Raw genomic sequence first — 61,326 nt, 5'->3', positions numbered from 1 at the left:
TCTCCTGACTAATTTCTTCTCATACTTTTGCTGTCATGTCAGCAGTTGTACTAACCGCAAAGGCCATTTCTGAAACCTCCCTTTGTATTCCAGTCTTCATTTCTGGGACCAAAAACAAACCCTTAGCAAAGCACCATCCGTCTTCTACCACAGGCAGTCTTTCTTTTCACTGTTTATTGCTTTGGAGACAGGGTCTCTCTGTGTAGCCCTGGCTGAACTCTCTCTGCAGATCAGGTTGGCCTTGAACTCATAGAGATCTGACTGCCTCCATCTCCCAAATGCTAGGATTACTAATGTGTGCTTTTGATCCTCCCTGAGGATCTGTTTAGACTTTGCGTTGGCAGCTGGGAATGAGCGTGTAATGCAGTCTGCAAATGTAACAGCACCCTTTCTGGGTCAGTAGTACCAAGTCCCTGTCTCCATAAGTCCTCAGCTTAGCTTATCTGTTGAGATGTCTCCTCTTGGTAGCTTCCTCCTTCACCTTCTGAACCAATCTTCTGTGGTCTCCAGGAGGCTGCTCTGATTGGATGCATTGGAGCAAGGAGCCTTCTGGGACTTAGTTCATTTTTCTGGAAAGGTATAAACACGGCCTTACCCTGGCATAAGAATATCAGAGCCTTTCCCTTAATTACTTTCTAGATCTTTCCATTTAACACGTACTTTAGACTGTTCCTCTTTCAGGGCAAATGTTTTGGGGGATCCGAAGAAACCTTATCATTTAGAGTGAAAATATTTATTAGTCTGGGTTAGACCTCTGGGCCTCCCTCATTGCTCCCACAGAGAACCCAAGTTCGGTTCCCAGCACCCACGTAGGTTGGGTCACAAGTGCCTGTGACTCTAGCTTCTCTGAATCCAAGGTTCTTTCCTGGCCTCCCCAGGCTCCCACACACACTTGGCAATGCACACAAATAAACACATAGCGCCTTTTTGGAGTTGGAGAGCCTGGAAGTGGTACTAGGATAATGATTTCTTAAATTATTATTATTCTTTAATCTTTTGTTTACAGTCCTGTTGTATCCCCTCCCAGTCTGCCCTCCCACTGGTCCTCATCCCATCCCTCCTCCCCTGTCTCCAAGAGGATGTCCCCACCCCCTAATATTATTTTTTAATCCTGTGTGTGAGAGCATCTCTCTGCACATGTGCATCTCGTGTATTCCTCCTGCCTGCGGAAGCCAGAGAGGGCATTGGTCCCTGGGAACTAGAATTATGGGTGGTTGTGCTGTGGGTGCTAGGAATTGAGCCTGGGTTCTCTGGAAGAGCCTTGACTTCCGAGCCATGTGTCCAGTCATAAAAGCTGTGCATTTACAGAGCTGACTCAGAGTCAGGAGAAATTACAAGTTTTTATATGAACTCTTTATAACAACTTTCCAGTGTGGGGAAAACCTCAGAGAGGTTAAGCAACTTCCGTGCTGTCACACAGTGAGCGTGGGGAGGAACAAAGACTTGAACTGCAGGAAGTGGGACTGAGAAGCCCACACCCTCTCTAAAGTTGTACTGCCAGACTCTGGGCGAATATTTTTTTGGGCAAAATGCATTTAGTAGTTTGATCCTATATGGCATTGGGGGTGCGGGTGGGTGAAGAGGAAAGGAGCTTGGGAAGACATCACATGCATGCGTACACTTGTGCATAAAAGACACAAACAAATAAATGGTTTTCTGAGAGACAGGAACCAGGCAGTGCAGGTACAAAGGAGGCTTTGTTTTTTTGTTTTTTTGTTTTTTTTTGGTTCTTTTTTTCGGAGCTGGGGACCGAACCCAGGGCCTTGGGCTTCCTAGGCAAGCGCTCTACCACTGAGCTAAATCCCCAACCCCCAAAGGAGGCTTTGTAAAATGATTTCTTTCTTTTTTTTTTTTTTTCCTTTTTTTTACAGAGCTGGGGACCGAACCTAGGGCCTTGCGCTTGCTAGGCAAGTGCTCTACCACTGAGCTAAATCCCCAACCCTGATTTATTTCATTTTTTGAGTGCAACTTTAATCCCAGCACTCAGCAGGGAGAGGTGAGCAGATCTCTGTAAGTTCAAGGCCACCCTAGTCTATAATGAGTTTCAGGACAGCCAGAGTTATAAAGAAAGACCATGCCTTAGAACGGTAAGAATACTTTGGGGACAGCATTTAGAACAGCTTCCTGCACTGACTTTTGAGACAGGGTCTCTACCTGAACCTTGACCTCCCCAGTTTAGCTATACTGGCTGTCTAGACAGTTCTGGGAATCCACCAAGTCTCTACTGTCTGTCTTTTTCTGTGGGTGCCGGAGATCCAACCTCAGGATCTAACCTCAGGATCTTAGGCTTGCAAAGCCAGCCAGCACTTTATCCACCAAGTGTTTTCCCCACCCCTCTGCCATAAAAGTCTTAAAATAGGGGTGAGGTGGGGCCCAATCAGTAATGAAAGGCACTTGCAGCCAAACCTGATGGTCAGTTCGGTACCTGAGACCCACTTGTTGGAAGGAGAGAACCAAATCCCTCAAGTTGCTCTCTGACCTTCACAGGTGTGCCCTGGCACAGGTCCCCCCCACCCCCCGCCCCAAACACTCCTCTCCCCCCACCCCCACTAAAGAAATGGGAAAAGGTAAACATGCTCTCTTTTTCTCTCCTCTTTCTCTCTTACCTCTCTTGTCTCTGTTGTCCCAATAAGTCTCTTCCACATGGAAAAAAGAAAAGGTAATGTTTTAAAATAGATATTAGGGCTGGAGAGATGGCCCAGCAACCACATGGTGGCTCACAACCATCTGTAATGGGGTCTGATGCCCTCTTCTGGTGTGTCTGAAGACAGCTACAGTGTACTCATATATAAATAAATAAATCTTTAAAAAACTAGATATTGGAACGTGCCTCGAGGTTCTGCCTGCAAGTACACAGACTTGCCCCGTGGGACCCTCTCTGAAAACCAGGCTGTGGGGGCTGGAGACCCTGCCTCTGAGTTGAGAAACCAGGCCTCCACCTAGAAACACAGTGCTAGTCTGGTCTTTTAAGTCATAGGTCTGGGCACTGGGTGTTTTCTCTCTCAATAAAATGACATAAGGCCAAAAAAAAAAAATACACTATACAAGCACAGTATGGCAGGCAGGTGGTCTTCCCAACATTCAGGAAGTGGAAACAGGGGATCAGCAAGCAGTTCAAAGCCAGACCATCTAGAAACATCAACAAGCTGGGTGGTGGTGGTGCACACCTTTAACCCCAGCACATGGGAGGCAGAAGCAGGTGGATCTCTGAATTCAAGGCCAGCCTGGTCTACTGAATGAGTAGCCAAGGCAATACAAAAAAATTCCTGCCTCAAACAAACAAACAAACAAACAAACACACACCAGGGTTACAAGCCAATTGTGGTAGGTGCCTGCAGGGCACAGGAATACCCAGGGGAAGGTCTGTGTCCATGACATAAAATGGGAAGTCAGAGGGACCTCTGCACAGAGAAAGACTGACACAAAGAGAGCAAATTTGGTGAGTGTTTTGCAATGAGGGGTCAGAGCCAGGAAGAGGAGGGAAATCACTAAGTGTAGAGCCCTTGTGGTCAGCAGGAATCTGACTGATGGTTTGGAAGCTATAGGTGTGAGAGGGAGGGTGGGCCATGGGTGATCAGTGAGTTAGACAGATTTAGAGGGAGGAGAAGGAAGGAGGCTGATAATTAGAAGCTGAGGTGGGACATGGGGAGGGGAAGGGCAAGGACAAGATATTTAGGACGAACTGGGACAAAGCCACCACTTCTGGGGATTGGTGGCAGCTATGGAGCCAGAGTGGGTTGGGCTAGGCCAGACTGGGCTGGGCTGGCTGGGACAAGACAGTGCTAGTCTGTTCTCTGCCCCTACTAAGGCTCTTGGTCTCATGAATTTTTTAGCTAAATAGGCCTTGAGTTTCAGATTCCAGGGCGCCGGGCCCAGGCTTCTGGGTTCCATTTACCATGTGAATGGATCTCAGGTCCCAAGAGAGTTTTGCTGGTTTTGTGCTGTGCACATTCAAGTCCAGAGGCCCGAGGACAACTCCAGACACACTCCCTCCTCAGGAGCCAGCCACCTTTCTTTAAAATGATACTTAATTTATTTTTCGTGTGTACGTGTAGAGGTCAGAGGATGACCTCCAGGAGTCGGTCTCTCCCATTGGTCATGGAGCACCTGGAGACTAGACCCAGGTGCAGAAGGAAGCACCTTTGAGCCATTTCACCGACCACCCCTACCCCCCACCTTATTTGGAGTTGTGTTTGGTTTTTAGTCAAGGCGACAGTCAGCCCTGGCTGACCTGGAACTGACTATAGAGATCTGCCTGCTTCTACCTGGAGAGTGCTGGGATTAAAAGTCCCAGGGATCTGCCCACCCCACCCCCAACAGGGGTGAGCCCAGCCCAGGCTGCAGATAATCAGGAAGGATCCCTCTCCTATGAACTTGTGAGTGGAGCCAAGCTAAAAGCTTGGGGCTGGAGCTCAGTTGGTAGATCATGGGCCTAGCACGCAAGATTGCTTGGGTTCTAGCCCCAGCACCACAAAAACGGAGCATAATTGTGGATTCCTGTGATTCCCCAGCACCGAGGCAGATAATGGTTTCCAGGCTGTCTGGAACTATATAATAACACTAATAACAAAAGCAGACAAACAAAACCGTTGGATGACTGTACCCTCTTGGAGCTAACCTTCGGGCTCCTTATCTTGCCAAGCGAAGCTATCAGCAGCTCTCTGGTTCCCTCAAACGGTTATCCAGAAAATGATGGCTTAGTTTAGCGGGTAGAGTTTGCCTAGCATACCCAAAGTCCTGGGTTCCACCGTTCAGGAGTTCAAGATGCTCCTGTGCTGTAGAAGGCTTGGGCTAGACGGGTCTTTAAAAAGGGTGTAGGTGTGGTTATCTGTAGCGTTTCTTCTTGGAAGGTATTTATGACAAGCGTGAAGATTACACAACTACTAGTAAGGGTTAGGTGGAAGAGTTGGGAATTTAAGGTTAGTCTGTCCTATACATGGAGGCCCCGGTCAAAAACATTAAGGGCTGGGGGTATAACCAGGGGCACAGTGCTAGCCTGGCACTGGCAACGGTGGGCATTCAATCCCCCTAGGGCCGTAAAAACAACCAGAATAATGGAAGAGTGGCTTGTTAACCTGGCTGTGTGGTCCTGAGACAGACTGACTGTGCTCGGCTCGTAAGCTCTTCATACAGGCCCCATCTCTGCTTTAAGACAATTCCCGTGGGCGATTCTCATAGCTCCATCTGGACTCTGGGCCTGATAAAGGTCGGCGGCAGCCACGATGCCCAAGCGGGCTTTGTCGCCCCCTGGCGGCCTCTCAGGAAACGTTTCTTCCACAGCGGAGCGCTATGCTTAGGCTTGGTTAAGGTTTGGAGTGGTTTTGGTTTTTTTGTTGTTCCCCCCAACACACACACTACCCTCCGCAAAACGGTATCCCAGCAACGGGAAAGTAGAGACAGAACGATCTTGAATTTAAGGATAGCTTGGGCTTTAAAAAAAATGAATGAAATTAGAAAACAAAAAACAAAGTCAGGCCTGGTGGCTCATGACTGTAATCACAGAACTTGTAAGGCTGTGCCGGTCTGGACCACATAATGAACTCTTCTAGAATTAACAACACAACACAACACAAACGATAAGCAAAAACAAACAAACAAAAAATTACACAGGCGCCTTTAATCCCAGCAGACACAGGCAGCCAGCCTGGTCTACAGAGTGAGTTCCAGGACAGCTACGGATACACAGGGAAACCCTGTTTTGAAGAAAAAAAAAAAAAACCCAAACCAGTCAATCAATAACAACAACAACAACTATAACAGAAAGTAGTAAAATGTATAGTGTGAGAAGGATTACATTACTGAACACCTAGTGGTGGGCACCGGGTCACACATAGAAAACAGGCAAAGTCCTGTTGATACTGTAGGTGTAGGTGATTGAACAAGCTATACAGACACATGAACAGACGGATGCCCTGGTGGGTGGGTGGATGCGTGGGTGGGTTAGTAGATGTTGATGTGAATGTGTATATGTATGTGGGAGGGGGTGAGGGATGGATAGCTGACTGGAATGGGAGTGTGGGTGGAGACGGGGTGGGCGGATAAGAGGATGAATGAATAGACGTACGGTGGGCGAGGGGGGCGGTGGGTGAGTTGAAGGATCAATGGATAAATGTCCTGGAGTTTCACCATCCACCCAGGCATTCCTGATCCCCAAAGAAACGTGGGTTAGGGCTGCAGTCGCACCTCTGTTCTGCCTTTCCTAGCTCTTGGAGCAGCCTTGGCATTTGCTGCCGACCGTGCCGCTCACCTGGCGGCCTCCCCTTTAAGACGCATTCACCTGGCGGCCTCCCCTTTAAGACGCGCTCACCTGGCGGCTCACCTGGGCGAAGGCGCTTCCGCAGGAAGAAGGAAGCAGCAGCGCTGCCGCCTCTGCAGCTCGCTCTCGCCTCCTAGCTTCACCGGGCGCCACCATGTCGGCCTCGGCAGTCTTCATTCTGGACGTCAAGGGCAAGGTGAGGCAGAGGGCAAGGGATCGTGGTTCGACGGGCGAGCACGAGGGCCCAGGGCACAGGACCGGGAGCTGGGGACCCGCCCTCTTCAGCCGGCATCTGTGGCAAGGGGTTTCACCTCTCTGAGCGTCATTTCTCCTGTTTGTAAAAATGAGAATAAGAAAGATATCCACCATCTGAGCGCCCTGAACCAGTGAGCACAGCCCTTCTGCAACTCCGGAGTTCAATAAATGGGCCAAGTGTAACTCTGGAGTAGAAGGCCATACCCCTATCCTTGCAAGTCGACTGTCGCTTCTCCTGTGACAATGACAGCAGTAGAGATGAAAACGAGATCCCTGTAACATAATGACACAAGGTCGTGTGCCTCAGTTGTCAGCCAGCTGGCCTAGCACACAGACCTAGGTGTGATCCCAGTGCACTGCATAAACAGTCCCAATTCCAGCTCTTGGGAGGTGGAGGCAGAGGGATCAGGAAATCAAGGGAGTTTGAATCGGGCCTGAGCTACGTGACACTCACTGCCTCAAAACCAAAACAGGCTCAACAAGCCCAGACACTGGCTGTGTAAGTCTGGTAACCTGACCCAAACCCAAGTAAAGGGGAATGGAGACAACCTACAAAGTTGTCCTCTGACCACACCCACACAGACACACACAAACACACAGACACACAGACACACACAAACACACAGACACAGACACACACGCACATGCACACACTCCATACACACAAAAAATAGTGCCTGTAAAAAGATCCAAGAAGGACAAGGAGGCCAGGTGTTTTACCATGCACCTGTCACTCTAGCTACTGTGGAAGCTGAGTCAGAGAGATGACCTGAGCTCAGGAGGGCAAGGCCAGCCTGGGCTACAATAGCAAGACAAAGAAATAAATAACCTTGAACAAGAACGGCCCAGGAGGGGAAGAGGTTCAGGTCCACCTCTCAGCTTTTTGTGGACATAGTTTTAAACCTCAGCTTCTTCAGTCTGGAAAATGGACCCAAAGACACCTACCTCAAGGCTGAGGCAGGCACTGAATTCCTCAGGAAAGGTTCTTCCTCCTCTTCCTCCTCAGTGGTGGGGGCGGAACCCAAGCTAAGCCAGCATACTGCCACTAAATTACGTCTTAAAGATTTTATTTATTTATTTATTTATTTATTTATTTATTTATTTATTTATTTAATGTATACCTAACTGTCTGTAGACACACCAGATCCCAATACAGATGACTGTGTGCCACCATGTGGTTGCTGGGATTTGAACTCAGGACCTCTGGAAGAGCAGTTGGTGATCTTAACCACTGAACCATCCCTCCAGCCCAACTAAATTACATCTTAATCCTCCTCATACTATTTAAAAATTACACTTATTTGCTCTGCCTGTGTGAGAGTCTGTTCTGTCCTATCCCCACGTGTGTGGCTTGGACCTCTGGCCACCAGGCTCGGCAGCGAGACCCTTCAACCACTGAGAACCCCTGAGTTCTCTTGCGGTCCCTCCTGTGCGGTTTAAATTTGAAATGGTATCTGGTTGAATTCCCCAGGCTGGCTTCAGATTCACTCTGGAGCTTTGCTAGGCTTTGGACCTGCTATCCTTTTGCCTCAAGCTTCCCTGCTAACTCTGACGACAGGCCCTTGGTAAGAAAGACAAGGCCCAGCACGTCCACTGATTGATGTCGGAAGGACCTCATACGCAGTAGGATGGTCCTCTACTGCTGAGCCCATGTTCCTTATTTTTCATTTATTTATTTTTTTGTCAGAACCTCATGTAGTTTAGGTTGGCTTTGCACTTACTATGTAGCCGAGGATGGCCTTGTACTTCCGCCTCTACCCCCCAAGCCCATCCCCAGCATAACACGTACTGGCAGAATGTTGATGGTGTTCAGTATGCACCCAGGACACTTTTAGCTGTGGGTGTCAGGTACCTACATAACAGGCATGAAAACCGAGGCGTACAGAGGTAGAGTCCTAGCTAGGCCCCTCACTGAATTGCACACAGAGTGTGATATGGTGACAAACACTGTGACCCCAGCACTCTAGAAACCGAGGCAGGAGGATTGAGAAGTTGAGACCAGCTGGGGCTTCGTAGAAAAGGTGCCTAAATTAATCAGAAAAGGAAAGACAGTCGGGGAGGTAATTTACTCCTAGAGGGTTTGTAACATTAGCTCTCGCCAGGATGGAAGCAGGGGGATCAAGAGTTCAAGGTCGGGGCTGGGGATTTAGCTCAGTGGTAGAGCGCTTACCTAGGAAGCGCAAGGCCCTGGGTTCGGTCCCCAGCTCCGGAAAAAAAAGAACCAAAAAAAAAAAAAAAAAAAAAAAAGAGTTCAAGGTCATCCTCTGTGACATCTGGTGTCAAGGGCAGCCTATGCTACCTGAGGTATCATCCCCTCCATAAAACAAAAGAGGCCAGTGTGGGGGGCATAAAAGAAAGTTAGAAGAGAATTAGACATCCTAAGGCCCTAGGTCTGTGCGCTGGTGGTGACTTAGTCCTGTCTCTCTCCCCTTAGCCTCTGATTAGCCGAAACTACAAAGGCGATGTGCCCATGACGGAGATTGACCACTTCATGCCTCTGCTTATGCAACGGGAGGAGGAGGGTATGCTGGCCCCGCTGCTGAGCCACGGCCGAGTGCACTTCTTGTGGATCAAACACAGCAATCTCTACTGCATCCTCATTGTGGGAAGGAGCGCCAGGAACCTGATTCAGAGGGCGGTGACCTAAGAGCAGGATTTGCCCGGTTCATGTGCCTTAACTCAGGTTGTGCCTGGGGTAAGGGGTAGTAGAAATGGGGTGGGGGCGGGGGGCATAACAGGGGACATGTAACTCCACTCCCTCAAAAATGGCGCATTTTCCTTAACCTTACTGCACCAGTGGTGGCCACCACACTGAAGAACGCCAATGCCTCTCTGGTGTACTCCTTTCTGTACAAGACTGTGGAGGTAGGTCCTGGCCTCTCATTAGCTAGCTGGTCTGGCCTCTCATTGGCTAGCTGGTCTGCTTGTCTGCTGGTTAAGCTCGCCCCTGTCAGATGCCGGCTTCTGACCATGCCCATTAAAGCCTCCTCGCAACCTCTCACCCACAGCTGAGCTACATACAGGTCTAATCCCTTGCCTCTGTGCCTGGAACGTTACAGGGTGCTATTGTAAGTAGGGGAGAAGGAAAAGAATGAAGTACTGTAGAGAAAGTGTCCCCAATAGAACATAGTGGACAAAGAGGCTTTGAGGTGTGAACAGAGCTAAGCCGAGGGGTTCAGGCAGAGCGAGCTTCAGATGCTGAGGGAGGACGTCTTCCTCCCCAGGAGATGCAGGTGTGCATCCGTGTGCTTGGCACTGGAAGTGCTCCAGAAGTCGGAATCTTTGGGAATGTGTGTGAAGTATTCTAGACTTGAAGAAATGTATTTGTGGTTTCAGGTATACATGAAACACTTTAATCAGTGTTTCTCAACCCGGGGGCTGCGACCCCTCTGGGGGTCGACTGGCCCTCCCACAGAGGTCACATAGCAGATGTTTGTGTTCAATTCATAACAGTAGCAAAATTACAGTTATGAAGTAGCGATGAAATAATTTTATGGTTGGGGTCACCACAACAGGAGAAACTTTATTAATGGGTTGTAGCATTAGGAAGGTTGAAAAATCACTGGATAGATAGATAGATAGATAGATAGATAGATAGATAGATAGATAGATAGATATGAATGAATGATATTTTTCTTTCTTTTTTTGGTGGGCAGTGTCTCACTTTGTAGTCCTGGCTGGCTTAGAACTTGGTGTAGAAACCAGGCTATCCCTGAACTCACTTCCAGGTGCTGAAATTAAGACATGTACCACAGTGCCCAGCAGCAAGATAATTTTAAAATTTTTTGCAATTTATGTGTATGAATGTGCCTGAATGTATGTTTGTGCACCACATGCCCAAGGAGGCCAGAGGAAACCAAAAGTTTTTTTGTTTTGTTTTTTTTCTTTTTCTTTTTCTTTTTTCTTTTTTTTTTCTTTTTTTTGGAGCTGGGGACCGAACCCAGGGCCTTGCGTTTGCTAGGCAAGCGCTCTACTGCTGAGCTAAATCCCCAACCGAAACCAAAAGTTTTATTTATTTTTTTCTTGTGTGTGTGTGTGTGTGTGTGTGTGTGTGTGTGTGTGTGTATAGTACCTGCAGAAGCCAGAGAAGGCATTGGATTCCTTGGGTCTGGAGTTTCTGCAGGAGATTCTGAACAGCTATGTGGGTGCTGGGAACTGAACCAGGGTCCTCTGCAAGAACAGCAAGCATCTTTTTTTTTTTTTTTATTCATTTATTTCATGTATATGAGTGCACTGTTGCTGTCTTCAGACACACCAGAAGAGGGCATCAGATCTCATTACAGATGGTTGTGAGCCACCATGTGGTTGCTGGGAATTGAACTCATGACCTCTGGAAGAGCAATCAGTGCTCCTAACCACTGAGCCATCTCTCCAGACCTCAGAAAGGCTTTTAATTATTTTATATATTTTTAGAAACTTGAGACATGATTTCAGCTCTACTTACCTGGAACTAATAGAGACCTGCTTGCTTCTGCCTCCCAAGTGCTGATAATAATGATAATTTATTAAAATAAAATTGGGAATAGTTTGTGGTGCTGCTTGTTGGTCATGCATGAAGACCCGAGTTCAGTCTTCAGCATCTACATAAACAGCTGCACAGTGCACGCCTCATAGGGCTCGCCTCACAGGGCTCGCCTCACAGTGCCCGCCTCACAGTGCTCGCATCAGCTTGGGAAGCAGACACAGTGGATTCCCTGGAATTTGCTGGCCAGTGACCCTAGCCTAGCCAATGAGCTCCGGGAACAGTGAGAGGCCCTGTCTCAAGAAAACAAACGGGGTTGGGGATTTAGCTCAGTGGTAGAGTGCTTGCCTAGGAAGCGCAAGGCCCTGGGTTCGGTCCCCAGCTCCGAAAAAAAGAACCAAAAAAAAAAAAAAAAAAAAAAAAAAAAGAAAACAAACAAGAAGGCGTTGAATGATAGAGGAAGATGGGAGTCGACCTCTGACCTCCACACACATGCACAGGACATGCATGAGCCGGTACACACACGTAAACATGTACACATGCTACACACACATACAGACATATATGTACACAACATGCACACACAAAGGCATACACTCACATTCACACATGCGCTGTTGCTCTTCCTTGGGGACATGTAAACAATGTCTATTGCTCCTGTGGTCCCAGTGACCAATCTAAGTGCAATCCCACCATGGGTCACTCTGGGGGACCCTTGAGTTACTGACAGGTCAAAGGGTTCCAGGCAGGAGGACTGCAGGTGGTTTCATTTACTTTTATTTATTGGTTTGTTTTTTTTTTTTAAAGTACCGTCACATTAACGTTTTCTTTTTTTTTTAAGATTTATTTATTTATTATATATAAGTACACTGTAGCTGTCTTCAGATACACAAGATCTCTTTACAGATGGTTGTGAGCCACCATGTGGTTGCTGGGAATTGAACTCATGACCTCTGGAAGAGCAGTCGGGTGCTCTTAACCGCTGAGCCATCTCTCCAGCCCATTGGTTTGTTTTTTTAAAACTGGGTTTCTCTGTGTAGGCCTGGCTGTCCTGGGACTCAATCTGTAGACCAGGCTAGCCTTGAACTCAGGTCACCTGCCTCTGCCTCCCGAGTGCAGAGATTAAAGCTGTGGGTCACCATGGCCTGTTGTGTCTGTTTATTTTTGACTGTCATGCAGCCCAGCTGATCTTGAACCTCCAGGATCACAGGTGTACCTGGTGTGTTTTATATTGAAGTATTTTTTGCACTTAGTTACTTGTGTGAGTGTGTGTCTGTGTGTGAGGCACGGGTGTGGAGACCAGAGGTCAGCTCGCCTTCCCGGGGGTCGTACTTAGATCATCAGGTTTGGCAAAAAGTTGCTTTACGTGCGGAGCCATCTGCCTGGTCTATTTCGTTTTGACTTTGGTTTTTCTATGCTGAAGAATTGCATCTGCGAACTCTGTTTTACTGTGTCCACTTGTGCCATACGCCATCTGACAGGCGGCTTGCTCTGTCCATTCTGCCACTTGCCCTGTCTGTCACCTGTCTGATACAGAAGGACTCATGATACAAGCATAGTACACACACCTTTAAAATTTACAAAATACACTTTATTAAATCTTTATTTACTTTTCTTTATATATATGGGTGTTCTGCCTGCGTGTATGTCTGTGCATGTCATGTGTGCAGTGCCCACAGAGGCCAGAACACAGAGGGCCTCCTGGGACTACCATTGCAGACAGTTTCGAGCTGCCATTTTGATGCTGGGAACTGAGTGTGGAATATGCATAGGCCGCGCGGCTCTTAACCACTGAGCCATCTCTCTAGCCCCACTCTTGTTCTGTTTGTTCATTTGTTTTGTTTGTTAACACAAGGTCTCTCTATTTAGTCCCGGCTATCTTGGAACTCTATGTAGACAAGGTTGACCTTGAACTCACCAGGACCCACAGGTATCTGCCTCCCCAGTACTTGAACTAAAGACATGAGCCACCATCTTTGGCCTCCATACATTTTTTTTGAAGGGGGAGCAAGATAGACCAGACCTCTCGTTCTAGATCTTCAAAGGCTACAAGAAGAGGATGGAAAGTTTATGGCCAACTATGTTCCTCAGCCAGACCATCTCAAAAAACAGTCTGGAGTGTGGCTCCTCAGCAAAGCCCCTGTCTAGAATCCCGCAGTGAGGGGTTGGGGTGCGGCTCAGTGGTAGAGCCCTGATCTACTACAAGGAAGGTGATGGTTTCCTTCAGCCTCTCTACCGTACCCACACCCAGAGAAGCCGATGGACACTCTCTCTAGCTGTATTCCAGGTGCTTCGCAGTGTAGGCTTCCACTGCCTTTTCCCTCCTCCTCACTCAACATCCAGGACTTGTCCCCTCAACATCCAGGACTTGTCCCCTTCCCTCATTAAATCGCTCTGTGAGAGAAAGGCCCAGTCTCTTTGTTTGCCGTCCAGACACACAGTAGGCAGTCCATAATTGCTTATTTGTCTGGCTGAGTGTGTTCCCGGTTTACGTGGTGTCTGTCCTCCTGCACCCAGGTCTTCTGCGAGTACTTTAAGGAGCTGGAGGAGGAGAGCATCCGAGACAACTTTGTCATTGTGTACGAGCTGCTGGACGAGCTGATGGACTTCGGCTTTCCGCAGACCACGGACAGCAAGATCCTGCAGGAGTGAGTGCAGGGGAGGTGCCGGAACAGGAGGCTGGCAGTCCCTCTGAGGTGTCCCTGTGCTAGCTGCCGCCCTCTCCGCTCTTTCCAACAGGTACATCACACAGCAGGGCAACAAGCTGGAGACCGGCAAGTCTCGAGTGCCACCGACAGTCACCAATGCTGTGTCCTGGCGCTCCGAGGGCATCAAGTACAAAAAGAACGAGGTCTTCATTGATGTCATCGAGTCTGTTAACCTTCTGGTGAGTTCTGTGCCCCAGGTCCTGGGGGCAGGAGAGGGGGACTCTGTACCTGTTGACACCCCATGTTGGGAAACCCCCTTTGCAGGTGAATGCTAATGGGAGTGTCTTGCTCAGCGAGATTGTGGGCACCATCAAGCTGAAGGTGTTTCTGTCTGGGATGCCAGAGCTGCGGCTGGGCCTCAATGACCGAGTGCTCTTTGAGCTTACTGGCCGTAAGGACCGGGGGGAGGGGAAACCTCTTCCTGGGAATAGGCTAGGAAGTAACCGGAGGCCTCCTAGACAGCAGCCAGCTGAGATAAGTGTCACATTCCCTAATGATTGCATGTCGGCAGCCGAGTTTACCCAACAAATGCTTCTTTGTTAATGAGCACTGCAGACCAAGCCCACTTCTGGCCTTGACATTCTGGTCGGGGGAGACAGGCTAATAATAATATTTAAACAACTCACAGGGGCCGGCATGGTGGTCCCTGCCTGTCGCCTCAGCACTCTGGAGGCTGAGGCAGAAGGGTTAGGAGTTCAAGGTCATCTTCCCCTTAGATTAGTAAGAGCTTTAAGAGGAGGCAGAGACAAGTGGGAATTCCCAGGGTGCCAGCCTGGCCTAATCAGCAAGTTTCAGGCCAAAGGAGAAATGCTTTCTCAGGCCCAACTAAACCAACCAACCAACCAAAAACCAGGTGGGGGCAAACACAGTGCTGCATATAGGTAATCCCATCACTTGGAAGTTAGGATTAGGAGTTCAAGGTCATCTTCAGCTGCTCAGTGAGTTGGAGGGCCACTGTGGCCTATATCTGATCCTATCTGAAAAGATCACACCAAAACACAGGAAACAAAAGCAGGACATACAAGCAGAAATGAAAAGGAACAGAAGACATGACCCACACAGTAAAGTGTGCTCACACCAACATGAAGCCCTGAGTTCAGATGTGTGTGGAACACATGAGAAGCAGACATGGGGTCCACTGTGGCTCTGCACCCCTTTAATCCCTGCACATACGAGGCCGAGCAGGTGGATCTCTGTGAGATCGAGGCTAGCCTGGTCTGCAGAGCAAGTTCTAGGACAGCCAAAGTTACATAGTGAAACTCTGTCCCCCAAAACAAATGAAATACAAAAGCTAATCATGGCCATGTTTATCTAACTGTTGCAGTGGGGGAGTAAGGTGGGGGAGCCCCCCAGAATGTTCTGTCTAGCCAGCCTAGCCAGCTGAGCTCTGGTTGAATGAGACACTGTGCATCAAAGCCAGAGGGCAAGAGAGATGGATCACGGGGAAAATCACTTGGCTCGAAAACACAGAGTGAGGTCCCTAACCATGGCCAGTGTGGGCTGAGACCCCAGCATTTCCTTCATAATGCTGTCTGCTTGTTTATTACTTACTATGTGCATGCATTTCCCCTATATGTGTGTACTTGCACCATGTATGCATACTGCCCACAGAAGCCAGAAGAAGGTGTCCGATCCCGTGGGTCGGAGTTACAGATAGTTGCCAGCCCCCATATAGTTGCTGGGAACTGAACCTAGGTCCTCTAGAAGAGTAGCCAGTGCCCTTAACCACTGAGCCATCTTTTCATGAAGTCTCGGCACTCTTATGCTTAGTGGAGGCAGAGACAGGGGAAACGTCCAGAAGCTCCTAGATAAGCTAGATTGGAGGGCACAGCAGGTCAGAAAGCGAGATCTGGTGCCTTGGCACGGTGGGAGGGAAGAAGCAGATCAGACATACCACAGCTATGTGTTCAAAATAAAAGGGCATGTCTCAGCAGCTTAAAGCACTGGCCAGCAAGCCTGACCATCTAAGTTCAATCCCTAAGACTCATGGCAGAAAGAGCTGATGTCTACACTGTCCTCTGACCAAACACATTGTGGCAAGCATGCTCCACCTACCAAGTAAATAAATTAATGCATAATTTAGAGATGTTAGGCACTGATTAACCTGGAGTTTACACATGTACACATGAATGCATACATTGCACACATGCACACAGGTGTACTCACAGTGTACACATGCACACAAAGGGGAAACTAGGGTCTGGAAAGGCAGCACTGTGGCTCAGGGCATTTCTTGGTTCTGCCAAGGACCTGAGTTCAGTTCCCAGCACCTACAGCAAGTGGCTCACCACCATTTACAACCTCCAAGAGATCTGACAACACCTTCTGGCCTCTGTGGGCACCAGCACCAGCTGCATATAAAATCACCCAAACATGCAAACCTTATAATTTAAGATACTAAAATTTGTGCTGAGTGTAGTGGCTCCCAGAGACAAATAGGCCTCTGAGCTGGAAACCAGCCTGGTCTATGCATGGAATTCTAGAACAGCCAAGGTTAGGTTAGAGACAGTTTCAGAAAGCAGACAAACAAAAACCCTACTAAAAGGGTTAGAAAAATAAACTCCAAATGCAATGAACGTAGAGAACAGAAGCTCAGGGTCGGGTGCAGACTCTGGGCTGTGTGTCATGTCCTGCTCAGCCCAGACCCTAGGCTGCTTTTTCTGAAAACCCAGAGAAGGTAGAGATGGTGGGGCAGGGTCCTTTCCTCAGCTCCAGGGTCACCCTTCTTGTTCCACACCGAGTTTCAGGCAGCAAGAACAAGTCTGTGGAGCTGGAAGATGTGAAATTCCACCAGTGTGTGAGGCTTTCACGCTTCGACAACGACCGCACCATCTCCTTCATACCCCCGGATGGGGACTTCGAACTCATGTCCTACCGTCTCAGCACCCAGGTGAGCCATGACCCAGCCCAGCACAGGAGAAGCTAGGCAGTAGACCAAGGGTGGATGTCAGAATCTGTGAGAACTGCTTTCTCTGCTGTTGCAGGTCAAACCTCTGATCTGGATCGAGTCAGTCATTGAGAAATTCTCCCACAGCCGAGTGGAGATCATGGTGAAGGTAGGCCCAGGGGAGGCTTTCTCAGTGCAGGCTCCATGGCATTTCTGACTGGGTATTTAGGATTTGTGTTTGTTTTTAACTGCTCTTTTCCTTAATTGTGTGTGTGTGTGTGTGTGTGTGTGTGTGTGTGTGTGTGTGTGCACATGCACGCAAGCTTGAGAGAGGTTTGCTTACATATACATTGATATGCAAGACTTGCCTGGATTAAAGGCTAGAAGAGGGGATTGGATCCCCTGGGCCTGGGAGTGGAATTATGGGTGGTTTTGAGTTGCCATTCAGGTGCTGAGAATCAAACTAGAATCCTCTGGAAAAGCAGCCTTCGTCGTCGTCGTCGTCGTCGTCGTCTTCTTCTTCTTCTTCTTCTTCTTCTTCTTCTTCGTCTTCGTCTTCGTCTTCGTCTTCGTCTTCTTCGTCTTCTTCGTCTTCTTCGTCTTCTTCGTCTTCTTCTTCTTCTTCTTCTTCTTCTTCTTCTTCTTCTTCTTCTTCTTCTTCTTCTTCTTCTTCTTCTTCCTCTTCTCCTTCTCCTTCTTCTTCTTTTTTAAAAAAATTTATATATTTTATATGTGAGTACACTGTAGCTGTCTTCAGACACACCAGAAGAGGACATTGGATCCCATTACAGATGGTTGTGAGCCACCATGTGGTTGCTGGGAATTGAACTCAGGACCTCTGGAAGAGCAGTCAGTGCTCTTAACCGCTGAGCCATCTCTCCAGTCAGTCTTTTGTCCTGTTTTGTTTTGTTTTTTTTTAAAGATTTATTCATTTATTATATATAAGTACACTGTAGCTGTCTTCAGATACACCAGAAGAGGGAATCGGATCTCTTTGCAGATGGTTGTGAGCCACCATGTGGTTGCTGGGAATTGAACTCATGACCTCTGGAAGAGCAGTCGGGTGCTCTTAACCACTGAGCCATCTCTCCAGCCCCCTGTTTTGTTTTTTAAAAGCAAGATCTCACTATGTAATCCTGGCTGAACTCTGTAGACCAGGAAAACCTCAAATTCAGAGATCAGCCTGCCTCTGCCTCCTAAGAGATGGGTCTAAAAATGAATCTGTGTTCTCAGCCCTTATTTATGTGTTTAAGGTTTTAAAATTTTATTTATTTTTTATTTCACGTGCACTTGTGTTTTGCCTGCATGAATGTCTATGTGAGGGCATCGGATCCCTGGAACTGGAGTTATGAACAGTTGTGAGCTGCCATGTGGTGCTGGGAATTGAACCTGGATCCTCTGGAAGGGAAGCCAGTGTTCTTAGGTGCTGAGCCATTTCTCCTGCTCCTTAAGATGTATTTCTATTTTTTGTTTTTTTTTGTTTGTTTTTTTGTTTTTTTCCGGAGTTGGGGACCGAACCCAGGGCCTTGCGCTTGCTAGGCAAGCGCTCTACCACTGAGCTAAATCCCCAACCCCTCTATTTTATATACATAGATGTTTATCTGTGTTTATGTATGTGCATCCTGTGTGCCTTGGAGACCAGAAAAGAGAGTACTATCCCATAGAACTGAGTTACAGATTATTGTGAACTGAGCTGAGGGTACGAGGCACCAACACTGAGTCCCCTGAAGTGGTAACAAGTTCTCTTAACCAATGAGCCATCTTTCCAGTTTTTTGTCTTTTTTTTTTCAAAAAAGGATTCCTTTGTGTGGTCCTGGCTGTCCTGTCCTGGAGCTCACCTTGTAGACCAGGCTGGCTTTGAATTTACGGAGATCCTCCTGCCTCAGCCTTTCTAGTGCTGGGTGGGATTAAAGGCGTGGGCCATTAGTGCTTTTATCATGCCTGATCTTGTTATACAGCCCTGGCTGGCTCTGAACTTAGAGACATCCTCTGAACATGTTTGCACCACGATACCTGGCTTTGAAAAGGTTTTATTGGCCAATTGACATTTTCTTAGTTTACATGTTTATTTACTATTAATTCATGTATATGCGTGTGGAGGTCAGGGTACAATTTGAGGGAGTCAGTTCTCTACTTCTACTATGTGGGGTCCAGGGGTTCAGGTCCTCAGGCTCGGTGGCAAGTGCCTTTCCCCCCTGAACCATCTCACTAACCCTTTATTAGCATATATTATCATATATTACAATGAGTTTCATTATGACATTTCATAATTTACATGCTGTAGCACATCCTCACCCTTTTGTTTCTTCTCAGTCTGCTGACTTCTCCCTTCCCAGCCAGCCCCCCTTTACTTTAATGTCTTTTTCTTCTTTGTGACCCAGTTAGTTTCTTGGGGTTAGGGGGTCCAGGACGACCTGGAACTCCTGATCTCCTGCTTTCCCCATTTGACATTACAGTGGGGCGTCACACCCGGATCCTTATATGTCTGTTTATTTAGTTATTTGTAAAATTTTGCGGGATTGTTTGTTTTCTGTTGTTTTGTTTTATTTTTGTTTTTTCCGTGTGGCTCTGGCCGTCCTGGAACTCTCTCTGTAGAGTAAGCTGGCCTCAAAACTCACAGATTCACCTGCTTCTGCCTCCCAAGTGTTGGTATTAAAGACGTGCAGCACCACCACCCAGCTATTTATTTATTTTAGACAGGGTCTCACTATGAAATCTGGCTATCCTGGAACTTAGTATTTAGACCAGGCTGGCCTTGAAAACTCATGGGATAGGCCTGCCTCTGCCTCTGCTGCCCAAGTGCTGGGGCTGAAGGCATGTGCCACTGTACCAGGCTCCTGCTTACTTATATTACATTGTAATTTAAGTTAATGGGGGGCGGTGTGTCAAGGGTTTTTCTGCGTAGCCCTGGCTGTCCTGAAACTTGCTATGTAGACCAGGCTGGCCTCAAACTCAGATCTTCCTGCCTGTACCCCTCCCCCCCATGCGCTGGAACTAAGGTGTGTGCGACCACACTGGCCCTGTTTTATTTTTGTTTATTTTGTGTATGTGTGTGGGGAGGCACATGGCATGGAGGTAAGAGGACAACTTACAGGAGTTGCTTCTCTCTACAGTGTGGGTCCTCAAACTCAGAAGCACTTTGACCTGCTGAGCCATCTCACCAGGCCCTTTTATTTTTTTTTAATTTTTTATTTATTTGTTATACATAAATACACTGTAGTTGTCTTCAGATCCCATTACAGATGGTTATGAGGCACCACGTGGTTGCTGGGATTTGAACTCAGGACCTCTGGAAGAGCAGTCAGTGTTTTTTTTTGTTTTGTTTTGTTTTTTTGTTTTTTTGTTTTTTTGTTTTTTTGTTTTGTTTTGTTTTTTTCTTTTTATTTTTTAGAACTGGGGACTGAACCCAGGGCCTTGTGCTTGCTAGGCAAGCGCTCTACCACTGAGCTAAATCCCCAACCTTCTGCCACCAGGCTTGATTCCCATTTTTTTTTTTTTTTTAATTTTCGTATTTTCAAAAAGGATCCCACTTAGTTGTCTAGGTGTCCTTGAACGCAGTCTCTCTAGTTCAGGTTGGCCTTGAACTTGAGATCCTCCTACTTCGACCTCCAGAGTAGCTGGGATCACAAACATCCACCTCTTGCTCAGAGTGAATTCTTTTTGCCTCCTGCTCTCTCCTGGCAGGCCAAGGGTCAGTTTAAGAAGCAGTCGGTGGCCAACGGCGTGGAAATCTCTGTGCCTGTACCTAGCGATGCAGATTCTCCACGCTTCAAGACCAGTGTGGGCAGTGCCAAGTATGTGCCTGAGAAGAATGTCGTCATTTGGAGCATCAAGTCTTTCCCTGTGAGTACTGGGAGAGGTGGGGCCCAGGGTGGGAGGATTTCGGTGGTGCTGGTGGGGCTTGCCTAGGCCACATGACAGAAGGAGAAGAACGTCCCAAGTACCTCATCTTAGAGGAGGATGCATGAGGATTACACGGATGCACATGGCTGTCCTTGAGAGCCGAGGAAGGGGAAACCCAGGCTATCTGGCTCCAGATTGGTACACTGTATGTGGTGGCCCATGTCTGTCTTTCTCCCATTTGGGAGGTGGAGGCAGGAGGATAAAGAATTCAGACTTACCCTTACCTTGATGACTACTTCTAATCTAACCTAGCTGCATAAGACCCTGCTTGAAAAATCCAAACCTGGGCTGGAGAGATGGCTCAGAGGTTAAGAGCACTGACTGTTCTTCCAGAGGTCCTGAGTTCAATTCCCAGCAACCACATGGTGGCTCACAACCATCCCTATTGAGATCCGATGCCCTCTTCTGGCCTGCAGGCATACATGCAGGCAGAAAGCTGTATGTTGTACACATAATAAATAAATATTTAAAAAAAGAAAAATCCAAACCAAACCAGTCAAAGGTGGGGAAACTGAGGCCTTGTGAAACAGCACCTCCCTTCCCCCACAAGTCCTTCAGGGATATGTATGGCCTTGGTGCCTAGTTTCTCTTTCATAAACTCAGCTCATCTGTAAAATGGGTTGGATGACATTTGACCCACATTATTTTTTGTTGGTGTTGGTTTTTAGACAGGGTGTCACTATGCAGTCATGGCTGGACTGGAACTTGCTATATAGACTGGGCTGGTCTTGAACTCATAGAAATCTACTTGCCTCAGCCTCCCAAGTACTGGGATTAAAGATTGTGTGTGTGTGTGTGTGTGTGTGTGTGTGTGTGTGTGTGTGTGTGTGACAAATATGACCCACGTTCTTGGAACACTAGTGGCTTTATTTTATAGTTACTCTGTGTGTGTATGTGTGTTTTTGTCTGTCTGTCTGTCTGTCTGTCTGTCTCTCTCCTCCAGACTGAGGAACAACAGTTAGCACCCTTCCCTTGCTTGTACTAGCACAGACTTTTCCTATGGGTCTCAGCCAGCACTCTTGTGTTTGGAGTCTGTGCAATGGACAGGTACAACTGCTGTGAGGGTTGTCTGAGATATGGAATGACTCTGAGAGAGTCTGATGCCTCTGTGTGTCCACAGGGGGGCAAGGAGTACTTGATGCGTGCCCATTTTGGCCTCCCCAGCGTGGAAACTGAGGAGGTAGAGGGCCGGCCACCCATCGGTGTCAAGTTTGAGATTCCATACTTTACTGTTTCCGGCATCCAGGTGAGGAACAAGGGTGGGGAGGTATCCTCCTTTCCTCCCTCCTGGCTTTAGTCACCTCCCAAGTCACGTCTCATTTATTCATTTCAGCATTTATTTATTTTGTGTATCAGTGTTTTGCATACGTCTGTGTACCACGTGGTTCCAGGTTTCCATCTGCTGTATGGATGCTGGTACTTTAATCCAGGTCCTCTGGAAGAGCAGCCAGAGCTCTTAACTGCTGAGCCATCTCTCCAGCCCTGTGTTAGGGTTTCTAAGGATTGCCGTGACAAGACACTGTAACCAAAAAGCAAGTTGGGAGGAAAGGATTTATTTAGCTCACACATCATTGGAGGAAGTCAGGACAGGAACTCAAAGCAGGCCAGGAACCTGGAGGCAGGAGCTGATGCAGAGTCCATGGAGAGGTGCTGCTTACTGCTTGTGTTTCATGGCTTGCGCAGGCTGCTTTCTTATATAACCCAGGACCAGCAGCCCACAGATGGCACCACCCACCACGGCCTGGGCCCTCCTTCATTGATCACTAATTGAGAAGATGCCTTACAGCTGGATCTCATGGAGGCATTTCCTCAACTGAGGCTCCTCCCTCTCCGATGACTAGCTTGTGTCAAGTTGACACACAAAATCAACCAGTCCAATCCCCCTTTTTAGTTGTGTTGTTTTTGAGACAGGAACTCACTGTAGCCAGGCTAACCAGGAACTTGCTGTGTAGACCAGACGGCATTGTGCCATAGAGACCTGTCCTGAGATCTGAGGTGTGCACCACCGCATCAGGCATTTTTTTTTTTTTTTTTTTTTTTTTTTTTTGTAATCCAAGCTAGCCAAGGACTTACTCTGAAGTCCAGACTAGACTCAACTCAATATCCAACCCAGACTGGACTTGAAGCTATGACATCCTTTTGTCTAGATTTCCAAGCAGTGGTATGAAGTCATGTGTCCCCATGCTCAGTTCTCTATTTCTTCTTTGTCGTTGGCCTGGGAATGCTGCCTCTTCTGTTCTCAGGCTGGCACTTTGCCCTCTCCCCACTCACATCTACATGTGCCACCGTCCCTGCCACTGCCCCTGCTTTCCCTGCTCTCAGAGAGAGTATCCTTTGTTTTCTTGACCTTCTCCCCAACCCTCTTCTGTATTCTCCAGTCTGCTCCTTCCCCTATGGGCCTGGATCACTTCTTCACCCATATTGAGCTCAGACTCCCAGTTAGCATCATCCTAAAGCATGCCCTATATATTTTCTTTTTTTTCGGAGCTGGGGACCAAACCCAGGGCCTTGCGCTTGCTAGGCAAGTGTTCTACCACTGAGCTAAATCCCCAACCCCTATCTTTTCTTGACATAAGCCACCACTTTTCCTTCTGACTCTGTTCAACTCATCCTCCCAATACCTTCCCCCACAAATACTGGAGATTGAACCCAGGGACTGACACATGCTAGGCAGGGGCTCTACCTCTGAGTCTACCCCAAGTACTCACAGGGGACTCTAGAAGGGAGTTTCCTGCTAAGACACATCCCTCTTCCTTGGCTGATCCTCTTTATGATCTTCCAGGTCCGTTACATGAAGATCATCGAGAAAAGCGGGTACCAGGCCCTGCCCTGGGTCCGCTACATCACCCAGAGTGGTGGTAAGGTGTTGGGGCTCTCTGGGACAGTGGGGGTGAGGAGGTAGGGGGTGTAGGGACTTTCATGCCGTGTTGGGGCAGTTCTAAATTGTAGCATGGCTAGCACCAAACCTGTCCTCACCATGCTTCCACATATTTAAAATGGAGTGGTCGGCCCGCTGCAGCAAAATGTTATACTTAGCACGTTCAGATGCTGCCTGGGTGCGGGCATGCTTACCAGGTGGAGGAGTCCGTGTGGCACCCATCCTGATCTAAGCAAAACTTTCTTTTGTGTATGTGAGAGTAAGGCTAGAAACCAGGGCTTTACGCACGGTTAAGTAGGAGCTCTAACATCCAGCCACATCTGGAATTCTAGGCAGTAGTTCTACTTTTGAGCCACGTCCCAAGCCTACAAGCCCTAGTAAGCATTGTGAAGTATTTCCAGGGGTGATTCTGTGTCGGGACCCAGGATAGATTTTTGTGGGTGTTGGAACTCTCTCCTCCTTTTCCCTCTCAGCTCTCAGATGGTCCCTGCTCTTTTTTTTCCCTGCAGATTATCAACTTCGGACCAGCTAGAAGGGAGAAGTGAGGCTTCCATCACCCCAGATACCAGCCGCAGACTTTAAAGAGCTGTGTGTGTGTGTGTGTGTGTGTGTGTGTGTGTGTGTCTGCACATTCAGGGTTAGGCACTGACTTAACACATCCTGGCTGCCTGCACCTAACCCCCTTCACCTCTCAACTGTCTGGGGTGGTTTCTCTGTGTCCCTCGCCCCTGGAGCTGTCCCACACTGATTTTATATGAAGAAATATAAGAGGGCCTGGACCGCGCTACCCCTCCCCCACGAGTGCCTTCTTGCAGTGAACTGCCGGGCAGATCTAGGGCCCACCTTTTATAGCTGCTGAGCCGAGGCCGCTGGCCCTCCACCTGGGTTTTAGGGTGTCATTAAAATGAGTCTAACAACTGTGACTGTGCTTCTTCACTAGGGACTGGGAATGACTGGAAGGGCTCGTGTGGGAGCATCCATTGGTTGCTTGTCAATCTTTTCTGTTCAGGTTCCTCCACAGCCCTCCCTTGTTCCCTGTCACTGTCTGATCCTCTTTGCAGCCGTGGCAGTTGCTATAAAATCTATCAGTCCATCATTGCCCTGCTTAATCCTGGTGGCCATAAAAATTTATGCAGTTCCAGGTCTGTCTACTCCACTGCACTACCCCTGCCTACCTTCCTGCCCTCCCAGGCTCCCGTTCTGTACTGCACTCAATACTTTCGAGCCTCAGGCCCTTTGTACATGCAGCAACTGCCTATTTTATAGTGTCTTTCTTTCGTTCTGATTTTTATTTCTTAAGATAGGGCTTGGCTGTCCTTTAACTTTCAGCCTTCCTCTGGCCTCTGCCTTCCACACGTAGGTGGGTGGCAGGCATGAGGCCCATGACCAGCTGTGTTCTCCAGTTTTGCTTTTAGTTGTGAGACAAGGTCTCTTGTAACCCAGGCTGGTTTCAGGCTTCACCAGTAGCAATGAAGCCTCTGCTTCTAAGAGCTGGGATTACTGACATGCACAACATCTCCAACTTTGTCTGGCTTCAGGAAAATATTTTAAATATTTTCCTCTGTGTGTGTGTGTGTGTGTGTGTGTGTGTGTGTGTGTGTGTGTATACCTATATGTGGGTGTGCAGAGGTCTGTGTTGGCGTCCGCAGAGGCCAGAGGCTTCAGATTCTCCTGGAACTGCAGTCACAGGCAGCTGTATGCTGCCTGGTGTGGGTGCTAGGATCCAAGCTTGAGTCCTATGGAAGAGCAATATGTCTTTTAATGAATAAGGCTTGTCTTCTGTCATGTTTTAGTTTTACTTTTTTTTCTCTCTTTTTTTTTTTTTTTTCTTTTCGGAGCTGGGGACCGAACCCAGGGCCTTGCGCTTGTTAGGCAAGCGCTCTACCACTGAGCTAAATCCCCAACCCCTTTTTACTTTTTTTTTTTTTTTTTTTTTTTTTTGGTTCTTTTTTTTCCGGAGCTGGGGACCGAACCCAGGGCCTTGTGCTTCCTAGGTAAGCGCTCTACCACTGAGCTAAATCCCCAGCCCCCTTTTTTTTTTTTTTTTTTTTAAAGACACAGATCCTTACTGTGTAGTCCTGATTGTCCTGGAACTTACAATGTAGACCAGACTGGCCTTGAACTCCACCTGCCTCTGCCTCTGAATGCTGGGATTAAAGATGTCTACCACCACACTTGGGATTATATTTGAGAGTTTTGAAAACTGGCCATTTAGCCCAGGCTGGCCTACAACTTCATTCTCCTGCCTCAGACTCCTGAGTGTCAAGATTACAGGGTTTAATGGCCCTCTTTGTCACCTCCACATCATTAACTACTCTGAAAAAAATTCACTGACATCTTCTGGTCTGACTGTGGGTGTCTGATGGGTTCAGTGTATAGCCATCTCGGGAGCTGCATGTGTGGGCTGAAAGAACAAGGCCATTTCAGGACCTTCTCAGTGAAACTCACCTCCCAGAACCACATGACACACCTGGTCAGGCCAACTCTGTTCAACAAGAACTGCTTAACCTGAGAAAGACCATGATTCTTTTCTCAGCGACTAAAATTACTAGGTTTAGTCTATTTTTGGAGGAAGGGATCATTTTTGTTTTCTAGTCAGAAAGTCTCTGTGTAGCCCTGACCATGCTGGAACTCACTCTGTAGATCAGGCTTGCATTCAACTCAAAGATTTGTCTGCCTCTGCCTCCTTACTTCTGGGGTTAAAGCATGCACCAACCCCCTCCTCCCCACTCCAGGGAGCTTTAGCTTATTTATTTATTTATTTATTTATTTATTTATTTTTTGGTTCTTTTTTTCGGAGCTGGGGACCGAACCCAGGGCCTTGCGCTTCCTAGACAAGCGCTCTACCACTGAGCTAAATCCCCAACCCCTTTAGTCTATTTTTGTGTGTGGTATTTACTGTCCAAGAAAGGTGGACCTGATGGCACAGACCTGTAATCCCAGCACTCAAGAGATAAAGGCAGCATGATCGGGAGTTTGAGATTAGTCTGGATTTAGTGAATTCGATACCAGCCTAGGCCATAAAAGACCTTGTCTCAATAAAAAAAAGTTATAGATCAGTTAGGAGAGTGATTTCATCAAGTCCATGATGCCCTGGGTTCCATGTCCAGCGCTACGTGGACTGTGGCTATAGTAGCACTTGGAAGTGGCATTCAAGAGGCTCAGGTGTCATGCTTGGCTACATGCAGATTTGGAGGCCAGCCTGGGCTACATGAAACCCTTTAAAAAAAAAAAAAGACTTTAAAAGAAAATTACCAGGCTGGAAAGATGATGTGGTTCAACAGTTAAGAGCACTGGCTGCTTGCTCTTCCAAAGGACCTGGGTTTAATTCCCAGCACTAACATGGCAGCTCACAACTATCTGAGGTACTGGTTTTAGATATGACACCCTGACACAAACATGCATGCAGGCAAAATACCAATGCACATACAAGATAAAAAGGAAAAAAGAAAACTGCCAGATTTAATGGTACACACCTTTGATCCCATGGCTTTGGGAGGCAAAGGCAGGCAGATGAACAGCCTGGCCAACATAGTGAGTTCCAGGACAGTCAGAGCTACATAGTAAGACCCTATCTTGAAAAAACTTAGAGGGCTCGAGAAATGGCTCAGAGGTTAATAGCAGTGACTACTCTTCCAGAGATCCTGCGTTCAATTCCCTACAACCACATGGTGGCTCACAACCATCTGTAATGGGATCTGATGCCCCTTTCTGGTGTGTCTGAAGACACAGATAGTGTCTTTTATATATATATGAGTATATATAATAAATAAATCTTTAAAAAACGTAGAGAAAAAATTTAAAAGAGAATTATTAGAATATGTGGGTGTTTGTCTATATATGCACCATGTTGGTATAGGTCAGAAGAGGTTGTTGGATCCCTAGAGCTGGAGTTAATGATGGCTAAGCTGTCACGTGGTATGGGTGCTGAAACTGAATCCTTGATCCTCTACAAGAGAAGCCACTGATCCGTCTTTCAGTCTGTAAGATTCTTTCTCAAAAAATTAAAATAAAATAATAGAAGAGACCAGCTTGGTAGCCCATTCCTTTAATTCCATCACGAATAGCAGACACAGGTGAATAGTCCAGACAGAGCTACACGGTGAGCTCCAATCAAGGCTACACAGACAGAACCTGTCACAGAAACATAAAATAAACAAACAAAAATGTTAGAAGGCGCGCACTTTACCGCCCAGAAGCCATTCCTTCAACACAGCAGTCGAATGAATGAACTAAGCTCCCGGTCGCACAGTAAGTGCTTTTTAGGACTTCCGTGGTACATGAATGAATAGAATGTTCCAGTAGTAGGAGTTTCCAGTCTTGCCTCCCTCCCTCCCTCCCTCCCGGAGGCGCTAAAGATCCAGGATCCGCCTGCGCCAGCCTGTCTCCAAACTCTCTGCTGGAGTCAGTTAAACCTCCCTCTCTTTCCCGCCTGCCCGCCTGTTGGTTTTGAAAAACCAAAAACCCAGCTGTGGCGGGCAGCTCCACCGGTTGCCGCTCGCTGACCAATCAGGAGCCGCACCACCCCTACGGGTGAGGCAAACCTCCCCGGCAACGCATGCTGATTGGCTGATATTCCCAGTAGGCGGAACTTCTGGAGGTCGGGCGCTGGGCAAAGCGGCTCGCGCTACTCTGTTGCGAGTTTGTAAGAAAACAAGGGCGCTCTGGGCGGGGCCTGGGGCGGGCTTGCCTCGCCCACTAGCGGCTGACTCTAGCAGGCTGTGTGTAGCGCCGGCTCAGAGCCGACCCCGCCCGCGCAAGGAGAGGGAGGGTGAGTCTGGGGAGACCCGGCCCAAGGGGCGGGCGCCGAAGGGCTGGGCGGGGTTCCCTGAAGCCTCTCTGGGTGACAGGGGGAGGAGTTGCCTGCCAGAGCGAGGGTCGTACAGGCAGAAGGCGCCGGGTCTGCGGCCGGGGAATAACCATAGAGTTGGCCTTGGTGGCACCGCAACCCCTGAGAACCGAAATCTGATCCAGCCCTTGCTGGTCCCCAGCCCTGACCTGAACTGGGCTTGGGGCTGGGTGGGTTTCACAGACCACCGGTAGCCACTATGCTTCTGGAAGAAGTCAGCGTCGGCGACCGGTTGAGTGGCGCAGCGGCCCGTGGCGACGTGCAAGAGGTGCGCCGCCTTCTGCACCGGGAGCTGGTGCATCCTGACGCCCTGAACCGCTTTGGCAAGACGGCCTTGCAGGTGAGGCCTGGCTGGCACCCGGCTTCCACACCCCATCCCTCCAAGTCTCCTGGCCCGGGTTGGTGATCCCCTAAGGTCTAATCCTTGCTTGAACCAATGTTGGGTGGGTGGTGAGGGCGGGATGGGGGAGGGGATGGCGTTTCAGCTCTAAAGAATTCCTTGTCTAATAGCCTGGAAGATTCCGTTTCTCTGCAGACCTTTATTCCGTGGGTGAGTTGGGGTTCAGCTTCTTTTCGTGCGCGTCCTTGAGGACAGCTCATATTTCTCGAGGTTTCTAAGACATTCGATCTCTGGAAGGTGGCATGCATGTCTTCTTCAGGGGAGATAGCCATTTTTTGGGTTTTTTTTTTTTTTTTTTTTGGAGTTGTCCTCTTGAAGTGTCTTTGGTTATTTCGGGGAGACTTCATTTCAGCAGATGATATGGTTTTGTTTTTTTCCTTTTTGTATTTTCTGCGTGCCTCGTGACAAAAAATGATTCCTTATTGCTTGAAGGCGCCATAATTCTGATGACATTTATAGGGGAGTCCTACCTTTTCATGGGTACTCACACATTCTGAAGATCATGCCTATGACTTAGGAAGTCATTCCACGACAACGGGGATTCAAATTGGCTAGAGCATCTAGCTTCTCAAAAATTCTATGTAGTTCCCAGAATATGGGGTTGTAGTGTGGAAGGGGCTTATAGTCTTAATGATCGCCCATATGGGAGTGCTGGGTCCCTGAAAGAGGCTTTGGACCTTTCCCGGTTCCCTCTCCCGTTCGTTCATTCTCTTTGCTTCTTCATTTTTCTTTCCTTTCTTTTCCTTTTTTTTTTTTTCCTGAGACAAAGTCTCACTCTGCATTTCAGACTGGCTTTGAACTTGTATCCTCCTGCCTGGTCCTCCAAGGTTCTGGGATTATGATAATGTGTCACTACACCTGGCCCTTTAAAGATTTCATGAGAGTCACTTTTTTTTTTCCGGGGCTGGGGACCAAACCCAGGACCTTGCGCTTCCTAGGCAAGCGCTCTACCACTGAGCCATATCCCCAACCCCGCCATGAGAGTCACTTTTATAGTTAGCGATTTTTGTGTTCTTAAGAGAACTTTGAGCTGCACAGAGGTGGCACAGGCCTTCTTTAATCCCAGCATTCAGGAGGCAGATGCAGGTGGATCTCTGTGAGTTTGAGGCCAACCTGGTCTAGAGAGAGAGTTTCCAGGACAGCCAGAAGGAAACCCTGTTTCTGGTGGGAGTGGGGGTGGGGCTTTGGAGGTGGATGGGGGTCCTTATTTTCTTTTTTTTTTTTTTTTTGGTTCTTTTTTTCGGAGCTGGGGACCGAACCCAGGGCCTTGTGCTTCCTAGGTAAGCGCTCTACCACTGAGCTAAATCCCCAGCCCCGGGGGTCCTTATTTTCAAAGAACCTGTTCTCTGGGGTCCCAGTCTGATCCCTTGGGGCCTGACTTTCCTGGAGTGTCCCTGTTCACTAAAGGATCCCTTCTCTGGCACTCTGGATTTCTGGTAGACCTCTTTATTCTACCTGACCCTTCTCCAGTGGGAACCTCCTGACTTTCTGTCCCTCATTCCCCATAGGTCATGATGTTTGGAAGTCCAGCAGTTGCTCTGGAACTCCTGAAGCAAGGCGCCAGCCCCAACGTCCAAGATGCCTCTGGTACCAGTCCAGTGCATGATGCCGCGCGCACTGGGTTCCTGGACACCCTGAAGGTTCTGGTGGAGCATGGTGCTGACGTCAACACCCTGGACAGCACCGGGTCTCTCCCCATCCACCTGGCCATCCGAGAGGGCCATAGCTCTGTGGTCAGCTTCCTAGCTCCTGAATCTGATCTCCATCACAAGGACGCCTCAGGCCTCACTCCCCTGGAGTTGGCTCGGCAGAGAGGGGCTCAGAACCTCATGGACATTCTGCAGTCGCACATGATGATCCCAATGTGACCCGGGCCACAGTCTCCCACCTTGCTGGGTTACTTGTCAACAAAGGAGGAAAGAAACTTTCTCTTTTCACTCCTGTCCATTGAAGAAGGGAGTGGGAGGAGCAGTTTGTGGTTTGTTGGTGTTGATTTCTTGAGTGTGTGTGTTTGGGGGTTGTTTCTCATTTGTTTTTCTCACCCCTTTTTGGTGTGTTGGACAAAGAAGGGGCTCCTACAGGCACCAGCCACCTAAACGGTTCAGTTTCCTCTGCACTGGGGCTGCACAGAAGACCTCAGGGCAGGGGCTTAAAGCTCTAGCCTCAAGTGAGGTCATCACCTCCTGGGCTCCTGGGAGCTGGTGACCTTGGTGCTCAGAGAGCCCTGAAGTGTGAGCCATCTACTTTGGTCATGGGAGGGGGAGGGGAAACATTTAAAATCAGTTAAAAGGATAACATGAGTTTTTTGTTTTTTTTTTTTCATGGAAGGTTTCCAGTTTTGTTGTACAGTTTGAAATATATATATTTATTGCTTTATGGAAAGAAATTGTTTTGTGTGATCATTTTATGTTTTGGCTCATTAAACTAAGACGGCGAGGATGACTTCAGATTTAGGAGTCTGGGATGGGGTATTCGGAGGGTAGGATGAGACTAGGGATGGTGTGGGGTGATGGGGCAACACGGTCATTCCCAGGGCGTCAGGGTAACTGAGTTGGGTGGGGCAGCGGTCGGGTGCTGTCGGAACGGAAGAGAGACAGGAAACCGCGAGTGGAGAAAGGGGCCCCCAGATGTCAGCTGGGTGCCGGGAGCCGTCAGGGTGGAGAAGGGTGGGCGGTGGCTTGTGGCCTTTCCCCGCAGAGGCTTGTCCGCGTGGGTGTGGCTTGCTGAGCAAAAGGCCAACGGGATCCCGGAAGAGTAGAGGGTGGAGCAAAGTGCGTCTGTAATGGACGTGCTCCTTAAAAGCCCTCAGGGGGCGTATCTAGGGGAGTCACACCCTGCAGGGGGCGGTTGCACGCGTGCGCACTAGGTCTCACAGCCGCCATGCCGGAACCGCGCGCTCCTGCGACTCTAAAGGTGAACGCAGCTTTTGCTGCACGCTACAGCCGTTACCGCGAGCGTGAGGAACTACAGCGGCGTGAGTGAGGGGCGCCTGCGCAGGCCGGGGTGTGGGAACTGGGGGGATGCGTCTGATGACGGCTATGGGGAACTGCATGTGTATTCCACAGTGAAAGATCGCTACGGAGATCGGGACGACGGCAGCGACTCCAGTTCCGAGTCTGACTCCAGCGATGAGCATGTGGTGAGCTTCCGCAGCCAAACTTCGCGTCCTATCTAGATGTGCAAGGGGCTTCCCTAACAGGGCTGGGCTGTCCCGATCCTGCAGGACCCGCCCCCAATGCTTTGAGTGACAGGCAGTACCCTCCTCAACTCAGGGATCTGGAAGAGATTCCAAGCCTCCCAACCACTGAGCTCTCACCTTGATGCACAGGGGTGCCTTACTCTATGGAGATGATCTGGATTTACCTCCTGACCCCTTAAGTGTCAGATAGCCCCTTCCAAACGGTCACTAAATTTACTTACTTTCTTTTCTTGGCCTCCAGTCTTCAACAGCACCCCAATTTAGATACAGTGGGAGTCTGACCCTAACCCTATGTCCTGCATCCAAATCCCTTGAGTGATAAACACCATTTTTCTTGTATCTAGGGATTACTAAATCCTCCCTATTTCCCCAGAAGGACAGAACGTCTTATCTTAGTCACCTATAAAAACATCCATGTCCCCACCTTGATCCATTGGGTAACAATGTCTAGGAGACACCAAGTTCTCACTCCTATCCAGATGTGGCTCCAGACTTCCATCCATTCGTAGAAGAAATCCCCACTAACCCAGTAGAGCCCTAAGGAAATTGTAAGACACTCCCCTATCCCTTGAGTGACAGGTGGTGCCCTCATCACTAGGGATTGTCATGTCCTCTCTGTCTTCACTTCATCCTCCACACTGGATACCTCACCATCCTGATTAGTGGTCACCTAGGAATCATCTCTCCATCCTTAAACCCCAGGAGTTTGACGAGGAAGTACCTACTACCCACACGGGGCTCCACTGTTTTCCTGGCCACACCTGCCCAGACACAGTGCTCCGTATGCCTCTCCTCCTCTGGTGTCCTGTTCTTCTTTCCTTCCCTCCACTCAGTCCTCAGGGTTGCTGGTCTCTGCTGCATCCTGTCCTCACTACCCTACTCACACGGTGTCCAACTTCCTTCTGAAGTTGACCCTACCTCTTTTTCCTGCTCTAGGAATTTGATCCCCAGCAGGAGAGAGACTTTTATAGAACTCTGTCCTTGTTGAAGAAGAAAGACCCTCGAATTTACCAGAAAGATGCTACCTTCTATCAGAGAACAGGTGGGGTGGGCATCTCCCTAAGTGCCTTAGTGTGGATGGAATTGAGTTGTTGAATGAATTGTTGAATTGTTTCCCTTCCCAGAGTGGCAGTGTATAACCCACAATCTTAGCACTCAGGAGGCTGATAGCTCAGGGCTCAGGGCCAGCCTGAGCTATACAATGAGATCCTGTGTCAAAAACCAAAAAGTGAGGCTGGGAATAGGGGTGAGTTGGTAAAGTGGTGGCCACGCAAAGCCGGAAGGCCTGAGCTTCGTTCTGAGAAATCACATGATGGAGTCAGGCATGGACGCACATTGTCAATGCCGGTGCTGGGGAAGACAGGCAGCTCCCTGGAGGCTCTCTGGGGTGGTGAGGCACACCTTTAATCCCAACACTCCAGAGGCAGAGGCAGGTGGGTCTCTGAGCTTGAGGCTAGCCTGGTCCACAGAGTGAGTTCCAGGCCAGAAAAGACCAGAGAGAGGGAGTCGGGTGTGGGGAGAATGAATGGATGCCGTTTGAGGGGTTGTGTGTACAAGCTGACCTCTGTCATCAACGTACACTAAAAGAAAAGCTTTCCCTATGAATCCATGAGTCTGAAGTGCTAGGTCAGAAATGCTTTTATATTCTTTGTGGTAGCTTCTCATGTAACCCAGCCTGGCCTCTAATTCACTGTGTAGTCAAGGATGTGACTAAACTTGTGGTCCCCCTGCTGGGATTTCGTTCAGTTATGTGCCGCATAAGTGAAATTGAATGGAGCCTGTGCTTGCTAGACAGACACTATCAACTTAGCTATCTCTGCACCTAAAGCTTTTGTTTGTTTAGTTGCTTTGTTTCTTTTGTACGAAGTTTTAGTATAGCCTGGGCTATATCATACTCTGTCCCTGGAAAAGTAACCAGGCAATAAGGGTGATTTACTATTTTACAATTGGAAATGGCTGGCAAGGATTCAGAACTTATGTCTGCTCCTAGCCCTGCCCTCTGAGGCGCTCTGCTGGTGAAAGGGGGAAGCTGTGGGTAACAGCAGGTGTTCTCTCACTATCCCTCAGCAGAAGCCTCCTCTTCAGAGAGTGAGGAGGAGTCAGCAGCCTTGGGAAAGCAGAAGAAAGTACAGCCCATGTACCTGAAGGACTATGAGAGGAAGGTCATCTTGGAGAAAGAAGGGTAAGGAGGGCCTCATCCCCCTGTCAGCTTCCAGTTCCCTAAGGACCATGAGGGTGTTCCAGGGTGTTTCCTATAGAGGGTTTCTCTGTGTAGCTCTGGCTGTCCTGGAACTCGCTCTGTAGATCAGAATTCAGAAATCCATCTGCTTCTGCCTCCTGAATTCTGAGATTAAAGTTGTGTGCCACTATGCCTGGCCCTTTTAACATTCTTTTTTTCTTTCTTTCTATTTTTTTTTTTCTTTTTTTTTAATTTACTATCAGGGATTTAGGGCCACAGCACATGTGGAAGTTGAGGATAAATTCTAGGACTCTCCTTCCACCTTTGAATTCAGTGATGAAACCTCAGCTCTCCCTGTGTGGCATTAAGAGCCTTTACCTGCTGGGCCACCGTCCAGCCTTCATTCATTGTTGTTGTTGGATGGGGAAAGAGTGGTTAGACAGTTGGTGGGCCCTGGGCCACACCACAGCATGTGTTTGGAAGTCAGAGGACAGCTTTGGTATCCATTGTCTTCTGTCTCCACATGGCTCAGTTCTTGAACTCAGGTCCTCTGGCTCGCATAGAACATGCCTCTCTAGGCAGAGCCATGCTGCTGGCCTAAATTTCGTGTATTACAGGTAGAAAAGCACAAGGTAGCCAGGTAGGATGGTCTCCAGAACAGCCAGGGCTACATAGTGAGAACCTGACTCAAAAAAAAAAAAAAGAAAGAAAGGAAAAGAAAGGAAAGGAAGAACAGCCCAAACCTACCCAGAAAGAAGGAATCCCTGAGCAGAGCCTCGGTGATCCTGCCTGCATTCTTTTTTTTTTTTTAAAGATTTATTTATTTATTTATTTATTTATTTATTTATTTATTTATTATAAGTACACTGTAGCTGTCTGCAGACGCACCAGATCTCATTAGAGATGGTTGTGAGCCACCATATGGTTGCTGGGATTTGAACTCAGGATCTCTGGAAGAGCAGTCAGTGCTCTTAACCGATGAGCCATCTCTCCAGCCCCTTCCTGCCTGCATTCTTAGGCCCTTTCCACTAGGAGTTCAAAGCAAGGCTCCACCCCAAGGGCATGGCGTGGGCAAGCAGCCCCTCAGCCCTTGGGAGTATATGTGGAGCTATCCTGATAAAAAACCCACTGGAATAAGAAGTTATTGAAGATTGAGACCAACGCGGAGGTGCTCAGCTCTAATCTAAGAACGCAGGAGGTAAAAGTAGGAAGATGGAGAGCCTGGGCCAGCCTCTGCTATGTGGTGATACTTAAAATCCCAAAGGCCTGTGGGAGGGTTAGCAGAGAGTGGTGCTTACAGAGTCTGCCACAAAGACTTTAGTCCCCGGGCCTCACTCTGGCAGCAGAAGGAGAGAACTGACTTCTGCATCACACTGTGGCACCCATATGTATGCACATGATAAATGTAATTTAACCTTTTCTTGCCTCAGGCTTTAGAGCTGGCTTAGAATTTGGTTCTTATACTCACGTCAAGCAGACCGCGGCTCTCTGACTCTAAGGGAGCTCTCTGTCTTCCACAGGCACTGCACTTACCTACAAAAACCCACCCACACATACATACACATATAATATAAAATAAAACATTTTTAAAATGTTTTTAAGAGCTCTACAGGTAACACAGCTGTTAAGAATGCTTGGTGTGCTTCCAAAGGACATGAGTTCAATTCTCAGCACCCACATCAGGTGGCTACCATCTGCTTGGAATTCCAGCTCTCAGATCCCCTTATAATATCATGAAGTACACTCTTCTGGCCACTACAGGCATCCACACACATGTGGCATGTAAACACATGCACATAATGTTCTTAAAAACAGGAACAGAACAAATGAAAAACCAAGGGCCAGGGCCTCAGTGGACGGCAGCCATGTGGAAGGCCGTTGGTTTGCTCCCCAGCCCTGTTTAAAAATAAAGGACAAAAGGAAGGAGAAAATATTGTGAAATAAAAATACATTTAAAACTACAGAGTTGTAGCCAGACTCAGGAGCACATACCTATAACCCAGCTCTCCAGACTCAAGAGCAGGGCTGTGGTCATGAGTTTTAGGTCAGACTGCTTCAGGTGGCAAGTTACAAGCCAGTAGAACTACACCCTACAACCCTTGTCTTTCAGGGTGGGGGGTGGGGCATACCAAATGCCTCAGTGGGTAAGAACACTTGCCATCAAAGCAAGAGAACTTGAGTTCGGGTCTCCAGCACCCATGTTAAGTGCTGGGCGAGGTCAAGCACTTACCTGTGACCCCAGCCTTGAGGGGCAGAGAGTCAGATTGCAGGCGTCTGGGGAAGCATGGCTAGCTGCAACTGTGACCAACGAGAGGAGAGCTGGGCATGGTGGCACAGTCGTCCATCCTGTTCAGAGAGAGGCAAATCTCTGTTCCAGCCCGCCCTGGTCTACAGAGTGAGTTCAAGCCAGCCAAGGGTACCCATGCCTCCCACGGCACTCAGTGTTTTTCTATTCTCCTTGGCACCTGGCATCTGTGCCTGCGTGTGACACACCTACATATTTCATACACACACACATATGTGCCTGGCATGTAACACCTGCACACATTTCATACACACACACACACACACACACACACACGTGCCTGGCATGTGACACACGCACACATTTCATACACACATATGTGCCTAGCATGTAACACCTGCACACATTTCATACACACACATTTCATACACACACACATTTCATACACACACACATATGTGCCTGGCATGTAACACCTGCACACATTTCATACACACACATTTCATACACACACACATATGTGCCTGGCATGTAACACCTGCACACATTTCATACACACACACACACACACACACACACACACACACACACACACGTGCCTGGCATGTGACACATGCACACATTTCATACACACATATGTGCCTAGCATGTAACACCTGCACACATTTCATACACACACACATTTCATACACACACACATATGTGCCTGGCATGTAACACCTGCACACATTTCATACACACACTTATAAAAGATTTCTTTGGGAAAAATAGTAAGTAGACATTAATGCTCAATAAACCCATTTTAAACTTAAGGCATTGTGTGTTGAGTTACCGTGCGCAGCACCGCATTCTGAGTTTCCGCTGGTTTTCTGTACAGCAAATATGTGGACGAGGACAACTCTGATGGGGAGAGCGTTGATCACAGGCTCCAGGTGGGTAGAACCACAGCTGACTGGGGGCGTGAGGGTTTGTAGCTGGCCTGGGCCCACATCCAATCCCTCCACAGGAAACAGCCACAAAGAGTTACATAGAAGAGCAGAGACAGCTGAAGGAAAGGTAAGCCGGGGCTGGAGTGGGGGAGCAGGAGAGCTCCTGCAGTGTCCGGTCACTCGTGTCTCAGAGCTCAGGCTGCTCATGCACCAGTGCTGACGTCTGTTCTGTGGTGCGCAGCTTCCGTGCCTTTGTGGAGGACAGCAGCGATGAGGACAGTGCCGGGGAAGGTGGCTCTGGGCTGCTGCAGAAGCACACTAAGAGTGGGGAAGAAAAGGTGCGTGCCAGAGTCCTGCTGGGGCTGGGGCTCGGGCTGGAGCAAGTCCCGAGGCCTGAGCGCTTGCCTTCCACAGGCCCAGGAGGATGTGGACTACCTGGAGTGGCTAAAGGGGCAAAAGGAGATCGACAGCTCTGAGTCGCTGAAAGAACTGGTAATCCTCAGGGCCGGTCCCTACTTTATCCCACCTCACACTCCCAGATACCCACGGACTCTTGAGGGACAGGGATTTGGCTCAGTGGCAGAGCCCCTGCCTAGGGTCCTCCAGTGAGGGGTTGGGTTGCAGCTCAGTGGTAAAGGCCTGCCTAGATTCTCCCAGGGAGCAGCTGGCCATGGCTCAGGGATCATGCTTACCTAGAATGCACCAAAAAATTAAACAACGGCATATTCTTTGAGGATACACATGAGCAGTTCCTGGACTACAGTTTCTCAGAGAATAAAATGAACTAATACAGGCCAGGAGTGGTTGCTCAGATCTGTAATTTCAATACTCGAGAGGCTGAGACAAGATGGTAGCTAGTGCCTAGTTAGCCTGGGCTACACAATCAGATGTCTTAAGAAGAAAAGGCACAAAGAGGTAGTAATTTACCTACTTGAACTTGGCTGTGAAGTTTCAGTTCCTTAGGTCCATCCAAGGCTACATCCGTGCCCCTCTCTTCCACAGACACACCTCAAGGAGTACTGGAACAACCCAGAACTGGACGAGGGGGAGCAGTTCCTGAGGGATTATATCCTCAACAAACGCTATGAAGAGGACGAGGAGGAGGAGACAGAGGAGGAAAGGTAATCTATTTTCTTCACTGCATTTATTTATTTCAGGCAGGGAGGCCGCATACTTGTGGGAGCCAGTTCTCTCTGTCCACCATGTGGACCCCTAGGGTGGAACTTGGGTTCTGAGACTTGTCAGCAAGCACCTGCTGAGCCATCTTACCAGCCTATTGTAGAGTTTTTGTGGGAATAAAATGAGGTCATGTCTGACCAGCTCATCAGTACTTCTGGGCCTTACTCCTCATGTTGTCCTTCAGGGTTCTGGGCCCCCCAGTGCAGCTGGCGGTGGACGACTCCTCAGATGAAGGGGAGCTATTCCTGAAGAAGCAGGAAGACTTTGAACACAAGTACAACTTCCGCTTTGAGGAGCCTGACTCAGCCTCAGTGCGTGCCCAGGCCTGGGTCAGGGAGGACGTGGCTGCCCGGGGTCCAGCCCCTCAACCCCATTCCATCTCTGAGGTCCACTGGGTTCCTCTCCTGCCCACAGGTCAAGACATACCCGCGGAGCATCGCGTCGTCTGTGCGTCGCAAGGACGACCGCAGGAAGGAGAAGAGGGAGGAGACCAGGGAGCGGAAGAAGAGGGTGAGTGTGGCTGGGTGTGGCGGTGTTTGCCAGTGATCCTTCCCCAGCCCTCCAGAGTTGAGGCATAGACACTGAAAATTTTGGACCTGCTGAGGTAGGTAGAGATTTCAAGGCCAAGCTAGGAAACTTACACCATCTCCACAGAAAAAGTAAACTGAAGCTGGCGGCACATACCTTTACGGGAAGCAGAGGCAGGAGGATTCTAGGCCAGCCTGGGCTACAAAGACTCTATGTAAAAAATAATAAAGAGGGTTGGGGATTTAGCTCAGCGGTAGAGCGCTTGCCTAGCACGCGCAAGGCCCTGGGTTCGGTACCCAGCTCCGATAAAAAAAAATAATAATAATAATAATAAAGAGTAGAAACAAGCTGGCATGGTGTTGTGTACCTGCATTGGCAGTATAGGTCACCATAATTTCAAAGTCAGCCTGGTCTCCATAAAGAGTTCTAGGCCACTTTGTGTCAGGTAGTAAGACTGTCTCAAAAGCACACAAAACCCAGGCTGCAGCTCAGTGGGTAGAGCACTTGCCCAGTGTACAGAGCGCTGGCTACCAGCCAAGCACTAAGGGAAACAGGCAGAGCCGACGAAGCCTACATTCCCAGAGTTCAGGAGGTGGAGGCCGGAGGATCTGGAGTTACGGTCAGCAGAGCTACCCGGGAGCCTGTCTACAAGGGAGACAGAAAACTGCTCATGTTGGGAGGCCCCAGTGCAAGGCTCTGCCTATTAGGAATACTAAGCTGCTCTCACCGCAGGAGAAAGCCAAGAAGCAGGAGGAGCTGAAACAGTTGAAGAACCTCAAGAGGAAGGAGATTCTAGCCAAGCTGGAGAAGCTGCGCCAGGTCACTGGCAACGAGACATTGGGCCTTGAGGAGCAGGACCTGGAGGATGACTTTGACCCTGCCCAGCACGACCAGCTCATGCAGGTATGATCGCACCGGAAGTTGTCTGCGAGGCCAAAGGTCCCCTAGTTGTTGCCCTTAGAGAATGACTTGACCTCTGTGGCACCTTTCCCTTTGCCTGCAGTGTGAGGGTCAGTGGAGCACTGCCTCTGGCTCAGGAAAGAAGGGTGGGAGGAGTTGACCCAAAAGAGGACTTGAGGGCCTGCCTGGGAGGCAGAGGGGTGGAGGTCAGCATTCAGCCCTGTAAGAAGATCCCCTGGGAGAGGGGCTAGGGTGTGGCTCAGTGGTAGAACCCCTGCCTACAATCCCCCAATGAGGGGATAGGGCCGTGGCTATGGTAGAATACCTTTCTATATTTGGGGTACAGCCTCTGCGACCCAAAAACAAAACAAAAGGAAAAAAAAATCCAAGCAAACCAACAACAGAGAAGAACCCACCCAAGCTAATGCATAGCTCAGACTAACACAGGGAGGGCCAGTTGGAGCCGGTTGTTGCCTTGATGTCTGCAGGGCTGAGGTTGAGACTTACTCTGCCTCAGCTTGGCATCAGGAGAGTGCTCCAGGCAGATGTCTCCACAGACAGCTGGGTCAGATGAGAGTTCTGTAAGCCTGGCCTTGGGATGCAAGGAGGATAAGGAGTCAGGGCTGTCCTCAACGACACAGTACTGATGTGGCCTGGGCGACAGGGGCAGTGTGAAGAGTAGTTTCTCTTAGTACATATTGTCTTTGTATGCCATAAAGTTGAAAAAACAAGTTGAGTCACTGACTCAGGCATGTCTTAATTTCCTGCTGTTCTTTCTTTTTTTAAAATTTATTTGTTATATGTGAGTACACTGTAGCTGACTTCAGACACACCAGAAGAGGGCATCAGATCCCATTAGAGATGGTTGTGAGTCATCATGTGGGTGCTGGGAATTGAACACAGGTCCTCTGGAAGAGCAGTCAGTGCTCTTTTTTTTTTTTTCCGGAGCTGGGGACCGAACCCAGGGCCTTGCGCTTGCTAGGCAAGCGCTCTACCACTGAGCTAAATCCCCAACCCTGCAGTCAGTGCTGTTAACCGCTGAGCCATCTCTCCAGCCCTCGTGCTCTTAGGACTCTCACCGTATATCTAGGTTGGCCTCCTCCTTACCACCCCCTGTCTGCTTCTCAGGGATTGCAGTTACAGATGTGCGACACCATGGCTTGGACCTTGACTTTATTTACTGTAAATGTTATTTATTGACATTTATGTGTGTCACATGTCCCATGGCACGTCTGTGGAGGATATCTTGGTGGGACTGGTTCTCTAGCTGCCCTATGCACTGCAGGGGAGCCCTCTCATTGGTCCCCAGGTTTGCGTTTGTTCTGTATTTGTGGTGGTGTTGAGATAGAATGTAGAAACCGGCCTTGCATGTGCAAGCACACACTGGCTAAGCACTGGTCCTGCAGCTCATCTTCCCATTCTCATTGGTTGAACTAGATGAACAGAGCGGCATGTTTCAGAACCAGGTGTTGAGAAATCTGCAAGAAAAGGCTGGGCCCTGTGACAGCCCCAAGTGGGCCACTAGCCAAGTGGAGGAAGTCATGGGAAGAAGCTGATGGCAGAGTGGCAGGCTTAGTGAGAAGACCTGGAGCGCTGTGGAGTCATCTGCTTTCCTGTTATTTAAGGCATTTCTCAGGTCTTAGCTTTGGTTTCTCCTAGAGGAGCAAGGTGCTGTTGGGAATGGTAGCTGTAAGAATTCTGTCAGGAACCTGCTCCAGGTTGAGCATATGCAAAGTGTTTAATAAGTGCACAGATAGGCTAGGGAGATGGCTCAGTCTTTGAGAGTATCAGCTGTTCTTCCAGAAGACCAAGGTCCATCACCCCTATGTCAACTCATAGCTCTCTATAAGTACAGTCCAAGGGGATCTGACTCCTTCTGGCCTCCAGGAGCATCAGACATGCACATGGCATAGACATACATGCAGGCAAAATTGCATCACATTGAGTAAAAATGAAGGTAGAAAAAAATGAAAATAAGTGCAGTGGACAGTGTTTCCCCTGGAAGGCCCCCAGCAGATCTCAGTGTTTCTCTGTCTTGGAGTTCAGAGGCCCTGCCCAATCTCCTTGTAATTGAGAGCCTACTACATACCTGACATATCTCTGTATAGACCCAGGGATCATGGTAGCAATGGTGACATGTGGCCGCAGCATCCGTGTAGAATCACAGCCATGGATTGTTGTGTTAGGGGTAGTGCCAGGGCTTTATGTATACTGGGACAGCACCCTACCATCAGAGTTCCAGCCTCGATTTATAGCCCAGGCTAGCCTGCTACTCATGATCTCCTGGGCCCAGCCTCTACCTGCTGTGTACAGGTGTGTACCATGGCTAGTGTAGGTAGGATCTTGGAGGAAACTGCCTCTCAGCCTATCAGGAATGATGACAGCCCAGTCGAGTCCTGACTAGTGATTACGTCATAGGTACAAGTGACGTCAGGGTCTGAATCCTACAGAGCTGCAGCTGCTGTGAGAAACCAATGCAGCCTAGACAACGGGTGGTGCCATGGAGGGTCTCAGCACAGAGACCATCTCTTGGAAGACTCAGGAGCCACACAGAGTTGGGTGTGTTAGCCTGGGTTTATAATCCTAGCTCTTGGGAATCTGAGGCAGGACTACCAGCTTGGGCCACACGATGTTCTATCAATTAAAGCAAAATCTGCCATTCCCACACCTGCAGTCACTACCCTCAGGGCTGGAAGCAAATGGATCACAATGTCAAGGCTAGCCTCCGGTAGTTTGAGGCCAGCCTGGCCTACATCAAACCCTGTCTGGTACAACGGTAAGGCTGGTTAGTTGTGTTGGTATTGACGTGGGGCACCTGAGCGCCTGTAGGTGTGTGGGTGCTGCTGCCCTTAGGCCTGCCCTTCCCTTGCAGAAATGCTTTGGAGATGCCTTCTACGGGACTGTGGAAGAAGAGAAGCCACAGTTTGAGGAAGAGGAGGGGCTGGAAGGTGTGTGTCTTTAGAAAGCTGGGGAACAGGGTGGGTGCAGCCCAGGTGATGTCCTCACTTTCCCTGTCTGTCCTCTGTGGAACCAGATGACTGGAACTGGGACACGTGGGGTGGACCTGAGCAGAATGGGGCCTGGAGCCAACAGGAGCTGCACTGTGAGGACCCTGACTTTAACGTGAGTGCTGCTGGTCTGAGTCTGAAGTAGGGCAGTTGGCAGAGCTGGAGCCTTCCATGAACATGTTCTAAGGCTTGGCCGCACAGCTCGTGCAAGCCAGCAAGGGCTGTGCGAACATTTAGAACAATGGGTGTCCCTGGTAGGGTCTGGATGCTCCTGAAGCCTTTAGAATTGCCTGATCTGACCAGCTCTCTCTGGTAGATGGATGCAGACTATGATCCCAGCCAACCTCGGAAGAAGCTTCGTGAAGCCCCCACCTCAGGCAAGAGAAAGCGCAAGTCTCCGTTTGCAGCTGCAGTGGGGCAGGAGAAGCCCATGTTTGACCCTGGTGAGGCACAAGGCATGATGGGGCAGTGTGCCTGCCTCGTGGGGCCTTGAACACATACTACCCTGGCTGTGCATCTCTCGTGCAGGGGACAAGACCTTTGAGGAGTACCTGGATGAATACTACAGGCTGGACTATGAGGACATTATTGACGACCTGCCTTGTCGCTTCAAGTACCGCACTGTCGTCCCCTGTGACTTTGGGCTCAGCACAGAGGAGGTTGGGACCAGGGCAGGCAGGGAAAATTGAGGGAAGGGCAGGGGATTGGAGGAGGTGAACATTCTCTGAAGAGGTTTGACAGAAAGATCTGCAATTCAATGCTGACTCTGTCACTAAAAGCTGAAGCAGTGTTTGTGGAGGCCAGCACTGGAGAGGCTGAGGTAGCAGGAGACTGCTGGGGATTCCAGGACAGCCTGAGCTACAGTAACATTCAAACAAACCCCACCTCATTAGCAAAACCCTGAACTCAGTTGTCCCCAAACCTCTTGACATCCCTGCTGAGTGACGGAGGCTCAGAGGTAGACCCCAGGACCACACAGTATCTTTCTCCCCGTGCAGATCCTTTCAGCTGATGACAAGGAACTGAATCGCTGGTGTTCCCTGAAGAAGACCTGCATGTACAGGTGACAGCAGGGTGGTGGGGGAGGAGGGAGCCAGTTTGGACAGCTTCTAGAACACCTCTGATGCACAGGTCGGAGCAGGAAGAGATGCAGGAGCAGCGGGCGTACAGCCAGAAGGCCCAGAGCGTGTGGAAGAAGAGGCAGATCTTCAAGTCTCTGTGCCAGGAAGAGTGAGCACTGGACCCGGGGGTGGGGTGGGTGGTGGGTGGGAGGAGTAGCAGCAACCCATGTAGCTAACACCCAGATGTGCAAACTGTTGGCCAGTCAGACCCTCTTGGTAAGGTGACTTCATGGTTCAGACTTCAGAGATGGAGGATGCCCAGAATACTCAGAAGGACTGGACACCGTGGTGCACATCTGCAATCCCAGCACTAGGGACAGGGTTCATGAGTTTGATGAGTTTGAGGCCAGCCTGGGGTCCACAGCAACAGCCTTCTCTTAGGGGACTTAGGGGATGTGAAGATTGTGTTTATTTAAGACTTGGGTCTCTATAGTCCTCTTGGAGCTTCTTAAGGTAGGCCAGGGTGGTCTCAATCTCTCAGAGATCTCCTTCTGCCTCAGGTGCTTGGATTAAGGGTGTGTATCGCCATGCTTAGTGTGATTCCGTTTAGTGTGATTAAAGTACTGGGTTTTATCTCAATCCTGAACAAAATAAATCCTTACAAGCACCTTGTTAGCTGTTAAAGGTCAGTTGTCACTGTCACACCATAGAGTCTGGGATCCAGACTCGGTTGGGACAGACGTGGCAACTGCACTAAAGGCACATGGAGTTGACTTGACATCCCTAGCTCCCTCTGGTACAGCCAATCTGTAGTTGTCATATTTATGAACGCTATCTCAGGAAGCTGAGGCCACCTGGGTCCCGTAGTGAGACAACAAAAACAGGGTTTTGGCTGAGTGGGCACAGTGCTTCCCTGGTGTGTACCATGAATGCCCTGGGTTCTATCTCAGCATTTTATAAAAGCCCCTGAAGAGCTCTGAGTTCAAAGCCAGTGTGGTCTACAGTGAGTTCCAGGACAGCCAGGGCTACATAGTAAGACCATATCACCCCACCCTGCTTTAGAGAAAGAAAAAAAAAAAAAAAGTTAAAGGTCATCTTACACAGAATTTAAGGCTAGCCTGGGAACCCCTTCTCAAACAAAAGAGCAAGGGGGCGGGGTCATGTTCTGAACAACAGGCTGACCTAACCCTTGACTTTTCTCCCTGTAGGGTGGAAATGCCCACAGAAGCCACAGGAAAGTCACCCAGCAAGGCCAGCTCACAAGTCCAGCTGCCCATGCCCAGTGCAGCTGGGGGGAAGAAGCCCCAGGCTGAGCTCTCAGGAGCCAAGGAAGAAGAGTTGGCCCACACACCCTGCCCAGAGAAGCCAGCATCCCAGAAGCAGAAGAGTAAGAAGGCCAGGCTGCTGGGTCCCACAGTGACACTTGGAGGTCACAAGTTCAGCCGACAGAGATTGCAGGCCTTTGGCCTCAACCCCAAAAGGCTGCACTTCCGCCAGTTGGGTCGCCAACGCAAGAAACAGCAGAGCCACGCCTGAGGGCCACAGGGAGCCAACCTGCCTCCCGGGCTAAGCTGCTGACCATACTCCGCCTGTTGGCCTAGGGAAGCTGCCTGCAGCGGGGGCACCGCTGCTTCTAAGCTGGGGAACTGAGGCTGCCAGAGCCTTGTCTTCCCACAGACAACCTGAAAGTCACAACCACAGGCACACTCAAGTCTGCATGTTTATCAGCCTCCACTGACAGTCAGTCAGTCCTCCCAGTCATCCAGCGCAGGCTACAGAACTTGAATCAGGCCCTGAGTGAGTGCCCCGGAGCCCACTCCATCCCCGGCTCCTGAGGAGTCAGGGGCAGCTGGGGGTGAGGACTCGAAAGGGCACAACCCCAAGCTGGGGGCCTAGATAGGTCTCAGCTGTGTTGGGGAGGATCGGGGACATGAGGACAGGGGTCCAGCACCACCTCTGGAGTTCCAGATCCCATACCTGACATGACATAAATAAAAAAATAAATAGTCTGGCATCTTTCCCATCCCTTCCCATTATAAAAACACAAAGTCCTCAGAGCTGGGCCTTTTGGCCTTGAGTAGGCGTCCTGTGCAAGGTAGTCGCAGTGTGGGCTGGGAGAGCTGGGTGCAGAGGGCATCCAGGCTGTGGTCCTGAGCATGGCCCTCAGCCACTGTGAACATGGGGTAACGTTCCGTGACTGAGGAGGAGCTGAGGATCTGCAGGAGGATGGAGGAGAATGGTCTCAGTTCAGGGTCTTTCGGAACCAGCTGCGACATAACTGGCTCAGCCTTCGAACAGCTGCCCTAAAACCTGTGATGAGCTCCAGGCTGACCCCAGAATACCCCCAAACAGTGGCCCAAGCTCTTCAGGTCTATTCTGGTCTGAGCTGCCTAGTGGTAGACCTTGATGTACTCTGCTGTCAAGCATGAGTGGTCTGTCACTACCCCAGGACTTGATGGAACCCAGTCTGTCTAGCACATAGGAGACAGGGACAGAACCTCTAAGACAACCCCCATGATGGTAGCTCACCCTCATCAGCTCCGAGCAGAGGGTCTCAAACTCCTTCCTGTTCCCAGCATAGAACCCCACGGTACAGCTGGGGTCCATCTTGGCAAAGGCCATCTTGCGGGGCGAGGTGCAGTGAAAGGACTAGGCAGATAAGAGAGGTGTGAGGGACCCCAGTTTTGTGCCCATACCTGCTGCCCCAATTCAAAGCCACCAGCTCACCTCCAGTGGGAAGTTGGCCTGGTTGACATCCACTGTGGGCTGGCAGTAGTGGGGATCCAGGTAGAGCAGAAAGTCATCTGGTGGGGGGAGGGGGACAAATGTAAACTGGGGTGGGCAAGAGGAAGGCAGAGGGCTGTGACCGAAGAAAAGGGGTTGTGCCTTACCCTGATAGCCAATGAAGTACAGTGAATGTCGAGGTTTGCCCCCCATAATGCCCAGGCAGAGTTCTGAGCGCAGAAGCTCCTGTAAAAGAGAGGCTGGCATCAGACAGGAGGTCAGCACACTGAGCAGGTCCCTAGAGCCCATGAAGCCAGGGGATCCAGTGGAGCAGCCATCAGCTTGACCAACCCAGCCTGATGGCACTAAGAGTTCTAGAGCAGAAACAGCCTTAGCTGTTGGATGGGAAGACCTTAGAGAGAGGGCCATCTAACTTCTTACAAGATTTATTTTTTAATTTGTTTTTCTGTAGCCCTGGCTATCCTGGAACTCACTATATGTAGACCAGTCTGGCCTGAAACTCAGAAGTCCACCTGCCTCTGCCTCCCAAGTGCTGGAATTAAAGGGTGAGCCCATAGTGTATGTTTCTGCGAGTGGGTATGTGCACCTGAATGCAGTACCAGAAGAGGGTATCAGCTCCCTGGAGTTAGAGGCAGTGTGAGCAGCTGATGTGTGCTATGAAGAAACTCTGGTCCTTTCCAAAAGTGTCCTCCTAACCACTAAACATCTCTAACCCAATGGTTCTCAACCTTCCTAATGCTGTAACCCTTTAATACAGTTCATATCGTGGTGACCCCAAACCATAGTTATATTTAATTGCTACTTCATAACTCATTTTGGAAATATGAATTATAATGGTCTTAGGTTAGTATTCTAACCACTTTTTTTTTCCTTTTTTTCAGAGCTGGGGACTGAACGCTTTTTTTTTTTTAAAGATTTATTATATATAAGTACACTGTCACTGTCTTCAGACACACCAGAAGAGGGCATCAGATCCCATTACAGATGGTTGTAAGCCACCATGTGGTTTCTGGGATTTGAAATCAGGACCTCTGGAAGAGCAGTCAGTGCTCTTAACCACTGAGCCATCTCTTCAGCCCCTTGTTTTTGTTTTCAAAATAAGGTCCATGTAGACCAGCCTGGCCTTGAACTAACAGAGACCCACCTGCCTCTACCTCCCAAGTCCTGGGATAAAAGGCATGTCCACTACACCTGGCACCTTTCTTTAGAAACCAGACTCTTATATAGCCAAGGCTTGCCCTAAATAAACTTCTTCCTCCTTGTCTTTACCACCTCCCAAATATTAGATATGGTACCAGGACTGTACCAAGAGGACAGACAGATGCTTGAGTTAGAGTCCCTATGTAGCCCAAGCTACTCCAGATTCTCCTGCCGTAACCTCCAGGACTACAGGAGTGTGCCTTACTGATTTTATTTGGTGCTGGGGATGAAAGTCTGATCTTGCGTGTGTGCTCTGACAGCTCGCCACACCCACTCACAGCCAGAACTTCAGGTTTTAAATAAGTCAAGAAAGGCCTCACGGAAACACCTAGCAGGGATGGGTTTGAGTGTGGGGCAGAGAAGTGAGGGCCCTGAGCAGGAATGTTCTGCAAACACCAAACTGGGCCTTGCTGCTGGGCTAAGGAGAAACGGGACGTGGTTAGGAGGGAACACTGGGAAGGTGACAGATGGCATGTGTCCTTTAGGCTTACAGGGAGAACTTGGTGTTTCACTGCAGTGCAGACTTGCCAGAGGGTCTCTGTTGAGCCTGTCATGCTGTCCTCTTTCCCTGGGACACTTGTCTAGCTCCTCATGTGCCTCAGCCTCCCAAGTGCTTGGATGGGATGACAGGTCTGCTTTTAATAAGAAAATCACATTTGTGTGCTGGGACTGACCTATGCTGCATGGCACAGATCTCCCCTTAGCTTCTTCCCCAGCCTTCTAGAACATTCCGGTTTGTTTCAGAAGGTCCACTCTACCCAACATACACAGAACTCTGGCTCATTTCACTGGGTTTGAATCCCAGCCCCCATGATAGCGAGTGCATGCGTTGCAGCTGTCACTAGTGGGTCCCCAGAGTGTGAGGACCTGCATTCGATCCCCAGAACCCATGGCAGAAGCATGCTAGTACATGTCTATAATTGTCTCATAAAACCAGGAGGGCTGGGGAGATGGCTCTAAGGATGAGAGCACTTGCGCACCAAGCACCTGTGTAAAACCCTGGACATGGTCACACATAGCTATAATACTATGGGGGCAGATGGGGTATCACTAGGGACTGCTGGCTGCCACCCCAGTTCCAGGGCTAGTGAGAGATCCTGTCACAAAAGAATAACACAGAGAGTGACAGAGCAGGTACCCGGTGTCTTCTCACTTCCACATGTGCACATGTATACGTGTATGTGCCACATACACTTACATAACAGAAGAGCACACACACACAGCACAGGTGCTAAAGAATGACAGCCATGACTGAGCTCTGGTAAGTGTGGAGGCTACACAGAGGTGCCCCATCACAAGGTGCTTACCTTCACACAGGGCACATACACAGGGTTAAGAGTCTCCCCACCCAGTCGTACAGGCACCAGGATGACAACAGACTTCCACTCAGCTGTGGGATCTGGCCAGGACACCAGGCGTGCCACATCTGCCTTGTACACTGCAGGGACAGGGCAACAGGTCACCTTTCTACTCAGGTTTCTAGTCCCAGGAACACAGCATCACACTTGCAAGTCTGGTGACAATGCTGTCCTCATCTGCAGAGACTTTCTAGTACATCGAGTCCGAGACAATCCTGGGCCTCCAGGCAAGCGCTGACTATCCCACTAGCAGGAAGAGTAAATGAGGGCCCGAGGGGTTGATGGGCCCAGAATAGCCTAGAACTCTATGTATCAGGATGGATGTGAGGCCTGACTGTCCTGCTTCCTCTCTCACGGGCTGAGATTGCAGGCGTGTGCCACCACACTGGGTTTGCTCAGTGTTGAGCAGGAAACCCAAGGCTTTCTGCCCGTCAGAGAGTTGTTCTCTCTACCAGATGAGCTGTAATCTCAGGGGCACAGGGACTCTGAGCAGGCATTAGCAGCCCCACTTTAAGCTATTTATGTGGCGCTGGGGATAAATATCAGAGCCTGTATATCAATGTAACTCCTTCACAGTTTAACTACATTTCTCAGCCCCACCCAGCCCCAGCCCAGATAGTGCATATACACACGTGTGTGTGTGTGTCTGTGTGTGTGTGTGTGTGTGTGTGTACGTACACCTGTGAGTGGACTCCTGAGGTCAGAGGGCAACCTCCAGTATTGTCCCTCAGGAACACCCCATCTTTTTTTTTTTTTTTTAAGATTTATTTATTTATAGTGAGTATACTGTCGCTGTCTTCAGACACACCAGAAGAGGGCATCAGATCTCATTACAGATGGTTGTGAGCCACCATGTGGTTGCTGGGATTTGAACTCAGGACCTCTAGAAGAGCAGCCAGTGCTCTTAACCACTGAGCCATCTCTCCAGCCCAGGAACACCCCATCTTATGTAACTAGGTTAGGCTGGCTGCCATAGAGCCCCACGGACCACCTGTCTGCACCCACGACCACGTCTGCGCTCTGGTGATGGAGACGCCGTCGCTACCTCCTCAGCCCACATAAACACAGCCCCCTTTTTTGAGGCAGGGTCTCACTATGCAGCTCTGGCTGTCCTGGAAGTCATCATATGGAACAGGCTGGACTAGAACAGACTGTGTCTGCCTCAAATGTGAGTCAAAGGTCTACAACACCATACCCGCCTCTTTAAACTACGACCCTCCACAGGCTCGGGCAGGAGGATCTCAAGTTCAAGATCGTACTTGGTTTTTTTTTGTTTTTGTTTTTGTTTTTGTTTTTTTTGGTTTTTCAAGACTTGGTGTCTCTATGTAACCTTGGCTGTCCTGGAGCTCACTCTGTAGACCAGGCTGGCCTCAAACTCACAGAGATCTGCCTGCCTCCCAAATGCTGGAGTCAAAGGCGTGCTCCACCACTGCCTGACAGACTTATAAGTCTTCTTTTTTTTTTTCGGAGCTGAGGACCGAACCCAGGGCCTTGCGCTTGCAAGGCAAGCGCTCTACCGCTGGGCTAAATCCCCAGCCCGGCAGTCTTGTAAGTCTTACATAGTAGCTTTGAGGCCAGCCTGGGCTACAAGAGACCCTAACTTAATATAAACAAAGCTATATAAATATAATTTGCTGACCCGGAAGAAAGCAATGGCTAACATTTGGGCACCTATGAGCACTGTTTTTATTAATTTCTTTGTATGTGTCATGTGTGAGTCAGTTTTCTCCTTCAACCCTGAGGGCTCAGGAGATCCAGTCCATGTTATCGGGCTTGGCTGCAAGAACCTTCACTAGCTGAGCCCTCAGCCATCTGGCCCTTTTGTAAAAAAATGTAATTATTTTCATTGTGTGTCTGGGGGTGTACATGCCAAAGCACAAAACCAGAGGTCAGAGGACAATTTTGTAGAAAGGGGCAGGGTTCACAGACCCGAGCTGACAGGCTTTTGCAGCAAGCCCCTTCAGTCGCTGAGCCATCTTGTGGACCCCACAGTTTTCTGGATCAATGAGTCATTGAGCCCTCTGCCAGCTGGTGAGCCTGAGGACACCAGGCTGGCTAACAACAGTTTGGTGGAGTTAGAGTGAACGGGACGGATGGAATAGCCAAGCGAGGGAAGGCACCTGCTGCCAAGCACGATGCCCCACGTTCCATCTCTGGAACCCACAGGAGAGAGCCCGCTCCCCCACTAGGTCATGTACACCTGGGTACAGGCCTCCCACCCCGACCCCGACACACACGCAAACACATGTAGTGTTTTGCTTTGTTTTGTTTTGTTTTGTTTTTGTTTTTTTGTTCTTTTTTTTTCCGGAGCTGGGGACCGAACCCAGGACCTTGCGCTTCCTAGGTAAGCGCTCTACCACTGAGCTAAATCCCCAGCCCCCTGTTTTGTTTTTTTAAAGTGAGACTGGAATGAAGAAGGGTGAAGGAGGTCTCCTGTCTTCAATCTTTCATTCTGATTTTCTCTAGGTCTTGCAGAGAGGCAGGAAAGGGAACCTGCACAAGTCCCTCCACCCCAAAGCTTGCACAGCTCCTGAGAAGTCAGGGCTTTGGGTAGCCCTGGCTCCAGGCAGCAGTTTACTCCCACCTTACCTGTGCAGTCCTGAGAGACGTACACCACCAGGCGGGTGACTTCTGAGCAGCTCTCCACTGCTTTCCTGGGGAAGGGAAGCAGACAGTGAGCTCCTGCGGGTCATCAGTGGCTCCCACCTTCCCCGCAGTGGGTCTCACCTGAGGATGTGTGCCACCACAGAGGGTCCATACCAGTCTCCTGCCTTCTTGCCAGAGCTCTGCCCAAGTTCCACTAGGCGATGTAGACCGAAGGGGGCCTGAGGATGATCAGCAAACCAGGAAACAATCCGCCGGTGCCAGCGATCCGGTTCCATCTCCAGTGCACCCTGGGCGCATCGCAGAGGACCACGGCGACCAGGCCCTCGGTATCGACTGGGAGAGGCTGGCCCTGGCATCTCAGAGGAGGCCAATCCTGTGCCCTCCACCCACCTCCAGTCTGAGGAAGAGATGAAACTTAGAACTAAACGTGTACACGTGTATATAGCTACACTTGGGCGCGACATTCCTACTTCCCTCATATTTGACTCACTCTAATACCCGTGGGAATTCCCAATTGACTACTTTTTTGTTTTGTTTTGTTTTTGTGAGACCAGGTCTGTACGATAGCCATGGCAGTCCTGCAACTCATTCTGTAGACCAGGACAGTCTCAAACTTATGGAGATCCGCCTACCTCTGCCTCCCAAGTGCTGGGATGAAAGGCCTGCCCCACCAAGCTCTGCCAAACTCATTTTTTAAAAAAATAAGGGTTTGGGGCTGGAGAGATGGCTCAGCGGTTAAGAGCACTGACTGCTCTTCCAGAGATTCTGAGTTCAAATCCCAGCAACCACATGGTGGCTCACAACTATCTGTAATAGGATCCGATGCCCTCTTCTGGTGTGTCTGAAGACATCTACAGTGTACTTATATATAATAAATAAATAAATCTTTAAAAAAAAAAGGGTTTACCTTTAGCCTATGTGCAGAAGTGTTTTGCCTCCAAGCATTTAAGAGCTCTTTGAGAGCCTGGTGCTCAAGATTCCAGAAGAGGGTGTCAGATTCTCAGAAACGGCAATTACCTGTGGTTGTGAGTAGGTAACTCACATGTGAGAGCTGGAAATCAAACCTGGGTCCTCTGAGAAAGTAGCAAGTGACCTTAACAGCAGAGCCGTCTCTGCAGACCTTGTTTATTTACTTACCTATGTATTTATGGTTTGTCAAGGCAGGGCTTCTCTGTGGAACCCACTTTGTAGACAAGGCTGGCCTCAAACTCAGAGATCTGCCTGCTTCTGCCTACGTACTAGGATTAAAAGCATGATGGCAAATGCCTCACTAATTAATTTCTGAGACAGTTTCTTGTATAGCTTTCAGAAATAATCTTGAACTTCTGTTTCTCCTACCTTCCCCAAACACTTGCTAGGTTTGCAGGCAGGCATTACTTAAGATCTTGTTTTACTGATACGTCAAAAATACACACACCTCTGACAGGCCTAAAACTCACTATGTAAACCACACTGGATGCTGCATCTCGAAATGCTGCTTCAACCTCCCAAGTTCTGGGATTCCAATGTACCGTTCAACTCACAGGTCGCCGGCAGCTTTATGCTGACCCAGAAGCCTGGCACTTGCAGGCTGCTTATACATAACTCACCTCTAGGCAGAAAATGCAGGAGCAGGCCCTGGGCCAGCATCATCTGACCACTTCGTAACATACATCCCCAGCCACAGTCTGAGGTCAGGCTCCCAGCTAGGGGTGGGAAGTCCCGGCGATATGTAAGCCATAGTCGAGATACAAAGTCCCTTTGAAACCGCTGGATGTCACCTATGAGAACCAACTAGTCAGCCTGGCAACCATAGAGAATGCTAGGAAACTTCCCTTCCCCTGGCCCCAGATTTGACACCTCACCCTCTCCCTCGAAATGGTAGCATCGCCCGCAGAGATGAACACTGGAGATCTTGCTGAAGCTGGTCCGGCTTTTAACTGCCCAACCTGGGGAGACATGGGGTAGCTCTCAGCAATTTAAAGCCCCCAAGTGTCAGCAATGGGCCTTCCATTCCCCAGTGGTGAAATGGGCCTGATCCTAGCAGAGATGTCAGGGGACGTGGGGGTCTGCAAAAATCTATGCCACACCACATCTGTCGAGAACACAGGTGGGACTTAGTCACATCTTCATAAGGGTCCACTATCAACCCAGCAAGTCAGAACCATCCTATTCTTACTGTGGGGTTTTGCTGTCAATGTATAAAACACATTTTTACTTTGCGTATGTGAGCTTGTATGTGGACAAGCACCAAAGCTTGGGCCTCAAGTATAGAAAATTTGCAGGAGTTGGTTCTCTCCTTCCATCATCTGGGTCCAGGCTGGAGCTGAGGTCCCCAAGCTTGGTGGCAAATGCTTTAACTACTGAGGTATCTCACTAGCCTTTTCCCAAAGTTTTAAAAAATATCCTCTGGTGTTTTGCCTGCATTATGTCTGTGTGAGGGTGTTAGACCTCGTGAAACTGGAGTTACAGACAGTTGTGAATTGCCTTGTGAGTGCTGGGAATTGAACTTGGGTCCTCTGGAGGAACAGCCAGGGTTGCCGAGCAGTCTCTCCAGCACCCCCTTTTCCGATTTTTTGAGACAGAGTCTCATGAGGAGCTCAAGCTAGCCTGGACCTCATTTTGTAGCCCAGGCTATCCTAAAACTCCTGGTAAACTTCCTGAGTCAGCATCCCAAGAACCGGGATTATAGGTGTCAACCAACGTCTGCTAGCTCTGTTCCTACTATTGCACCACAGGAAAGAAGGAATTTGGCCAAGGTCAAACAGGTGCAATGGGCGGGGCTTGAATACCATTCCCATCTAACTTGCCCCACGTCCAGGACCGGGAAGGGCGGAGGACCTGCGGGTGACTCCTCCTGGGTGGGATCATCCGCAGGACAGGGTAAAGGTTTGGTTTCCTTTGCTCTGACCCCTCTGACACCCTTGACCTGTGTACCCCCTCCTCACCATACTTGACGTTGTTCCAAGCTGTCAGGAACTTGGTTTTGAACTTGTCCACCTCGTCAGGCTCGGCGGGGTCAGTTCCAGTTGAGCCGAGAGCTGCCACGCCAGACCCCGAAGGTCCAAGGTTGCTGGGATCCGGGATCCGGGTTTGTCCCCTCGGCCGGCGACAATCGGGCCGGCGCGCGTCCTCCGGGCTCCCGCTGCGGTACTGCGCCGCAGCCGGCGACACGGAGTTCATGGACGCGCCGGGGAGGAAGGACGCAGGTGTCCCCGAGGTCCGGGGAACTGCGAACGCTCAGGGGCAGCCCCGCAGCCAGAAGAGCACTACTCTATACCCAGAGCTGGGCTCCCGGGTCCGGCTCTAGCCGCAGCGGGTACCCGGGTTACCACAGCCAGCGCCATCTTGGTGGCCCAAAGCACCCGGATACGGTGGGCTTGGTCAGAGAGCAAGCCACGCCCCCGTGCTGTCTGCCTCCCTTGGACTCGCCGCACCCTCCTAATCTCACCGCGCAGGCGCAAGCGAGGCCCTCTATCCCTTATCAGAGACCAATGTGTCATAGACGGAAAAGTCACACCCATTGCCACCCCTTTCTAAAGCCTTGCAGACCCTCGTTCTGGATGACATCTCAAACTGCGGACGCTGGACCTTTTCTCGCTCCAGAGCAATGATTTCCCCGACGTGCCACTTAAATTCCACGGCGGTGGAAGTTCCATGTTCTGGGTGTGACTCCTGGGGTTTGTCATGCCGGTACAAAGCTCGAATCCGCGTAACTTGCTGAAGTCTCTTCTCATCTTCCATCCCAAAGGTTGGAAAGATCCAACTCAGGTTCCCAGATTGCAAGCACCTTTATCCGCTGAGCCATGTGAAGGACCTTTTCCAATGTTTTGAGACAAGCTCTGTGTGTCCCGAGGAAAGTACATTCGGAGTGCAAACCCTGCTTAGTCACGACTAGCCCCTGTCACGCCCAGAAAATATGACCCCAGCTGCAGGAAAATTTGAGAGCCCAGGCAGAGAACTCTCCATGTATCTTAGGCTGGTCTCCAACCTTTTTTTTTTTAAGATTTATTTATTTATTTTATATATATGTACACTGTAGCTGTCTTCAGACACACCAGAAGAGGGCATCGGATCTCATTACAGATGGTTGTGAGCCACCGTGTGGTTGCTGGGATTTGAACTCAGGACCTCCGGAAGAGCAGTCAGTGCTCTTAATCACCGAGCCATCTCTCTAGCCCGGCCTCCAACTCTTGTCTGGCCTTCTGCTTCAGCCTCCCAAGTGCTAGGAGACTCAAGGACTGAGCATACTGGGGATGGAGCTGAGTCGGTAGAGGGCCTATCGTGCATGAGGCCCTATGTCTATTCCCAGAAACCGGGTGCAGTAGTGCTCGCATTCCAAGTCCAGGGGCAGAGGGAGGAGCAATGGCTCCTCCTCTGCGGTGCACAGCATTTGAAGCCAGCCTGGGCTTCGTGAGAATGAAAGAGACTGAACACAACAGGGTTTATCAACCTAGAACAGATGTCACCCTAGGGATGTGACTTCTATCGTTGGCCCCAGTGCCCCACAGGTCATGATTCTCTTTGCCTCAGTTTTCTTCTGTGCAAACTTTGAGGGAGTTATCTATAAAACTATAAAAGAAAAACAATTTTAGTATTTTTTTTTCGGAGCTGAGGACTGAACCCAGGGCCTTGTGCTTGCTAGGCAAGCGTTCTACCACTGAGCTAAATCCCCAACCCCAATTTTAGTATTTTTAATGAATTTTTTTTAATTTATTTACGTGAGTAGCACATTGTAGCTGTCTTCAGACACACCAGAAGAGGGAATCAGATCCCTTTACAGATGGTCGTGAGCCACCATGTGGTTGCTGGGAATTGAACTCAGGACCTCTGGAAGAGCAGTCAGGTGCTCTTAACCACTGAGCCATCTCTCCAGCCCCGGTTTTGGTATTTTGAGACCCTATCTCATGTAACCCAGGCTGACCTTGAACTTGCTGATTATTTATTCACTACATTCTCTCTCTCTCTCTCTCTCTCTCTCTCTCTCTCTCTCTCTCTCTCTCTCTCTGTGTGTGTGTGTGTGTGTGTGTGTGTGCATGTCCTTCTTTCTCCACCTCCAGAGTGCTGGGATAAGTTCACATGGTCCTCCTGCCTGGCCCTGACTGAGTCTTCCTACAAATGATGGATATCGATATCCAAGGAAAGATACCAACCCAAAGGGGGAGAGCAAGGGGGAGGGGTGTCAGAAAGTAAGTGTCTTTTTATATAAAATGGGAGAGGATACAACCTCATTTGTAGTTGGATGGGGGAGGGGAATCACCTCACCGGGGAGGGGCATGGAGGTGTGGAAGATTGGTAAAGAGCTGTTTGCACACACTGGGCAAGTTCAGTCCCCAGCGCTGCGAAAGAGAAAAGAAAGGCCACAGGCATCTTTGTTGAGGTAGTGGGTATGTCAGTGCCTTGACTGTGTAGACGTTTCCCTGACAACAAATTATATCAGAATACCACATAGGTAAGATACTTGAAATAATAAAAGAAAAAAAAAAGAAAAAAAAAGAAAAAAAAAGATACTTGAAATAAGGCTCAGTTGGGGCTTAGTTGGTAGAGTACCTATCTGCGTGTGCAAAGTGTGGGCTCTGGCTCGCTCTCTCTCTCTCTCTCTCTCTCTCTCTCTCTGAACCATGTGTACCAGGCATTTGGGGAATGAAGGCAGTTCAAGGCCACCCTGAGTTACACACACAGTGCGTTTGAGGCCAGTGTGAGGCACATGAGACCCTATCTAAGGGAAAAAGACCAGGGGGAGGGGTGGGAATGCTGTGCAGGCACAGCTCACATCTTTAATCCCAGCACTAGGCAGGCAGAATCTGCAGGATCTCGGAGTTCAAGGCCAGCCTGATCTACAGAGTGACCAGCACAGCCAGGCTTACACAGAGAAACCCTGTCTTGAAAAAGCAAAAATCAAAGAGGGAGAAAGAGACAAAACAGAGAGAGAGACAGAGATAGGACAGAGACAGACAGACAAAGAGCTCTCATACCGACACATGCATTTGATTCCAGCATTAAGGATGAAAGATAAAAGTTTTAAAGTTGCCCCCTAGACACAAAGTTTAGAGCAGAAAAAAAAAAAACAAAAAAAAAAACAGGTTAGGCCCCAAAATTGTATGTTTCAAGAAGCCTCTCCTAGGGTTATAGAATGGATAATTACATTGGCCAGCTCAACAGCTTTCTCCAGAAACTAGCTGACCATAAATCTTAGAGAACAATCTTGAGAAACAGAAAACAACTTCTCCTAGGAACTAGCGGACCATGAATTAAACAATCTGAGAAGTAGGAGACAGCTTCTCCTAGGAAACAATCTTGGGGGACAGAGTTCTTCCTTGTGATTTTTCACTGTTATTCTATGATGCCATCCCTGCCCCCTCGGGTTGTGGTTTCTCCCTTTAAATACCTCTTCTCCCAGCCTCTCAGGGTCGAACTCCACTGCCCCTGCGTGGGATACGAGTCTCGACCCCAGTGCACTGGTTGCTATCGATAAACCTCATGTGATCACAACAAGGACGGTCTTGTGTGAGTTCTTGGGGGGTTGCGTCATCCCAAGACTTGAGTGAGGGTCTCCCCACTCCGGGGGTCTTTCAAGGAGGCAGAGGCAGGGTGGGTCTCTGTGGGTTCAAGACCACCATGAGCTACATGGTGAGATCCTGTATCAAACACATACAACTACTAAATAACAAAACTCAACAACAACAACACAATCAAAATGGGGGAAGAGGAAGTGTGTAAATATCTCAGTATGTGCAGGCGCTTGTTGCTAGGACTGGTGACATGAGTTTGACCCCAGAACCCACAAGGGAGAAGGTGAAAACCAACTCCAAAAGTTCTCCTCTAAACCTCCAAATGAATTCTTAATATGCTAGTCCACACACACAGATACACACACACACACACACACACACACAGACACACACACAGACACACACACACAGTCACACACAGACACACACACACAGACACACACACAGACACACACACACAGACACACACAGACACACACACAGACACACACACACAGACACACACAGACACACAGACACACAGACACACAGACACACACGCACAGACACACAGACACACACACACAGACAGACACACACAGACACAGACACACACACACACAGACAGACACACACAGACACAGACACAGACACACACACAGACAGACACACACACAGACAGACACACACACACAGACACACAGACACACACACAGACACAGACACACACAGACACACAGACACAGACACACACAGACAGACACACAGACACACACGCACAGACACACACAGACAGACACACACAGACACAGACACACACACAGACAGATACACACACAGACACACACACAGACACAGACACACACACACACAGACACATACACACACACAGACACACACACACAGACAGACACACACACACACAGACACACACAGACACACACACAGACACAGACACACACACACACAGACACATACACACACAGACACACACACACAGACACACACACACAGACACACACAGACACACAGACACACACACAGACAGACACACACAGACACACACACAGACACAGACAGACACACACAGACACACACACAGACACAGACACACACAGACACACAGACACAGACACACACACAGACACAGACACACACAGACACACAGACACACACACACACAGACAGACACACACACAGACACAGACACACACACAGACAGACACACACAGACACACACACAGACACAGACACACACACACAGACACATACACAGACACAGACACACACAGACACACACACAGACACACACACACAGACAGACACACACAGACACACACACAGACACACAGACACACAGACACACACGCACAGACACACAGACACACACACACAGACAGACACACACACAGACACAGACACACACACAGACACACACAGACACACACACAGACACAGACACACACACACAGACACATACACAGACACAGACACACACAGACACACACACAGACACACACACACACATGTGCTACACATTATAAATAAAAATGTAGAAAGAGAGAGAGAGATCGTTTTAAAGTTTCTGCAGCAGGCTACATTTTCAGCCCTCTTCCTCATTTTATGATGACATTCATTCATCTGGGTGTGGTGCCTCAAGCCTGTTATCCTAGCATTCAGGAGGCTGACTGACACCAGAGGACTGCTATGAATTGAAAACTACCCTTGGCTACCCAGTGACTTTGAGGCTAGACTGGACTTCCCAAGGTGAGCCATACTCAAACAGCAACAAGGGTTCTTGCAATTCTTCATCATTTAGGGGCGTGCACCAACCATCCCCGTTGGGATTTCCTGATTGAAAGATGTCGTAAGGTTCGGCAGAGAGTGTGTCTCTAATCTTGAACTTTGACCTTTTCCTTGGCTGACAACATTTACCACAGTTCTCTTTTGTAATATCGAACAAGGGAAGCAAGCCTGGGCACTCAGCCACCCACGGGGTGGTGAAGGAAGATAGCCGAGATCTACCACAGCACACCTGGTGAGGAGGGAATGGGATATACCATGCAAGACTTTGGGAGAGCCTTGTATAGCCCAGGATATCCTCCAACCAATGACGTAGCTCAGGGTGGCCTTGAACGCTTTTTATAGACAAGGTTTTTTTTTTTTTAAGATTTATTTATTATATGTAAGTACACTGTAGCTGTCTTCAAACGCATCAAAAAGAAAAAGAAAAAGAAAAAAAAAAGCATCAGATCCCATTACAGATGGTTGTGAGCCACCATGTGGTTGCTGGGATTTGAACTCAGGACCTCTGGAAGAGCAGTCAGTGCTCTTAACCACTGAGCCATCTCTCCAGCCCCAAAATAGTTTATCTTTATTTATAAGTGTGAATGCCAGCAAGTGTGTATGTGTACCATGTGCATACCTGTTGCTAGCAGAGTTTTTAGATTCTCTGGAGCTGGAGTTACAGTTTGTGAGCCAAAATGTCTGTAATAGGAATTAAACAAAAGTCCACTGTAAGACCAGCTAGTTCTCTAAGCCACTGTGCCATCTTTGATTTTCTGATCCTCCTACCTTTAACACCTAGCATGGCAAGTGCGCACTGTCACGCCAATGTACGTGCTTAGGGCAGTGGAGTCCAGGGCCTCACAGGATATGTAGGCTCTGCCACCTGAGCTGAGTCCCCTAACGGTAGTGTTTCTGTTTGGTTACTTTGGTTTTTAAAAAGATTTCTTTAAATCAATATGTCTCTCTCTCTCTCTCTCTCTCTCTCTCTCTCTCTCTCTCTCTCTCTCTCTGTGTGTGTGTGTGTGTGTGTGTGTGAGAGAGAGAGAGAGAGAGAGAGAGAGAGAGAGAGAGAGAGAGAACGCATGTAGGAGCCACTTTCTGTGATGGAAGGAATCAAATTCCGGTCCTGTGCTCGTAGCCTCTTCTCCTAACTGCTAAGCTCCACCACAGCTCTGGGAAAGCTTCCCTGGTGGCAGCCCTTGGCTTCCGAGCCCTTCTGACCTGGTATGAGAACCTTTTGCCTCTCTCTGTCCCTACTCATGGTGAGATGGTGTGGTCACCACCACACACAGCTGGAGATCCTTAGCCTGACAAAGCTGAGACCCTGGCTTC

General features: G+C 49.2%; 4 protein-coding genes across 13 annotated transcripts; 3 read left to right on the top strand and 1 right to left on the bottom strand.

Moving 5' to 3' along the window:
- The first annotated feature begins 6,252 nt into the window (after positions 1-6,252).
- On the top strand, positions 6,253-24,272 carry Ap1m2 (adaptor related protein complex 1 subunit mu 2). 2 transcript variants are annotated; one of them, XM_039081849.2, is made up of 12 exons: positions 6,253-6,452; positions 8,946-9,102; positions 9,309-9,376; positions 13,491-13,621; positions 13,713-13,860; positions 13,946-14,072; positions 16,423-16,571; positions 16,666-16,737; positions 20,253-20,411; positions 21,592-21,717; positions 23,254-23,329; positions 23,859-24,267. In XM_039081849.2, the coding sequence occupies exons 1-12, from the start codon at positions 6,411-6,413 to the stop codon at positions 23,879-23,881; spliced, it is 1,278 nt and encodes a 425-aa protein (XP_038937777.1). In that variant the 5' UTR covers positions 6,253-6,410; the 3' UTR covers positions 23,882-24,267.
- Positions 24,273-28,210: 3,938 nt separating this feature from the next.
- Cdkn2d (cyclin dependent kinase inhibitor 2D) lies at positions 28,211-30,984 on the top strand. Of its 2 annotated transcripts, none has more exons than NM_001009719.2 (2): positions 28,211-28,538; positions 30,107-30,976. In NM_001009719.2, exons 1-2 carry the CDS (start codon positions 28,398-28,400, stop codon positions 30,464-30,466), a joined length of 501 nt encoding a protein of 166 aa, NP_001009719.1. In that variant the 5' UTR covers positions 28,211-28,397; the 3' UTR covers positions 30,467-30,976. The 2 variants fall into 2 exon arrangements, with proteins under 2 accessions (NP_001009719.1, XP_063122026.1); XM_063265956.1 differs by lacking the exon at positions 28,211-28,538 and adding an exon at positions 28,681-29,878 and having other exon boundaries at positions 30,107-30,984.
- Positions 30,985-31,443: 459 nt separating this feature from the next.
- Positions 31,444-45,845, top strand: Kri1 (KRI1 homolog). 5 transcript variants are annotated; one of them, XM_039082792.2, is made up of 19 exons: positions 31,444-31,572; positions 31,664-31,737; positions 32,734-32,839; positions 33,868-33,979; positions 37,099-37,153; positions 37,228-37,277; positions 37,392-37,488; positions 37,565-37,642; positions 38,153-38,271; positions 38,514-38,640; positions 38,744-38,839; positions 39,590-39,760; positions 42,630-42,705; positions 42,792-42,880; positions 43,082-43,208; positions 43,294-43,424; positions 43,764-43,828; positions 43,897-43,995; positions 45,035-45,835. In XM_039082792.2, exons 1-19 carry the CDS (start codon positions 31,479-31,481, stop codon positions 45,360-45,362), a joined length of 2,094 nt encoding a protein of 697 aa, XP_038938720.1. In that variant the 5' UTR covers positions 31,444-31,478; the 3' UTR covers positions 45,363-45,835. The 5 variants fall into 5 exon arrangements, with proteins under 5 accessions (XP_038938720.1, XP_038938723.1, NP_001385635.1 ...); NM_001398706.1 differs by having other exon boundaries at positions 31,463-31,572; positions 33,865-33,979; positions 45,035-45,845; XM_063266154.1 differs by lacking the exons at positions 31,444-31,572; positions 32,734-32,839 and having other exon boundaries at positions 31,658-31,737; positions 33,865-33,979.
- Positions 45,529-55,118, bottom strand: Atg4d (autophagy related 4D, cysteine peptidase). 4 transcript variants are annotated; one of them, NM_001101013.2, is made up of 10 exons: positions 54,664-55,084; positions 53,581-53,664; positions 53,326-53,496; positions 51,857-52,133; positions 51,719-51,783; positions 49,079-49,209; positions 46,718-46,796; positions 46,554-46,630; positions 46,356-46,475; positions 45,529-46,042 (listed from the first exon to the last, which is right to left on the bottom strand). In NM_001101013.2, exons 1-10 carry the CDS (start codon positions 54,896-54,898, stop codon positions 45,860-45,862), a joined length of 1,422 nt encoding a protein of 473 aa, NP_001094483.2. In that variant the 5' UTR covers positions 54,899-55,084; the 3' UTR covers positions 45,529-45,859. The 4 variants fall into 4 exon arrangements, 2 of the variants coding, with proteins under 2 accessions (NP_001094483.2, XP_038938087.1); XM_039082159.2 differs by lacking the exons at positions 53,581-53,664; positions 54,664-55,084 and adding an exon at positions 52,644-52,753 and having other exon boundaries at positions 45,534-46,042; positions 53,326-53,465; XR_005487922.2 differs by lacking the exons at positions 45,529-46,042; positions 46,356-46,475; positions 46,554-46,630 and adding an exon at positions 48,263-48,406 and having other exon boundaries at positions 54,664-55,118.
- Positions 55,119-61,326: the final 6,208 nt, after the last annotated feature.

The sequence above is a fragment of the Rattus norvegicus genome, chromosome 8 (genome assembly GCF_036323735.1).
Source record: "Rattus norvegicus strain BN/NHsdMcwi chromosome 8, GRCr8, whole genome shotgun sequence".
In the NCBI taxonomy this organism is placed as follows: domain Eukaryota; kingdom Metazoa; phylum Chordata; class Mammalia; order Rodentia; family Muridae; genus Rattus; species Rattus norvegicus.
The sequence above is the reverse complement of the archived record's forward strand: the minus strand, read 5'-3'. Positions and strand labels throughout refer to the sequence as shown.

Excerpts from the sequence above, each read along its gene's own strand:
- Ap1m2 (XM_039081849.2), top strand. The coding sequence starts at position 6,411 with ATGTCGGCCTCGGCAGTCTTCATTCTGGACGTCAAGGGCAAG. Across the intron at positions 9,103-9,308 it reads CAAACACAGCAATCTCTACT|TGGTGGCCACCACACTGAAG; the intron begins GCATCCTCATTG and ends TTACTGCACCAG. Across the intron at positions 23,330-23,858 it reads CTACATCACCCAGAGTGGTG|ATTATCAACTTCGGACCAGC; the intron begins GTAAGGTGTTGG and ends TTTTCCCTGCAG.
- Cdkn2d (NM_001009719.2), top strand. The coding sequence starts at position 28,398 with ATGCTTCTGGAAGAAGTCAGCGTCGGCGACCGGTTGAGTGGCGCAGCG. Across the intron at positions 28,539-30,106 it reads TTGGCAAGACGGCCTTGCAG|GTCATGATGTTTGGAAGTCC; the intron begins GTGAGGCCTGGC and ends CATTCCCCATAG.
- Atg4d (NM_001101013.2), bottom strand. The coding sequence starts at position 54,898 with ATGAACTCCGTGTCGCCGGCTGCGGCGCAGTACCGCAGCGGGAGCCCG. Across the intron at positions 51,784-51,856 it reads GTGGTGGCACACATCCTCAG|GAAAGCAGTGGAGAGCTGCT; the intron begins GTGAGACCCACT and ends TCCCTTCCCCAG. Across the intron at positions 46,631-46,717 it reads GTACTTCATTGGCTATCAGG|ATGACTTTCTGCTCTACCTG; the intron begins GTAAGGCACAAC and ends TCCCCCCACCAG.
- Kri1 (NM_001398706.1), top strand. The coding sequence starts at position 31,479 with ATGCCGGAACCGCGCGCTCCTGCGACTCTAAAGGTGAACGCAGCTTTT. Across the intron at positions 42,706-42,791 it reads GGAAGAGGAGGGGCTGGAAG|ATGACTGGAACTGGGACACG; the intron begins GTGTGTGTCTTT and ends CTGTGGAACCAG. Across the intron at positions 43,996-45,034 it reads AAGTCTCTGTGCCAGGAAGA|GGTGGAAATGCCCACAGAAG; the intron begins GTGAGCACTGGA and ends TTCTCCCTGTAG.